Raw genomic sequence first — 53,057 nt, 5'->3', positions numbered from 1 at the left:
ACCAAGGCAGCTATTATGTGTTTTAGTCTGCTCAGACTGCTACAATAGAATACTATGAAGTGGGTAGCTTATAGACAACAGGAATGATTTCTCACAGTTCTGGAGGCTGCAGAGTTCAAGTTCAAAGTGCTGGCAGACTTGGTGCCTGGTGAGAGTCTGCATTCTATTTGATAGAGGTAAGAGGCAAGTTAGCTCTCTGGGGTCTTGCTCTCTCTCTCCCAGTTCTTTTTTTTTTTTTTTTTTGGTAGTACTGGAGTTAGAACTTAGGGCTTCATGCTTGCTAGGTAGGTGCTCTACCATTTGAGCAACTCCACCAGTACTTTTTGCTCTGGTTATTTTTGACATAGGGTCTTGCTTTTTCCTCCTGTTGGTCTGGACTGTGACGCACTTATTTATACTTTCCACAGTAGCTGGGATGACAGGCATGTGCCACCATGCCCAGTTTGCGAGATGGAGTCTTACAAACTTTTTGTCCAGGCTGGCCTCGAACTGTGATCCTTATGATCTCTGCCTTCCAAATGGCTAGGATTACAGGTGTGAGCCACTGGTACCTGGTTCTCTCTCTCTTGAAGTGGGGGGGGGGTCTTCCTATGTTGTCTAGGCTGGTCTTGAACTCATAATCCTTTTGCCTCAGCCTCCTAAATAGCTGGGATTTCAGAAGTATACCTGGGGTCTCTTTTATAAGAGAGTGCTGTTTGCATTCCCTCTCAATTGCCTTATGTCTTAATACCTCTTCACTTCCCCATGGCCTCACCTTCCAATACCATTATCTTGGGGGTTAGATTTCAACACATGAAGTTTTGGGGGATGTGAACATTCAGACCATAGCAGTGAAGTTTCATTATCTTTTTATAAAGCAATTCTCATTTTGTTTAACATATATTCTATAGCCTTAGCAAATTCTCATTTTATTAATATGTTTTGGTGTTTTCTCTAATACTCACTTGGTACATGTCAGGAAAACATAAGGTAATTGATAGCATTGTCCTGTAGCCTATTCCCTACTTCAGTATTGTCTGTCTACACATCCAAGCAGGGAGAGAGCTCCATGACCACCAGGTCTTGAGTGGGCCTCCCATTCATTGTACAAGAAGCCATCATTTGGAGGGAAAGTTGGAAACAAAAGCCTGCCCTCCAGAGTCAGGCTGTGACACAGGTGCCTCGCAGTGTGTTCTCAGTCAATCTCCTTTTCTACTAGGGAGGCCCACTGGTTGGATAATGAGGACTGCAGATTCTCACTTTCCATCTTAATATGGAAAGGGAGATGGGGAGCCCATGTTGACACTCAAAGTGTGAAAGAAGCAGGCTTAGAACTCAGTGCACCATGCTTCCTTGCTATGTGCCTTTGACTAGCTGGCAGAGAACACAGTGTCTACCACCAGCAGCTTGGCCCAGCCACTCCTTGGGGTGACATCAGCAAACATTTGTGTTAATTCTCAGGTCCCCAGGGACACAAGAATATTGTTAAAGGTACCCTACCCTACCTTTAACAAAATCCAGACAAGAAAACAAAACTGAATAATTTAGAAAAGCAAAAAGAAAAGAAAAGGTTTACAAAAAAAAGTTTCTCCAGAACCTATTAGCTCCTGAAAACAATTGCTATGTGTGTTCCTATTAAATACTCTGTGAGATTTTGGGGGAAGGATTCCCACAGAGGAAAGAGTTAAGAAAAACAACCAAAACACAGGTCCAGGAGGTTTGTAGCAGTTTCTAGGTTTTAAAGAGGTCTATATATTTCATGGGTGCTCTCCGAACCTGAGGAATAGTTATGACTTTAACAAACACAAAACTATCAAATGATTGAACTTCTCAAGTTTCAGGACTAATCTATCCCCTGGACATTGGCAATTTTCACTGGATTTGATGTTTTCTGTACACCTCATCTCAGTGGCCAGGTCTTGTTCCATGGAACTCCAATATCCGGCAGGCAAAGTTCACTGTCAGCTTTGGGCAGGACCTGTTTGTATGTATGTGTGTCTGTGTATTGGTGAGATGAAGGCACAGAGAAAGTCCAAATGAGAAAAGTGTGCATGTCTGAGCTATCCCAGCTCGCTCTTCTTTCAGGCACAAGAGGTTGAACCTTCCCCTTCATCCCACTTTAGGTTCATTGGTAAACAAACGTGTGTTTTCATTTCTGATTTTCAATAACTGGAGTTTAATGGAAACAGCCTGCATTGACTTTATACAAGTAGCTCAGTTAAAGTAACAGCTGTATATCACAAAAGGCATTCTAACTTCAGTTCCTGGGAAAAATGGAAAAAAAACTGGTCTCTGTGGACAGAAGGGACAATAATGTCATACACCTATTGACACTAAAGTCCAAATCAACTGACTGATGATAATTCTAATACTTCTTTATAGTCTCTGCAAAGTACTAAGACATTAGGGTACGATCTTGGTCCAGTTTGTATTCCTATAGCAGAATGCCTGCAGTGGGTAATATATAAGGAAAGAGGTTTGTTTAGCTCACAGTTTTGGAGGCTGGAAGTCCAAGATAGGTTGGCCTCATCCAATCAGCCTCTAGTGAGGGCCTTCTGTTTATATCATAACATGGCAGATGGCATTATATGGTGGGAGAGAGATGAAGCATGAGAGAACAGGGAGGGGCCAGGCTCACTCTTCTATAACAACCTGCTTTCATGGGAATGAATCTACTTCTGTAAGACCTAGCCCACTCTTTGAGACCAGCATTAAATCCTCCACAAGGATAGTTGCCGCCCTGATGCCTCCTTTCTAAGTCCCACCTCTTAAAGGTCCCACCACTTTTTAATACCATTGTGTTGAGGCCCACGCCTCCAGCACGTGAATCTTTGAGGACAAATCATATCCAAATCATAGCAGGTATTAAACTTATAAAATACCACAAAAGATTACAAATATTTTGTAGGATTTCACCAATCATCCACATTTCTAGCTATGAGGTATTTAGTTTGGTTAGGCTGTTTCTTTTGTTCTGAGGCTTTTGGCCCTCAAAAACTAGGTAAGTGAAAGTGTTGTTTATAGAACTTGGGGAAGTATTTTAGAGTTGGAACCCCTCAAGATCATGTATCTAACCTAGAGAGGCTTTTCTTTCCTGGTTGGAAAATCAAGAGTAACCGGACACATAAAAACCTTGCTTGAGGACTGAGAGATGTGTCAGCCATGGGATGGTACACTTTTTAGGCAGCCTATGGACTAAGTTCCCAGTGGACTCTGGGAAAGGATGTGGGAACCCACTGGTGTCCTTCTAATATTGGGGAGTTCTAGGAGGGACTGTGGCTTGATTCTACCCTGAGGAATGGGAAGGTCACTGCCACCCGGAGAGCCAGCACTAAGCTTCTAAACCGGACTTTGTAAGAATGCTTACATGAAAAGCAAGTCCAGCCTTATATCAAATAAGCAGCCAAATATCCCAATGCTTTGTTTTCTGAAATGTGTTTTCTTCCACCAAATGTGGAGAGGGTGTGGGGGCAACAGATGGGCCTAGGTCCTAGTGGTCAAAGTATGAGCATGGGCTGGAAATGTGCTCTTTTGGCTGGGCACAGTGTGGGCTGGAGTAAAAACAGGGATTTCTGTTAGAAAAGGAGCACAGAATGTATGCAGAGGGCACAGTTCTACTGAAAATTACCTGTTTACCTGAAATCCAAATTTAATTGGGAGTTCTGTATTTACATTTGTCAGATATGGCAATTTATAGTAACCATAAAGGAGATGCCATAAGGAGATGGATTTGAGAGTGAAGTAAGACTGGAATGACCTGGATATGTGTGTGGGAAAGGTATGGGAAAAGGGAGATAGAAAAGTGGCCACAGAGGGATGGTGGTGCAGTTTACAGGGCCACATCTAGCCTGTGGGGCTACAGAAGGCTGCCTTCTCAGTAGACACAGCCATGTGAATGCACAGCTTCGTGAGCTGTGTGCAAGCTGGGTTTCAGCCTTTCTCTTCTCACTGTGCAGTGAACTTCCTACACACAATCATGCATGGCATTCTTGTGTTATTCTCTGAAATAAGGAATGCTGAGGAAGTACATGTTTTCTGGAAGAAGGTCAATGTTGGATAAGTTGACTTTCAAGTGATTTTTTTTTGTGGTGGTACTGAGGTTTGAACTCAGGGCTTCACACTTGCTAGGCAGTCGCTCCATCACTTAGTCACTCTGCCAGTCCAACAAGTTGACTTTGAGAAGCCTGTGGCATGCACAGGTGAAACGCTCTAAGATGTATTTGAGCATATAAGTCTAGGGTCCGAATACATGCATGTGAAAAAGAAAATCTCTTATGAGAATGTAGCATGTGAGTGTGGTGTCTATATATAAATTATCCTATTGGAATATTGGTCCTTAGCTGAGCAGTGAGCTCAAAACGACCCTTGAACCTCAAGGGCCTGAAGAAAAGCAAATTCTCTTTGGGAACACTTCCACCTCAGGGTATAGGCGACTCCCTAAAAATGAGACCCATAAAGATGAGCTCCTGAGAAAATGTTATAAATTGCTGTTGGATACGCCTTAAGGCAGTGTGGGTAGATGAAACTGAAGCTAAATTAGGTGAGTAACCATGTTCAGTAATATATGAATACCAGGATTAGAGTATATGGGATTCCCTTTTGTAGTAAGCTGACACCAGAGCATTGGCTTTTCCCAAAGCTGGCTAGTGGAATTTCTAAATGCGGGAGGGGCTTAGGGATGGCAATCTGGGACTTGGGGTGGAGCTCTAGGACTTGTCTTGAAATTGGATTTACAAAGCAAGACAGTATCTTAAATTGTGTATACTTATTTGGGAGAGATGATGAAGGTAGTGGGGGGTGACTAACCCTGATCCCCAACCATGCTTTGGTGGTGGTGCCACCGCCTTTTGCCCCTAATTTTAGCCCTATCTTACATAGTTTCTTAGTGGTAAAAAAGAGGAGAAAACTAGAATTTTTAATGTTTACCTCAGGTAAGTAAATGTCAATCCAGCCAGAACCAGCTCCTCAGAACGGGAGCAGGGGGTGACAAAACGGGGGTGATGCACCTAAAAATCCCTTTGTACTTTGGATGGACCTCCAAACTCTTTTCTTGATCCAGAGAGCCCCACATCGTGGGGATCCACGGTGATAGTGATGAATGAAAAACTTTCGGTGTGACATTTCCGCAGATTTCTGGGACGACCACGGATTCCTTTGGAGGTGAAGTCAAGTTTGCGTTGCCCTTCTAGCAATAATAACGGCCACTATTTTATATATCAGATGATCGTGCTGGGTTTATTATCTCATTTGATCCTCAGGCATTCCTATGTGCTCGGTACTATTATTTTCTCTCTTTTACGGGTTAGAGAACTGAACCTTAAAAGCTTTTCTCGAGTAAACAGTGAAAAATTCCTGTTACTGAAACACTAACAAAGCTCTTCTCTAACCAGCTTGCTCTGAACTCCACTCGCAGGACGTTCGCACCGCCGGCCGCTGCGTGACGTCATGACCAATCCCACCACTACCTTCCCAAGCCAAGTGCCACCACTGAAATCTCGCGAGAATATTGTTTTTCTCCAACCTGTCTCGGACATGCGCGCGGCATCCGACGCTTTGGCCAGAGCAGCGTGATGATTTCTTCCAGTCTTCCCACACACTGAATCTGTAATAAGGCTCTTCTTTTTCCTCAGCCAGCGAGATCTCGCGAGACTTGCTATTCTTGCGCCCCCCCTCCCCCTGCGCCTGCGCAGATCGCGTCAAAGCAGAAGGTCGCGCTTGGAGGAAGTGGCGGCTTCGCGTCCCGTGACCGAAGCGCCGTTATTACTTTACTGAAGCGCCCCTCGGCCGCTTGCCGGGACACTCCACTGCCAAGATGCCTCGAATTATGATCAAAGGAGGCGTGTGGAGGAATACCGAGGTGAGCCTTCCTTTTCCCGCCGTCGGCTGCCCTCCGCCCGGTCCGGTAGCTTGTGCGCACGCGCGCGCACGGGGGTTGGGGGTCCGTGGATGCCCCGAGGGGTCTCCGTGGGGACAGCGTGAGGGCGGACCTGCGGTCCCTTTCCGAGTGGGCTGCCGCGCGTTGTTTGAGCGCTTCAAGGACAGGGGTCACGATCTGGCCACTTGGCCTCTCGGCTCCGCGCTCGCTGCCAGGCTTCTGTTAGGCCCTTGGTGGACGTTTGTTGGGTTGAGGACGCGCCCCCGTCCTCTCTCGGAGGAACTCTGTGGCGGGGGACTTGGGGGCACCACCTTCTCTCTGCTCGAGCACCGCGCCCCTCTCTGATGAAAACGGAGAAGGCGCTGTGGGCACAACTTTGCTTTTCATTGACTTTTTTGCCGAGGGGAAGCAGTTTGCTTTCCGGGTTATGCCTTCATTCCTCTGCTTTTCTGTTACCAGGACACAACCTGTCTCTTCTCCCGACAGATCCCAAGGGCTTTTTCTCACCTTCCTGTCACTCTCCACCTTTGCCTTTTGGAGGTAGTGTCTGCTTCCAGAAATGTGGACAATGCCTTGGGTGCGCCAAAAGGCAGTAGGCAAGGGAGTAAAATAGAAGTAGATTTTAGTGCATTTTGTACGCAGAGTGCATTGAACTTATCAGTTTCTGGAATACATTTTTAGTTGCTCTTTTTTACATCTTATTGCTTCTTGGAATAGCTTCCTATTGCTTGGCATCCTTCCGACCATCCTGCAAATCTCCTTTACTTGTTGGAATCTCTGCCCATTCACCCCGTAAGAGTCAGTTGCATCTCACGGTACCACTTTCATCCACTCGTTATAGCCTGCACTGTCCTTTGGCAAGTACCATATCCTGTGTGATGTTGGCGAGGTTTTGTAACCTCTCAGAGCCTCAGTTTCCTCTTCTTTCTAAAAGAGACAAAACTACCTACCTCTTTTAAGGATGATTTTCAACACTTAGATCACAGTCGGGCACATAATAGGTCAGTGCTCCGTGCTTTTTCCCTCACCAGACAGACCTGCAAGAAGAGCAGGTGTTGGTATCCCTAGAACATAAGATAGTAACCGACATGAAGTAGTTTGCCTGGCGGATGTTTGGGCATGAGTCTTAGTAGGGTAGTTATGTACTACATAGACGTCGTTCAAGATAGAGTGTAGCAGAACTTCACTAAAGTTCTGCTGTGAATGAAGGCACTGAAAATACCCCCAGCATGCAGTGAAGGAACTAGGCTGTTTATAAAGTGGAGAAGAGATGACTTTTTTTGTGGGACTGGGGTTTGAATTCAGGGCTTCATGCTTGCCAAGCAGGTACTCTACCCATCAAGCCATGCCTCCAGTCTATTTTGCTGTGGTTATTTTGGAGATGGGGTCTCATGAACTGTTTGCTTGGACTGGCCTCAAACCGCCATCCTCCAGATCTCAGCCTCCCAAGTAGCTAGGATTACAGGTGTGGGTCACTGGCAACTGTTTGAGAAGAGATGACTTCTGAGGGACAGACAGATGTACAAAATTGAGTAACAACAGGATTCGTATGCAGTGGGCATGGCGTATTTATTTAATCTCTGATAATGGGAGCAGAGATGGAGTGGACAGTCTTAAGTATAAGGCATGTAGCTCAAGTCCAATGTGGAAAAACCCTACAGTGCATTCATCTGTGGCTCCATCCCTGGTGCTTGTGGCTTAGCTTGTCAGGCTGCCCTGCGATTGATGTATTCCATATTGTGTTTGGTGCCCTGGTGAAATAGTAGTTAGAGTCTGAGATAGACTGGGTGAGCTGATGGGATGGGGAGAAACAATTTTTAGGTTAAACCTGAGTTGTGAATTCTTGGGTCATTGCGAGGGTTAAGGGGCTGGAGAGGAAATGCCATGCATAACCATGGTCCTTAAGTTGCATCTTGAGTCCTGGATGTGTTCTGTTTGATTGTTCCCCCAAGTACACAGACCTGGTTCAAGGTAGGTATTCAGGAAGTGCTTTTTTTGGATGAATGTATAAATGAATGAGCTGTACCTTTTTGAAGAGAATAGCAGCTACACATTTGAGAATATATTTTGTTAGTCTCTATCATAAAGTTTCTACTTCCTGTTTGGTGAGGGGTATAGGTAAGATACCCTTTTAAGGAATTTTTTTGGGTGGTACTGGGGTTTGGGTTTTTGTTTGTTTGCTGTTTTCTTTGGGTGGTACTGGGGTTTGAACTCAGGACCTCACCCCTACTAGGCAGGCCCTTTGCCACTTGAGCCATTCTGTGAGCCTGGTGCTGGGGTCTGAACTCGGCTTCATGCTTGCTGGGCAGGCACTCTACTGCTTGAGCCACTCTACCAGCCCTGTTTTGTGTTGGTAGGGTCTCACACTATTTGCTCAGGCTGGCTTTGAACTGCAGTCCTCCTGATTGCTGACTCCTGAGTAGCTAGAATTTCAGGTGTGAGCCTTCGGTGCCCGGCTACTTTGCATTCTTGCTTGATGTTTATCATTAATGGTCAATGAAGATTTTATACTTTTTTAAAAAAAATGTGTATGTGTGTTTGTATGTACGTATGTCTCTCACAACAACCTTATCAGTTAATTGTTTTTTCTCACTTGAAGTTTTGTGATTGAATGGACTCTTTCTTTGGCATTTCTTTTAGGATGAAATTCTGAAAGCAGCGGTAATGAAATATGGGAAAAACCAGTGGTCTAGGATTGCCTCGCTGCTGCATAGGAAATCAGCAAAACAGTGCAAAGCCAGATGGTATGTACCAGTTAATAAGTGGTAAACAGGAAGCCACCTTGATTATGAGTGAGATCTGAGTTCTTTGAATCTTCTCAAAAACAAAAACAAAAACATGTCATGATACAGGAAGTATGGAGTAGGAGGTGGGATTTTAGACTTAGCTGTGCTTGCTTTCTGTGTAGTTTTAGGCTATTTTTCTCTCCTCTCTATCCTGCCCCTGTTTTCTAATACTTGTCATTAACTGATGGCGATGTGAGGCTCCATCTCAATGAGTTACTGTGATCAGAGTTCTTTGTGAAGTATGTAGTCTTTTAGGGACATATGGGCCCCACCTTATGAATAGGTTGTATTCCAGAATTTGTAATTGGTTATTTTGGAACTTACTTTTCCAAAGAAATAAATGACAAACAATGGTTAATTTTTTTAGGCAAGCTCATAATAGTTGTCATAATAGAATTAAAATATTGTATATTTGCTACATGAAAACACACTAGAAGGCAACACTATACCTACAGTGTCATCCTTTAAATCACAGTTCCCTGTGGGTACTTAATGTGGACACATTAAGCTATTTTCATGTGTTCTTGGCATGAGTGATCTGGCTCCAGCCCACCTGCTGCTGGGAGCATGCTTTGTGTGACAGAATTTCTTAGGCATCTGGATAGGGGAAAGGACCAGAATGTAGAGATTAGATTCTGAAGCGGAAAATGGTTTCACACGGAAGAACTGGTTCTGTTTTTCTTAGTGGCATTTTACTTCTGCTCCAGTGATTGTGAGGACTTACTTCCTTTTTGCCAACCTTTCATCCAGCTAAGTACTGGATGGAACAGGTGTGTTGGGTGGACATTAGGAAAGGCAGAGGATGCAGTAGTACTTTTACTTAAATTTAAAAGCATGCCAAGAAAAGCCTACAATGTTGAGAAGCATTTAAATGGGAATAAGTGAAATGTTCAAGAAGTAACCCAAGGTGTTTTTAAGAATCAAAGCAACAGAAAGTACTTAGGAAAACTAAAAGCATTGTTAAAAAAAAAAAAAAAAGGTGGTATTGTCTTTTTTCCATATAATTTCAAATCCTATAAAATAAATAAAAATAAACGATAGTTGGAAAAGAAGACATATGATCACTTTTTAGTCAAATTACTTTTTTAAAGCATTACTAATCTTGCATTGTAGAATATAGTTAGATGGGCAGTACTGAATGAGTTAAGTTTAACTTCACAGTGAATATTCTGTTGTCAAAAAGAACAGCTTTAACACTTAAAGGATGAAAGCACTTTTTTCATACAGTAGAAGTCAGTGTATTTAATGTATAAACTGGATATTTATAGTGGGTGAGCAATTAAAGCATAAAAATGATATCTTTTTAATAGGTATGAATGGTTGGATCCAAGCATTAAAAAAACAGAGTGGTCCAGAGAAGAGGAGGAAAAACTCTTGCACTTGGCTAAGTTGATGCCAACTCAGTGGAGGACCATTGCACCAATCATTGGAAGAACAGCAGCCCAGTGCTTGGAACACTATGAATTTCTCCTGTAAGTAAATCACTAGTTAAAAATAAAAGCAGTTAAAAATACTTGTTTATGTTAATGAGGTTTAACAAACTTCTAGCATTTCCTGTCTTGAAACTTAACTGTAAATGTGACTAAAGCCAGAGGAGCTAAAGCTACTGAATTCTATATTCTAAATGTTATTTGGTTGATCAAAATTATGTCTTCTGTTATTTACTTTTTAAAAGAACAATTTAAAAAGTCCAAGCCACACATGTTCATCATAGAAGATTTGGGGAAAAAGTAGAGAACAAAATGAAGGTCACCCATAATTACACTGCTGAGGATTTATTAGAACCTTTTGATTCTTTTTCTTATTTTTTTCCTTTCTTTTGGTAGTATGGGGGTTGGAACTCAGGGCCTCACACTCTACCTTTTGAGCCATGCCCCCAGCCCTTTTCACTTTAGTTATTTTTCAGGTTGGGCCTTGCATTTTTGCCTGGGCCTGCCTTGGACCCTAGTCCTCCTTCTTCCTCCTGTGTGGCTGAGATTACTTAGAGAATTTTAATAATAAAAATACTTTATATTGTTAATGCCCATCCATTCAGTTTTTTGGGAAAAAAAAGTGCTAGAGCTAGGAAACCTAGAAATTCTAATACTAAGTGGTATGATACTGCAACCAATTGATCTGGGCTTTTTTCTAGAGACAAAACTGCCCAAAGGGACAATGAAGAGGAAACAACAGATGATCCACGAAAACTTAAACCTGGAGAAATAGATCCAAATCCAGAAACAAAACCAGCCCGGCCTGATCCAATTGATATGGATGAGGGTAAGTGTATCTTGTGAGGAATTTGTTTCTTTGGTAACTGTAGCTTTTTTATTCCTTCCTGAATGAACTCTTCTGACTTTTTGAATACCAGTCTGTCAACAGTTGTTTCTCTAAGTATCTTTCCAAATGTGTCCAGTCTTTTCTGTTGCTTTTTTTTCTTGTTCCTCTTTTTTTGAGACAGAGACTCACTATGTTGCCCTGGCTGGCCTTGAACTAAAGATCCTCCTGCCTCAGTCTCCTGAGTGCTGGGATTTCAGAGTTTATTATCACACTCTGCTAGGATAGTTGCTTTTTTTGGGAAAATACCTCTTTATCTTCCATTTCTTCCAGTCATTTGATAAATGGAGCAGTGGAATACTGCTGGCCAGTTTTCTCAGAAGCGAGAGGGGAGCCGCAAGGATCCTGTTTCTCATTCTTGTTCCACAGAGAGAGGCAAAAGGCAGGAGATTGGACCTCAGTCCTTTGGCCTCAGGCAGATGATTTAATCTCTGGGGGAAGACGATACTGCAGTATAGTGATGGAGACTTACAGTTCTGTGAGGCATTGAACCACAAATTGGGAACAGATGTTAGTCCATGTCTGCCACTTCTTAGCTATTTGACCTTAGGCAAGTCACATAGTCTCTCTCAGCTTTGGTTTTTTTCTTGCTGGATGCACAATAAGATCTGCTTTACCTCACAGGGTTGTTGCAAGCACTTAATATTTGCCGTGTTTTAAAAATGTTTGTGGTTCCTAAAGCAGGCTGTGGTTAGGCTGGCTGCATCCTTCGTGTCACCTGAGAAACTTTTAAAAGATACAGGTGGTAGGGCCTCCCCTGGAAATTGAGTCACTGATAATTTTTTTTGAACCCAGGGCCTTGTGTTTGCTAGGCAAGTGCTCTACCACTAAGCTGCATCCCCAATCCTTGGTTTTTTGAGACAGGGTCTCACTGCGTAGCTCAGGCTGGCCTCAAACTTGTGATCTTTCCTGACTCTACTTCCTGAGTACTGGGATTACAGGTGTGTACCACTGTGTGCCTGGCCAGGGGCCTGGTTTTTAACCTAGGTTTCTCTGACTTCAAAGCTCAAGCTGTTTTCCTTTATGCTATACCATATAATGAGTGTCTATATTCTTTTCTCATTTTAAGCACTAGGATATGTCTGACACAGCTTGCTTATGTTAGAGAGGAGCTTGGTTTCTCTTCTTATTTTTGCAGATGAACTTGAGATGCTTTCTGAAGCTAGAGCCCGCCTGGCTAATACTCAGGGAAAGAAGGCCAAGAGAAAAGCAAGAGAGAAACAGCTGGAAGAAGCAAGGTAAAAGGTTTTCTTCTTCCATGTTCAAGAATTAGTCTTTGCATCTTTAGGACAATTAAAATTGCACGATTTGCCAGGCACTGGTGGCTCATGCCTATAATTCTAGCTACTCAGGAGGCAGAGATCAGGAGGATTGGGGTTCAGAACCAGCCTGGGCAAATAATTTGTGAGATTTTATCACAAAAATACCCATCACTAAAAAGGATTGGTGGAGTGACTCAAGGTGTAGGCCCTGAGTTCAAACCCCAATATTGCAAAAAAAAAAAAAAAATAAAATTGCACTGTTTATTGACCGTCTGGTGAATAATAATCTGAGTTGTCCAATTTCCATTTTGCTGATATTCTTTGCTTCTTTATTAATCTGAAAAAAATCTATTTCCCCTTAACCATTTCAAAGTAGTTACAGGGAAAAAATACATCTTTTAAAAGATTTTGTAAGACATGGCAGAAGTAATGTGCATTTTACCCAGTGTAGTGTGTTTGATCAGTTGCAGCATCTTGGAATCAGGTGGCTGGAGGACTTTGTGTGACTGCCAGTTAGTTATTCTTCTTTATTGGTATTGCACAGGCACTGGCTGTGAAACAAGAATCTTGGCTGAACGTAGAGGGAGTTAATGAGTCTCGAACCAAATTTTAGGCTCTCATAGAAATGATCATTTATAAACAGTGGATGAAATATATTAGGCATTGTGTTTTACCCAGGAGTTTCTCTACATTTTCCTTATTTCCTTTTGGTTAAATCCACAATTGATATTTCTAATGGTCAAGAAACAAAGATGAAGTCAATAAACAGATCATCTGAACTGTGTAACAGCTTATTAGCTTCTGGGATTCAGGCATTGGGATACCCTCTACCTGCCCTCCAGCCCACACAGTGCCTTTTGGTGGTCCCCAGGTTAGCCAGGAAGGGTCTCTTGACCTGATGAGGAGCACTGTGTTCATGGTTTCCCCAGTAATGACTTTGAAGTGCCAGATCCTGCAACGGAGGATTTCATGTCTGAGGATGCTTGTTGGACTAGCTGACCAATTACTAGTCTCAAATAGTTGCTTTTGATGGAGGCATGACTGGCCTTGGGATAGTAAACAGAAACCAAGAGGAGGTACTAAGTTTTCTACCCAGCCTCAGCTACCTTTCTATTCTGTACACTACTTAGGGTTAAATATTGTAAGATTGAAAATTCACTTTTCCATTTTTGTGTAGAGCCTTTTGACCATATGTGGATGGGTCAGGATTATAGTAAATGCATATGAAAAGTCTCCCAAGTTTGGCTAGCATTGACTGCTTTAAATACAATTTTGCAGATTTCTTGTAGAATTTGTACACATTGATAAGTTACGTTGCACATACATCCCATCACAGATTGGATTGGCTTGTATGCAGAGTGTAGCGCAGGGTTATTTACTTTAAATGTTAAAAAACTCCAGATCTATCCTCTAACTTTAACGCATTTGAAGTTGATTATAAAAATAATACATTTTTCCTTCCAGTACTGTTAATATTTTTACTTTGGGACATGGTTGATACAGAGTTATGTGGCTTGATTATTTATTCCCTTGGCATGACTTTGTAAAGGTTTTTCTAATGTGATTTAAAGTCTTTGCTAACATATAAATAATAAAATTACTCTTAACGTTTTGGAGGTTTAACATTTTGGAGGCACGTACTCTGCCCCTTGAGCCTTAACCCCTAGCTCAGCATTTTGGAATATAAGCTTCAATTCTTTTTCTCTGTCAATATACGTGTATGTTTATGCGTATACAGACCAACTAATGCTTATGCAGAATTGGATCATACCATATATGAAGTCAGCTGTTAATCTTACTGAATTTCCTTGTAACTGTTTTTCTTTGTAAGTCTCAAATATTTTTCTTGGAAATCGAACATTTTAGATGATATTTTGTAGTAATTCTGGGTATGTGCCCCTCCCCCCCAGTTTATTGTTAGTTGCCTGTTTGCTTATTTGATGAAATCTGTTTTAGTACTTCTTTTTATTTTAGTGAAGTCTGTTCTCAATTTTTCCGCTCCCAGGTATATGCAGACTCTGATGGTTCTTCTTATGTAGGGGCAGTCTTGAGTTTCCCATAGTTACTCTAGAATGGGATGGTTTAGGCAGGGCCCTCTTTGACACCCTTTCCCTGACTACACCCAGAAGTTTTCAGCAGTGTCCTAGGGTATAAATTGCTCTGTAAACTGATCCAGTCCAATTTGAATTCCTTTGGAGGGATAGTTCTTGAGCTTATTGTTTGAGATTTGTTTGTTTGAGATAGCTGGGGTTCCTCCCAGCTATTTTTCAGTCTGTCTGGCAAATAGTGGGCCTAGAGTCTCTCCAGTGAATGAATCTGTCAGTTTCTTCTCAATTGCCTTTTACCACTGCTTGCATTGGTTTTGGGAGTGCCCTTAGGTTGGAATTTCTGTGCACTGTTACAAACAGTGCTTGGTTGAAGAGTTTTATAGTTTAAGTCCTTGCTCATGTTCGGATTTATTTCTTTAGGCTACAGGCAGAGAAATAAAATTGTTGGCTTAAAAAAGTATGAAAATCTTTAGGCTTTTAACGCATGTTTCTAAATTCTCTCTGAAGAAAGCTATCCCAGCTGACTCTCTTAGTATCTTTGCTGACAGATTGCCCATGTTTTGTACCTTTGCCATGAAAATAAAACAAAAAACAGAATGGTATTAAGTTAGATATGCACAAATGGTATCTTTTAATTTAATTTGTGATTTGTAAATTACCAGTTAAGTAAAACTTTTTTTTGGCATTACTGGGATTTGAACTTGGCCTTGCATTGGCTAGGCTTGTACTTTATTGCTTGAGCCACATCGCTAGCCCTTTGTGCTTTAATCATTTTTCAGGTAGGGTCTAGAGTTTTTTTGTGCTATCCAGCCTGGACTGTGGGCGTCCTCCTTAAACCTCTCACAACAGCTGGAGTGATAGGCATGTGTAGCTTTTTTTGTTGTTGAAATGGGGTCTCACGAACCTCAGTTCTCCTGATCTTCACCTCCTGAGTAGCTGGGATTACAGGTTTGAGCCACTGTGCCCTGCCTTTATGCTTTTTTTTATATAGTATTGTGGAGTTATAAAATTTAAATCTCAAAACTGTTGATCTTTTCCTTTTCCTGTAACATTTACTTAATTTAGTAAGTACATCTTTATCCGGGGATAGATACGTATTTATAGCTCCTTCTGGCTTTCCTTGTTTGCTTTATTGTGTGCCTTTAAATTAAAATTGGAATTTGGTGAATTGTATGAAGTGAAGGTTTAAATAAATAATCCTTCTCACAGATAACTGGATTGTTCTTAACTCTGCTGAGTAATCTGTTTTTGCCCCATGGTGTATGGTTTTCAAGGTGATTTTTCATTCTCTTTCTTCAGGCGTCTTGCTGCCCTTCAGAAAAGAAGAGAACTTCGAGCAGCTGGCATAGAAATTCAGAAGAAAAGAAAAAAGAAGAGAGGAGTTGATTATAATGCTGAAATTCCCTTTGAAAAAAAACCTGCTCTTGGTTTTTATGATACATCTGAGGAAAACTACCAGGCCCTTGATGCAGATTTCAGAAAATTAAGACAGCAGGATCTTGATGGGGAGCTAAGATCGTGAGTTGTCTTTCTGATTTTGGAAATAGAAAGGTATATAGTAGGAATTCTGTGGGCAAGAATTGCCTTTGTAAGAGGCAGAGTTTTATTATTTAGCACAGTGTGGCCTGTTTACATTTTTATTTGTTGCCTTGGTTCACCTTTGTGATCTTGGCTGCCATGTTTTTAGTGTCTCTTGAATGATAGCGCTTGTCTCTCGTGTGCTGTTCTTACTGATCACGTCTTAATACTCTTGTACATTTGTGAACAAGTTAGGTGTTTTACAATGGCCTGAAGATGTCTGTCCAAACCTAGTTTGGTTTTTTTAGTGATTTTTTTTTTTTTTTTTTTTTTTGGTGGTACTGGGGATTGAACTCAGGGCCTGGCTAGGCAACCACATACTACCTCTTAGCCCCCAGTCCTAAGATCAGTGCTCTAACCCCTGAGCTATGGAGCCACCACACATAGTCCTTTTCCCTTGTTTTTATTGAAATGAAATTAAAAGAAAAAAATTCTGATACATTCTTAAATCTTTTCACTTGATGGGGATAGATAGATGTATTTGTAATGTTTATGTCTTAGAGTACAGAGGATTTTGCCTATTTTTAAAGAGTTTTAAGAGTTTAAGTCTTCTCTCTGTGCATTGTAGCGAGAACAATTTACGATTATCAAGGTTTCTTTTAGTTTGCTACTTTCTGTTGACCTTCCATTTCTGTTGACATGAATATTTACTAAGCACCTGTCAGCCACGGTGAAACAGGATTTTCTTGAGTGTATTGTATTTATTTCTCAAAGTAGCACCTTGCTTTAGGTAGGCTCTATAAATAAAGAGATTAAAGGAGAAAAGAAAACTCATTATTTGGAAGGAGTGGACTAGTTTGGGGGCAGGGAGAAGATAAGGGGAGATACTTCAGAACTTTGAAAGGCTTCCTTGAGCCTGATTTTAGGCTTCTCCCAATGTTTGGGTGTTATTTATCTCTACTAAAATACCCTTAAAGATTTTTTTTGTGTGAATTTTAAAAATAGTAATAATCATAATTTTAAGGAGAAATTAAAAATTTTATATGTGTTTTAATTCTAGCTGCTTCATGTACTTTTTTTTTTTTTAACATAAGCTTCATTGTTTTCCTGTGTACAAACATTTCTGAGTGAACATGGTATAGGAATTGCTTTCTGCTTTTTTTGGTATTACATATAATATTTTGCTTATAATCTTTATAGTTTCATGTTTTAAATTTTAGTATTTAAATTAGTGTACCTGATTTTTTTAATTCTGTTTCTAGTCAAAGTTTACTTTCTTCTTAAATATCTAAGTAATGGTGTAGAGAACAACTTAATATGTATTGTTTTTGTCTTTTTTTTTCCTTCCTTAGGAATGGGATCGTTTGTTCAAAGGATATGAATATATGGCTTTTAATGATATTGCTTAAGTGTAACTTAAAAATCTCTTCTCTTCCTTGATTCCTGACAGTGAAAAAGAAGGAAGAGATAGAAAAAAAGATAAACAGCATTTGAAAAGGAAGAAAGAATCTGACTTACCATCAGCTATTCTTCAAACTAGTGGTGTTTCTGAATTTACTAAAAAGAGAAGCAAACTAGTACTTCCTGCTCCTCAGGTAATCTGATAAAAGCAGTTTTTTTATTGTGTGAATTTATGTGCTTATGTCATTTATTTGGCAATTGAGAGCTTGTGTCTCAGGCTTGTGCTGAATGCTTATAAAAAATTCACTGTGTAATGCATGAGCCACACCTAGAACTAAGTCATTGAGATACTGCATGATAAATAAGCAACAGCTTCTCTCTATAAATTATTACAGCAAATGGTTAGTACGGAATTCTTGGCAATTTGTGAGCAAGTTAGAGCTCCAGGCTTTTTATGGTCGCTGACCCGGGTAGCTGTGATTTGGCTTGGTCGATCTTACGCTGCCTTTTTTGAGGGAATGTCCTGTGTCATGCTTCTGTTTTTGAGATAACAACTGTGAAAATCAGTGTGGGAGTTGTAGAGAGGAGAGATACATAAATCTAATTCATCTTAATACATGCTGTGGGCTTTGACTTAGTTACAGTTGGTGAGAAGTGGGAACTTTGAGTAGCTTTGCTTGCTTTGAGTGCTGGAGTGCTAGAGAATTGGACAGGTGTCAGAGAAGAGGAAAAGCCTCCAGACTAGGAGGGCTGCTTTCCCCAAGTAAGTGCGTACCAACATATGATTGTGAGCATGAGCGCAAATGAATCTGGTCACGTGCTGTTTCTAGCTGTAGTGGTGTTTTTCTTTTTTCCCTTGTCTTTTTGAGACAGTAGCTCACTGCATTTCAAGCTGGCCTGGAACTTGCTGTGTAACCCAAGCTGGCCTCGAACTCTTGATGCATCTACCTCTGCCTCCCAGGTGCTGTAGTTACAGTGTGTACTACAGTGTCTGACTGAGTGATGTTTCTAGACAGTGCTCTATCACTGAGCCACTCCACCAGCCCTGAGTGGTGTTTCTTAACTGAATTTTGCCTGTAATTTTTTTTTAATACCCCTTATGATATTTATTTTGATAAAATTACTTAGGTAATTTTCTTACTGAGATAGATTTTCATAGGGTTCTTGGGGCTCAGTGGACTGTGGTGTTTTATTTATTTTTCAGTCTTTTTTCTTCTCGTATTGATAATTTGTACTAATACTTATTTTATGTACATCAATCTATCAATTGGTACATCAATCTATCAATTCATATATTGGTTTGAAAGAATTTAAGTATGTAAAAACAACCATTCTAGCTCATTTTATTTATATCATACATGAATTTTTTTTCCCACAATATGTAGGGGAGGGTTTTAAAAATTTTACTACAGAACTTTTAAACCCGCAAAAAGTTAAGAATAGTACAGCACACCCTGTGTTTATCACACAGCTCAGTGTCGTCTTTCTGAAATACGAAAATTTTAAGCTCCATCATGCACAGTTAAAATGTTGTGTTCTTTTAGATTTCAGATGCGGAACTCCAGGAAGTTGTAAAAGTAGGCCAAGCAAGTGAAATTGCACGTCAAACCGCTGAGGAATCCGGCATAACAAACTCTGCTTCCAGCACTCTCTTGTCTGAGTACAACGTCACCAACAACAGCATTGCTCTCAGAACACCACGAACACCAGCTTCCCAGGACAGAATTCTGCAGGTATGGCGTCACCTGGTAGAGTGAGTTTTTCACTTTATTATCTTAAAGGTGTCATGAAAGAGAACCCTAAGTGGTTTGGTTGTGTTTCTTTTAGGATCAGCAGTTTGAGTCCTGAATGCGTAGATCCCAGAGTATTTCTGTAGTATAGAAGCTAAGTCAGCGATTCAGTGATTAGGTGGTTTCATTTCTACATCTTAATTCCTAGCATTTCAAAAGCCAGAACTTCCACCTTCATTGGTCTTTTGTACCTGACAGCAAAGCACAGCATCTTAAAATTTCATGTTGCTGAATAATCTTAGAAAGAAATCAGGTATGTATGGTCAGCAATTTTAAAAACTTCTTGCATTTGGCTTGATAAAGTATGCCTGCCTCTCTAGCACATAGAGTATACACAGCTCTATGTGTTCCTAGGGTATCTACAAAAAACTGTTAAGAATTTTAGTACCCTTACATTTCATTGTTTCTCTAATAGAAATATTATTTCAAAGCCTTGATTCATGAGTCAAACAGCTATGTAAGTCTTAGTAAGAAAAACAGTTGTTCCTCTCATCACTTGCTCTATACAGGCTCTGATTGCAAGTTTTTTATGTGCTAGAAGTTGAAGCCAGGTCCTTGTGTGTACTAGGTAAGCGCTCAGCAGCTGAGCTACTCCCAGTTCTGTAGCTCTTTGCTTTTACTCTGTTCTAACATGCTTGCTATTTAGTTGTTTTTGGTTTTAGGTATTGTCTTTCCATATAGAATTTGAACAGTTGGCTTGCTCACTTCTGTGTCTCCTATAATGCATGTATTCTTTTTCAGAATTCCTGCTTTTCATAATGGTTATATTGTAACTTTCTGTAGTTTCATGTTCAAAGTTTACCTTATAAACACTATTCACTGCTGAGCCATGAAGTGCCTTATAATTTATATACAGGGTACAAATACATAGTATTTGTTACAGTGTACAGTACAATACTATACCTTGCTGCATAGTGTTTTGTTTTATTCAGTTACTAATTGTTTTGATACTTAGCACTACTTCAACTCTAGTTTCTCTACATTGCCTGTCTCTTGTAATCTGCTCAGACCTTGGCTCGTGTCATCTTTCTGAAGAAGTGTTTCCCAGAACTTCTAGATGCTCTAATCAGGAGGCTGATTCCTCTTAGATCTTGTTTGCAGTTTGTTATTTTGACTTCTTTTCACTGTCACCAAGAAAGTTCTGTGGATTCCCTCTTTCTTGGCTTCTGTGTCTTTGGCTTTCTTTGTTTACTTCCTTGTTAATGAAATACCTCCTTCAGTAGCTTTCTGAGAAAGAGCTCATGGAGGTAGAATTTTCTTTTTTTTTTCATTTTTCTTTTATTATTCATATGTGCATACAAGGCTTGGTTTCTTTCTCCCCCCTGCCCCCACCCCCTCCCTTACCACCCACTCCGCCCCCTCCCCCTCCCCCCCAATTGACAAATAAAAATTGCATGTATTTTTTGAGTACAACACAGCGTATAGATTGTGGAATAACCATCGAGCTATTTAACATATATTACCTCACGTACCTTTCTTTTGTGTGTGTGTGTGTGTGTGTGTGTGTGTGTGTGTGTAGAGAGCCTTTAAAATCTACTCTCTTAGCAGTTTTCAAATTGTTCATTATAGTCACCATGATACAAAGATTTCTTGAATTAGAGATTAGAGTCAGGCGAGTTCGCTCACACTTGTAATCCTACTCAGGAGGCAGAGAGATCTGGAGAATCACTGGTTTGAGGTTGGCCCAGGCAAAAACTAAGCTGGGAATGGTGGTAAGTGCTGGTAGTCCCAGCTATTGTGGGAAGCATAGGTAGGAGCACTGCCTGCCAGGCCGGCCCAGGCAAAATAATGCAAGACCCTATTCAAAAGATACAGTGAAAAGGACTGGGGGCTGTAGTTCAGGGAGAGCGCCTGCCAAGCGAGCACGAAGTCCTGAGTTCAAAACCCCAGTTCTCCCCCCGCAAAACAAAAAAAAAGAAAAGAAAGGATTATTTATTTCTTCCTGTCTAATTGAAATTTTGTGTCCTTTGACTGACATCTCCCCATTTCTCGTGCCTCTGGTAACCTTGGTTTTACTGTTCTACGAATTTGACTTTTTCAGATGCCACACTCAAGTAATATGTGGGATTTGCCTTTCTGTGCTTAGCTTATTTCACTTAATATAATATCCTCCATGCTGTCCACATAGCAGGGTTTCTTTTTAAGCCTGAATGGCACTTCATTTTGTCTATATATCATTTAAAAAAATTCATTTTTCCATTGGTGGACACTTAGGTTGATTCTAAGACATAGCATATCTATAAGTTACTGATCTACACACTTGGCTGATAGTGTAATTGGCTATAGAATTCCAGATTGAAAATGTTTTTGATCATAGTTTTGATCATAGTGCCCCAAAGTCTTCTGGCTTTCCCTGTTGCCCTTGAAATTTCCTCTGCTATTCAGAATGTCAGTAGGAAACATTTTTCACATGCATGATACCTGGTTTCAAGCAGGTACTTGGTGGATGTTTTTATTCTGCAGACTCATGGCCTTCAATTTGGAAAGATTAGTTTAAATTAAAGAAAATTTCCTCCTTTTCATTGATCTCTTTATGAACTTCCAGTTTTCTTCATTCCTTTCTAGTTGTCTTACTGACTTTATTTGTAGAAGATTTTCCAGTTTTATCTTTATTCATTTAAAAAATTTCTATTTATTTAATTCTAAGAATCTTTGTAAAATGTTTTCAGTATCTTTTAAAACGTTTCTTAATTCATGACTAATCTCGTTTCTCTGGGGCTATTAATTACTGTGGTTTTTTTGTAAGTTTTTTTTCCCCCATGGTAGTATCTAAGTTTTTTGTTTGACCTCTGTCTTTCATACTGCATCTCTCTCAAATGTCTGGCAGTCTTTTGCTCTTTCCCTGTGTTTAGTAGGAATGGGTGGGGGGGCAATTATAAGCTGACTGGAAGCTCTGGATGTGGTGGTGAACATCTGTAATCCCAGCACTCAGGAGGATCATGAGTTCAAGGCCAACCTGAGCTACAAAGTGAGACTGTCTCACCCAAAGACAACCCACAAAATAGGATAAAATATGTGCAAACTATCTATAAGATAAGGGACTAATATCTAGAAAAACACAAGGAATTCTTACAACTCAGTGTAAAATGATAACTCAATTTAAAAATGAGCAAAGATTATGAATAGTCATTTCTTGAAAAAAGAAAAATGGCCAATAAACACATAAAATGATGATCCATCATCATTAGCTATTTAGGAAATGCAAATCAGAAACACAATATGATACCACTTCATACCTAGGGTGTGCGATTGTAGGATGGCTATAATAAGAAAGTTTTACTTCTGTTACATTCTGTTGGTTATATGCCCATCTGTATTTAAGAGGAGGGGGAAAAAGATCTCCCCCCCCCTTTTCTTTCCCTTCTTTCTCCTCCTTCCTCTTCCTCCCCTTTTCTTCCTCTTCTTCTTATCCCACATTTTTATCAACTTTTTCTCCTCCTGTCCTCCCCCCCACCCCCCGCCATCCTCTTCTTTTGTGGTGCTGGGGTTTGAACTCAGGGCTTTACTAATACTAGGTAAGCACTTAACCAATGAATTAGATCCTCAGCCCTAGAGACCCCACCTTTCAATGGGAGGAGTATTGAGCCTGGGTTAAACACGCAGTGTGAGAGATACGGTTGTGGCCGTTTTTGAAAATAAAGTCTGCCACAGACTCTGAGTTGGGAATTAAGAGATATGTAGGTGTAAAGATAGTAATGAGGACAGGGTTCTATTGGAGGAGGGACTACGGGGAGCATAGTCATTTTTTTTGGCCTCATGCTTACTAAGCAGATAACCTTTAAGCCATACCCTCAGCTTTTTTTGCTTTAGTTATTTTTCAAATAGGGTCTTGTATTTATGCCTGGCCTTCCTAGACCATGATCCTCCTTTTTATGCTCCCTGCATAGTTAGGATGACAGGTGTGTGCCACCATGCCCAGCTTTATTGGTTGAGATGGGGGGCTGGCCTTGAACTTTGATCCTTTGATCTTCACATCCCAAGTAGCTAGGATTACAGAAATGAGCCACTGTGCCTAGCAATTCTACCTAAAGAGGTCAGGCTAGACTTCTGAAAGGAACCTAATCCCATGAGTTTTGTGAAGTGGATAGGCCACTGTGGGAGTATCTTAACCTTCCAGTAGAAGAAACTGAGACTCAGAGATGCTAATGAAGACTAGAAAAAGAGCTAGTGATGAAGCCATATAGAACCTAGGTGTTCCAACATTTGGCTTCAGCTCACAGTGGGAAGTTTGAATCCCTAGTACTTTATGATTATAAAGCGAGACGGCACATCTAGTAGGAGAAGCTTTTGAGTTACGACATTTTCATATGTGTGGTCACAACAGCATACCTTGACATGCAAACTTTATTCTAGGATTTCTGGTATGAGGTCTTGGGTCGACAAAAGGGATTTTAATACTGAAATCTGCCATGGCCCAGTATTCATTTTCTCTCTTGGTTTTAATTGAGAACATGTCTAAGAATTCTGCTTGCTTCATGATTTATATGGTAGGATAGGAAGAGGCCTCTACTAACTTGTCTAAACTGTTAAACCTTTTTTTTTTGCCTTTTTGTTAATCAGGAAGCCCAGAACCTCATGGCCTTGACCAACGTGGACACCCCATTAAAAGGTGGACTTAATACCCCATTGCATGAGAGTGACTTCTCTGGTGTGACTCCACAGCGGCAAGTTGTACAGACACCAAACACAGTTCTTTCTACCCCATTCAGGTATTGTGCATGGTATTGTGTATGTTTTATATTTTAGTAAAACTCAAATTCAGAGACTTGGACAGCCTGCCTATTTTAGTAATACTGACAGAGAATGGAAATAAGTGTTCAGCTTGCCTTTTTGATTTCTCCTTATTGTGGTAATAACATAATACTATCCAGGACATGGTTAAATGCTAGAGCTGATTTTTTCAAAGCTTTAGATGCTATCGGTTTGTTTCTGAACACTTTTTCTTTTTTGGTGGTGCTGGGTGGTGCTTAACCTTGTGGTGGTGGTCTACCACTTGAGCCGCACACCAGCCCCTGTTTTTGAATATTTTGTGTTTGCTTTTAAAGAGTAGATCAATTCATTGTTAATAATCACTTGGTGAATTTTATAAAACTTGTAACCCTCATGACGAGGGTATTACTATTGCTTTTTCCCCAACATTTTATTATGAAAAATTCAAACACTGAGAAGAGTTGAAAGAATGGAAATATAAACACCTATATTCCCACCACCTAGTTTCTTTGATTAACATTTAGTAAACTATATTTGCTTTATCCCATATCTGTTTATCAGTCTTATTTTTAAGGAATTTCAAAGTATTGGTAAATAATCAGTTCATTTTCATGCCTAAAGAATACATATAAGCCGGACCCCCCTTCCTTATTTTCTGTATTTCCTGTGAGATTATTTATGTGAAGAATATTTGAAAGCATACTCCAAATAAGAATGGCACTTTTATTTAATTGGAACTTCTGTTTTTCAAGGACTCCTTCCAACGGAGCTGAAGGGCTGACTCCCCGGAGTGGAACAACCCCCAAGCCAGTCACCAACTCCACCCCAGGTAGAACACCACTCAGAGACAAGTTAAACATTAATCCAGAGGATGGAATGGCAGACTACAGTGATCCGTCTTATGTGAAGCAGATGGTAAATGTCAATTCCCTTTTAATACTTAGAAAATTTTTTTTTGGTGGTGCCAGGATTAGACCCAAGGCCTTAACAGAGCGGATGTTCTACTACTGAGCTACTTCTCCAACTCTAAGAAGTTTTAACACCTCTCACGTGTCAAACTGCCCCCCATCTGTGTATCTCACAGATGCCTCAGGAGTCTTGAGCCTGTTGATGCCAGAAAAGGAAAATTATTTGTAAGGCTTGATGATGGGGAACTTTTTGAGCTCATAAACCTACTTTCTTAATCTTCATATGCTTGCGAATATTGATAAGGGCTGAAAGCTGCTCCATGTATCTCATGTGATTTTAATTTTTTCACTTACTAATATGCCCATTTCTTGAAGGATGCATTCAATTTTTTCTATTTCTATAAATTAAATTTTGAGTTTCAGATGCCTCCTAAATTAGATTTTGAGCCCACACTTTTCTGTTACCTTTGTATTTTTAGGACAGCTTAGATCTCAAAGTGAAGCTTAATTTGACATTTATTGTTGATTTCAGTGACCTTTCTTCCTTTCTTCCTTCCTTCCTCCCTCCCTCCCTCCCTCCCTCCCTCTCTCTCTCCCTTTCTTCCCTTTCTCCTTCCCTTTCCTTTCCTTCCCTCCCTTCCTTTCTCTTTGTTTGTTTCTTTGTTTGTTTCTTTGTTTCTCTCTCTCTCTCTCTCTCTCTCTCTCTCTCTTTCTCTTTCTTTCTTTCTTTCTTTCTTTCTTTCTTTCTTTTCTTCTTATACTGGGGTAGAGCCTTCAAGAGTGCTACCACTTAAGTCATACCCTAACACTTTTTGCTTAAGTTAGTTTTTGAATCATGTTTGTATTTTTACCGGGGCTCTAGACCATAGTCCTTCCTCCTATGTATACCTTCTGTGTAGCTGGGATCACAGGTGTGTATCACCACATTAGCTTTATTTGTTGAGATGGGGTCTTGCTAACTTTTTGCCTAGGCTGGCCTTGAATCACCGTCATCCTAATTTGTGCCTCATGAATAACTGGGGTCACAGGTGTGAACCACCATGCCTGGCTTCCTTTGTACATTTTTCAAGGTGACACAGAAAGCTAATTATGAAAGTTAACTTTTTGCTGGATACAGTGGCTTATACCTGTGATCCCAGCTACTCTGGAGGTGGAGATAAGGGGGATTGTGGTTTGAGGCCATCCTGGGTTAAAAAGTCAGTGAGACCCCATCTCAACATACAAGCTGGGCATGTGCATCTGTCACTATAGCTACAGAAGAAGCATAAATGGAAGAAGCATAAATGGGAGAATTGAGATCCAAGCTGTCCCTAGGAAAATAGGAGACCCCATCCCCAAAATAACTACAGCATAAAAGGGCTGGTAGTATGGGTCAAGCGTGAGGCACTGCTTTTACTACTTTGCCATTGGGTTTTATTATCTGATGCCATAGAAAATCATTGTGATGTTTTAGAAAAGAAGTTTCAATGATACTGATCCATCTTCAATTTATAATTTTTATTTGTTTTTTTAGAGTTGCTTTTGTTTTTTTTTAATTGTTTTATTCATATGTGCATACAAGGCTTGGGTCATTTCTCCCCCCTGCCCCCACCCCCTTCAATTTATAATTTAATTTTTTTTTTTTTTTTTTTTGAGGTAGGACCTCACTATGTAGCCCAGGCTGGTCTTACATTCTTTTAATGATTTAATTGATATCAACTAATGCCATCTCTGAATAGCTATATAAGAATTAAACAAATTGACCTGGGCATGGTGGTGCCTGCCTGGGATCCCAGCACTGTGGGTTAGAGGCAGAAGGATGGGGCAACCCCATCTCAAAAAAAAAAAAGAAAGTAAATGAAAAGCTTAGCTCTGAACTCAGCGGTCATTTTTACAATTAATATTAGGCTAATCTTTTTCTTTTTAGAAACTTACAGAATATTGGTTGAATCCTTAAGATGTATGAATTTAGAAGGATCAATTCTTTTCTACAGGAAAGAGAATCCCGTGAACATCTCCGTATGGGGTTGTTGGGCCTTCCTGCCCCTAAGAATGATTTTGAAATTGTTCTACCAGAAAATGCTGAGAAGGAGCTGGAAGAACGTGAAGTAGATGATACTTACATTGAAGATGCCGCTGACGTGGATGCTCGCAAACAGGTGGGTCCCTGTAGTGGAAAGAGGGTGAGTCGAATATGTCAATAGGTGTAAGGAATGTGACGTGAGACTTCCCTGCACAAGTGACATCAGTAGAGGAGCAGAGGATGATGACTCTGTGTCTTGCTCTATTAGCTACTTTGAATTACAATTGCCTGAAATTTTAATGTGTTATCACTTTATTCATAATTTCAAAATCATGAAACATTGGTTGGCTTTTTGAATTAAAGATCAGTAAATTTGGGGTGAAAAGGAAGGAAAGGGTTGTGCTGTGGAAGTCTCTGTGTTGCTGATTGCCACTGAATAATAAGGAGAGTGGTGACTTGGCGGGTAGAGCCGGGTCTATTTGGAGAATGCTTTAGCAGATATCGGAAGTTTTCAGCTTGTATTTGTAATGAGAATTAGTAGATTAATTTTTGTGGGCTCAACATTACCTTTTTAAAAACCTACAGATTTCTACAGTTTTAGATTTTGAACTTACTTGATCTGAAGTGTCAAATACTGTATAGACTGTAATAATGGATATAAAATCCATTTTTAGGCCATACGAGAAGCTGAGCGTGTAAAAGAAATGAAACGAATGCACAAGGCTGTCCAGAAAGATTTGCCAAGGCCGTCAGAAGTAAGTGTTACAATTTCTGATTTAGAAGTTTAAGGTTTTTTGTTTTTTTTTGAAACATGGTTGATGTCTTATAAAGGCTACAAAAAATTTCATCTGCTTCTAGAATGCAGTAAAGTAGTTCCCATGTCCAATCTTTGCAATGACTATTAAGAATTTAGAAGAGGAAGATAACTTTTGGAAATGTATAACTATTAGTTTATTCTGTAAAAGCAGTAACATTAGTATGTTGCAGTGACATGTCTGGTAATTGTACTTGCTTTAAAATTTTAGGTAAATGAAACTATTCTAAGACCCTTAAATGTAGAACCACCTCTAACAGATCTACAGAAAAGTGAAGAACTGATCAAAAAAGAAATGATCACGATGCTTCATTATGACCTTCTACATCACCCTTATGAACCATCTGGAAATAAAAAAGGAAAAGCTGTAGGATTTGGAGCCAATAATTCAGAGCACATTACCTATCTGGAGCATAACCCTTATGAAAAGTTCTCCAAAGAAGAGCTAAAAAAGGTATGATGGAGCAGAAATAGTTCTGTCATGAGGCTGAAACCTTCATTAGATGCCATGTGTCATGGACAAAATGTGAACCTAACTTGACCATATTGATAATCATAAACAACTGAAGCATTTGGAAAAGTTAAAACCATCCTTCGTTGGGGACTGTCCAATTTAAAAATATTTATTGATTAAGCCACTTACGTATTGATAGAAAGGGAATAATTTTTTGTTTTGTTTTTATGACAGCACTGGGGTTTGAACTCTGGGCTTTGTGCTTGCTAGGCATGTGCTCTGCTGCTTGAGCTATGCCTCCAGCCCAAAAGGAAACACTTTCTATGGAATTTATTCCCCTCACATGATTTCCCTCTACTTTTTTTAACTTTTCTTTGTTAGCACTAGGGTTTGATCTCAGGGCCTCATGCTTGCTAGGCAGGTGCTTTTATCACTTGAGCCACTCCTGCAGCCCCTTCCTTCTACTCTTTTGCATGATAAAGTAAAGAAATGATTTCTAGCATAAAGTCTATGTCCTATATATGCATTATTTTTTTTTCCATTGATAGAGCAAACAGCTGTGATTATGAATAGAAGTCACTACAATTATATAAGAAAATATGATTCTTATATAATTCTAAGCTGTAATGGTTTGAATGTCCTTTCTGAAATTCATGTTGAAATTTAATTACCATTGTAACAATACTAAGATGTGGTCCTTTTAAAGAAGTGATTAGGTCTGGAGGCTCCACCACCCTCATGAGTTGGGTGAGTTCTTTTGGGAGTGATGCTCTCTGCCACATTCTCATGCAGCCAGAAGGCCCTCACTAATGCAGGCCCTTAGTCTTAGACTTTCCAGACTCCAGACTATGAAAATAAATCTGTAAATTAACCAGATTCTGCTATCCTGTTATCACAGCAGTAAACAGACCAAGACAGAAATAAGTAGTCTTTAGCTTCCGTCTTTTTTTCTTTAGCATTCAGTCCTGAGGAGCAGCGACAGATTTCCTGATTTGCAGTGGGCTGCTGCCTACTTGGGAGAAATGGCAAGGTTCTTTTTCCTGTCTTCTCCCCTGCACGTTCCCTCTCCCTACCTGTCTTTCAGTTTCTTACTTTCTGTTTTCCTTATTCCATGAGTAATACATATTTATGTAGGGTTTTTGCACAATAGAGAAAAGGAGGAGGGCGTAGCTTATATTTGAATAACTTGCCCCTGATTTCTAAGTAACTTTGAGCTGCTTTTTTTTTTTTTAGTAAGCAGGACAGGGAAATGTGACCTGTTGAGTGCCTGCTCCTTGGTAAACACATTTGATTATTGACCTGGGATTTAGAGTACTAAACTGAGTACTTGCTCAGTTTCTTTTCTTTTCTAAGAGTGAAAATAGGAGAAGGAGGAATTTAGGAAATGTCTAAAATTTATCATATGTTTGGAAACCTGAAGCACGGAGCACATTGTTGTCTTTAGAGGTCCTATGATGATAAATTCTAATACAAGTTTGAAGATAATAATCCTAACTATTGGGATTATTTGAAACAAATAATATTAAGTATCCTCTTATCTATCTGTTTAAATCCCTTTTTGTTCCAAACAGTTTTAAAAATTGTATTAGGGGTGCATTGTTACATTTACAAAAGTTCTTACAATGTATCAAAGTTGAATTCACCCTCAAAGAATTTGAAGCTACAATTTACTTAACAGATTCTTTTTTTTTTTCATCTTTTTTATCATATTTATATGTGCATACAAACATTTGGGTCATTTCTCCCCCCTTCCCCCCACCCCCTCCCTTACCCTCCAACCCCTCACTACCAGGCAGAAACTATTTTGCCCTTATCTCTAGTTTTGTTGAAGAGAGAGTATAAGCAATAATAGGAAGGAACAAGGGTTTTTGCTAGTTTGAGATAAGGATAGCTATACAGGGAGTTGACTCGCATTGCTTTCCTGTGCATGTGTGTTACCTTCTAAGTTAATTCTTCTCCAACTAACCTTTTCTCTAGTTCCGGGTCCCCTTCTCCTATTGGCCTCAGTTGCTTTAATGTATCTGCTTTAGTTTCTCTGCGTTGAGGGCAACAAATGCTGTCTAGTTTTTTGGGTGTTTTACCTATCCTCATACCTTCCTTGTGTGTTCTCGCTTTATCATGTGATCAAAGTCCAATCCCCTTGTTGTGTTTGCCCTTGATCTAATGTCTGCATATAAGGGAGAACATATGATTTTTGTCTTTTGGGCCAGACTAACCTCACTCAGAATGATGTTCTCCAATTCCATCCATTTACCTGCGAATGATAATATTTCATTCTTCTTCATGGCTGCATAAAATTCCATTGTGTATAAGTACCATATTTTCTTAATCCATTCGTCAGTAGTGGGGCATCTTGGCTGTTGTGAATAGTGCTGCAATAAACATGGGTGTGCAGGTGCCTCTGGAGTAACCTGTGTCACATTCTTTTAGGAATATCCCCAAGAGTAGGATTGCTGGATCATATGGTAGATCAATGTTTAGATTTTTAAGAAGCCTCCAAATTTTTTTCCAGAGTGGTTGTACTAGTTTACATTCCCACCAGCAGTGGGAATAAGAGGGTTCCTTTTTCCCCACATCCTCACCAACACCTGTTAGTGGTGTTGCTAATGATGGCTGTTCTAACGGGGGTGAGGTGGAATCTTAGTGTGGTTTTAATTTGCATTTCCTTTATTGCTAGGGATGGTGAGCCTTTTTTCATGTGTTTTTTGGCCATTTGAATTTCTTCTTTTGAGAAAGTTGTGTTTAGTTCACTTGCCCATTTCTTTATTGGTTCATTAATTTTGGGAGAATTTAGTTTTTTAAGTTCCCTATATATTCTGGTTATCAGTCCTTTGTCTGATGTGTAGCTGGCAAATAGTTTCTCCCAATCTGTGGGTGGTCTCTTCAGTTTAGAGACCATTTCTTTTGTTGAGCAGAAGCTTTTTAGTTCTATAAAGTCCCATTTATCTATGCTATCTCTTAGTTGCTGTGCTGCTGGGGTTCCACTGAGAAAGTTCTTGCCTATATCTATTAATTCCAGAGTATTTCCTACTCTTTCCTGTACCAACTTTAGAGTTTGGGGTCTGATATTAAGGTCCTTGATCCATTTTGAGTTAATATTGGTATAGGGTGATATACATGGATCTAGTTTCAGTTTTTTGCAGACTGCTAACCAGTTTTCCCAGCAGTTTTTGTTGAAGAGGCTGTCTTTTCTCCATTGTATATTTTTAGCACCTTTGTCAAAGACAAGTTGGTTATAATTGTGTGGCTTCATATTCAGGTCCTCTATTCTGTTCCACTGGTCTTCATGTCTGTTTTTGTGCCAGTACCATGCTGTTTTTATCATTACTGCTTTGTAATATAGTTTGAAGTCAGGTATTGTGATACCTCCAGCGTTGTTCTTTTTACTGAGTATTGCCTTGGCTATTCGTGGCCTCTTGTGTAGATTCTTGATTGTTATTATTTAAGATAACTTAGCTGTACTCTCTTTTTAAAATTTTTTCACACTCTTTTTTTTTTTTTTTTTTGGGCTGTACTGGGGTTTGAACTCAGGGCGTCACTCTTGCTAGGCAGGTGCTCTATCACTTGAGCACTTCCACCAGCCCTGTTTCATATTGGATATTTTCAAGATACGGTCTTGAGAACTATTTTCTGGGGCTGCCTGTAAACTGATACCCTCCTGATCTCTACTGCCCGAGTAGCTAGGATTGATTACAGGCATGAGCCACTGGTGTCCGACTTTCATATTCTTTCTTAACTTGTTAATTTTTACCACGTATAATTTCAGTGTAAAATATCATTTCTTTTTTCATAAAGTTCTAGATTTTTATTAAGTATGTTAAAATTGCTTTGTTTCCATTATTTCCCTTAAGTGTATTGCTTAAAAAGTATACATTCTTTATCTTCCCTAGACATGATTTTCTCTGTTTTTTTTTTTTTTGTGTATGGGACTGGGGTTTGACCTCAGGACTTTGTGCTTACAATGCAAGTGCTGGCAAAGCAGGTGCTCTACTGCTTGAGCCACACCTCTAGTCCATTTTGCTCTGATTGTTTTGGAGATGGGGTCTCGTGAACTATTTGCTTGGGCTGATCTCGAACCACAACCCTCCAGATCTCAGCCTCCCATGTAGATAGGATTATAGGTGTGAGACACCAGTGCCTGCTATGATTTTCTGTTTCGATTAAATTTTTGGTTGGTCATTTCTCTTGGTTTTATGTATTTTGGTGTGTATTTTCCAGTGTTATTAGAAAGATTGAAACCTCCTATAATACATAGAAGGTGGTTGCCCAATTTTCATAAGCTACGATGTGAAGGGCTACAAGAGGTTTCTGTGATTTGCTTGTGGAATCCCATGTGTCTTGTATCAGGCTAGACTCCTTATGTATATTGTTCAGTTGATGTGAATCAAACATGCCAGGTAGCGATTGATCCCTTTTATAGAGAGAAGTTAGACAGTGCACACAGTTACTTAAATGGTAAATCTGTGATTTGAACCTAGGCTGCCCTACTCCTTCCCTCTCATTCCATCACCTGAAACTGTTTCTTCAGTAGTGAACTAAAACTGATTTATGATCCATCAGTATCTAATTTGTGTCTCCAGTCTCATTGGTGACATAGGGGTATTTCTTCAGAGCGAGCAAAAGGCTTATATCAAAAAGATGCCTGGTTATCCTTCATCAGCCTGTGAGGTTGTGACTGTAAGGTGGGATGGTAGAGTGGATGGAGCATACCCAAGCAATAGTGCCAGTTTGCTTGGATCCTGCATCGTCTCCTTGTGTGTGTACTAGTGATGGTCTTGCACAAGTTGTTTAATCTCTCTGAGCCTTAGTTTCATCAGTTTTAAAATGAGATTAATATTGGCCTGCCATGGTGGTTTAAGACTATAATCCTAGCTGTGTGGGAGGCCGAGATCTGGAGGATCTTGATTCGAGGCCAGCAGCCCAGGCAAAAGGTCTGTAAGACCCTATCTCAACCAATGGCTAGACATGGTGGCGTGTGCCTGTCATCCCATCTATGCAGGGAAGCACAAATAGGAGGATTGTGGTCCAGACATAAAACAAGAATAACTCAAAAATAATTAATGTGAAAAAGTGCTAGTGGAATGGCTCAAGTGGTAGAATGCCTTCTTAGCAGGTGTGAGGCCCTGAGTTCAATTCCAGTAACCCCCTACCTCCCAAAGGAAGTTAATATTGACTGCTTTGTAAGGTGTTGTAGTCATTGGAAATAACGTAGGTAAAACTTTAAAGTCCAGTTCCTGGGATATAGTAGATAGCCAAGAAATGGTAGCTTGATGTCTTAAAATCAGTCTGCATTTACTTACAGGCCTAGGTATTGCCAGTGCCTTCTGAAAAACAGCCAATACATACTCCTTGTTTTTTGGCCTAAGGGAGGAGGAAAAAGGCTAGGCTTTTTAAACTCTGATGGTGACAAGTATTTGCAGTACTTAAACTTACCAAATTTATTATTGTAAACAGGCCCAGGATGTTCTGGTGCAAGAGATGGAAGTGGTCAAACAAGGAATGAGCCATGGAGAACTCTCTAGTGAAGCTTATAACCAGGTGTGGGAAGAATGCTACAGTCAAGTTTTATATCTACCTGGACAGAGCCGCTACACACGGGCTAATCTAGCTAGCAAAAAGGACAGAATTGAATCACTTGAAAAAAGGCTTGAGGTTTGTATCCTTTTAAAGTTCTAATTCAAACATGCCTTGATTGAGCAAAATACACCGATTGGTCATAACAGCTTTTGTAAAATAAGCCTGAGCTGTTTATTACCTTTGCAGTTTTTGAAGAAAATTACACTGAAGTGTTTAATCTTCCTTGGCCTTATTCATTGGTGTTTCAGAATTGCTGGTTTTCTAGAGAGTGCTTTGCAAGTTGACCACAGGTCAACCAGAACCTTTTCTTTGGGGAGCAAGGAGTCACTGAGTTTACACTGGTACTCAACAATGCTGATTAGTAGTACCAAGAAGTTTCCTTTGATAGCACATTTACACGATTTTGCTACTTTCCTGTCCATCTTCTGATTCCTGTGAATTTGAGTTAGAGAATGGAGCCAGATTAGCTAGACAGTGGCTTCTATGATTTTCTGTAACTATGAAAATGTTGAAGCATGTGGTTTCTTAATATAGTGTACATGTTTTGAATTCCAGAATCTGTGTAGGCATTTTGCCAATCACATGTAAATGTGGTACACAGACCACCAGACTGCTTTGTGGATTCTTAATGGTGGTCTTTAGGGATGTTTCTAAGGCCAAGGTGGGATGGGAATTTGAAGGGCTACTTTGGGTAATTGTATGCAGAAAATGGCCTCAATTTCCTCTTTTATGAATTTACGAGTTTTTTACAGGAAACAGATTTGAATATATTTTTACTTAGAGCTAAATCGAGATATTAGAACACTTAGATTGGTTGGGGCTGTGCAAAGCCAGAGAAATGAACAGGAAAGAACAGTATCTTTTCATTTGAAGGGTATCCTGAGTCTTCATTTAACCTGTGAGATTGCATGTATAGATACCTGGTGTTTAATGCCTGTGAACTTCTATTTTCAGTTAGTGGGAAGAGAGTGTTTCTGAAGCAATGCTCAATCAGATTCAGGGCTGCTGAATACTCTAGTGGCATTGCCACCTTCCAGCAGGGCGTGCTGTTGCTCTGTGTTTGAATTCAGAGTTAAAGTCAGGGGTGAATAGACTATCAGTGGTTAAGTTGTCAGTTATATTTTCTGTTCTGTAGGCTTCATTTCTTATAAATGGTAGTTAGCGGTGTAATCCTGATCTAAGGTCAGCATCATAATTGATTGGAAAGCTATTTGGAAAGCTTCCTTGTAACATTTATATATAAATACTTAGGCCTCTCACTTAGTTTGAAAATCTTCTCATTTGAGGTGGGTAAGTTCTTTCTGCCACAAATGGCAAGGACATTTTGTCCTGTTTAAAATAAGAAAAGTTTTTCCTTAAATCTCATTTATTTTGTTGAGGCACTAACTTTCATGACAGCAAATAAATGTGTCACAGAGTGAGCAGTGCCATAAAGTACAGTAATTTTTATTTCTGTGTTGAATTGGTGTTGTGAATTTTGAAAGGAAAAGTACAGAAAGAACCACTGCTGTTCTTTGGGAGATTTATTTGGGTCGTTTATGAGCAACCATTAAAAACATGTGGTTCTCTTTGTTCAGTTCAGTACCAGGAACTGAAATCTTCCGCTGAACTATTTTCATTGAAGGATTGGTGATTTTGGAAGAATATTCATAAAACAGTCTGAAGCAATTTTTCTCTTATTGACTCCTGGATAACTTGATTTATTGTTTACTCAGCTAGTTACTTTTAAGGAATACTTAATCAGATCCTTTAATTTAGTAAACTATGCTTATTTCAAATGAAAGTTTATTAAATTTTTAGGAAGAAGAAAAGCAACTCAAAGACCCAAATAAACAAATCCCCCATTTTGTCTCCATCCCTAATTCAGAAGTAGGTTTCTCTTAGCTTTTGAAGACAGTTTTACTGGTTTGAAATACATAAATATTTTATTTCAATTGTGGTAATTCTTTCATCATTTCAGTTGATTGCTAAATTATAAACATTATTCAAAGTTTGTTGTGGGGAAGGAACTCCAGTTATATTGTATAAACTAAATGCTATACTTAAATTATCATTTCCACTCTCAGGTTCAGGGAGATAGGCTTTTCTGGGCAAGCACAGCACACCATGGCTGCCAGCGTGTTTGATTTTTGCTGCATGAACTTGGGAACTGTGAATCTAAATTGTGCCTCTATCACAGCCCATCAGCAAGAAGAAATCCAGCTTTGTTATGGCTGGTGTCTCCTAAATGGATTTATAAAAAGTATGCTCTGGGATTTACATTGGAGCTAGTCTTTTAACCATTGTTCATGATTAATATTTGAAACTTAGTACTTGAATGAAAATCCTTAAGATACTCACTTAAACTAATAGAACCACCTCAGAGTTTATGTGGAATGTGGTAGGGGCGCTTTTGTGCTCAGGGAGTCTGTTAAATGCATAGACTCTGTAGCTACAGTCAGAAGTAAGTGGAAAAGACTTTTGAATTGTAACCAAGTCCATGTATTTTATTCTGCTTTGGAGGCAGAATTAACTTTAGAACCTTGCCAAGCATGTGTATAAAAGGGGGCAGCAGCAGCAAGCAGAAATGATAGCCAATGTCAGAAAAGGAACAGTTGTGAAGCGTAGCACACGGCAGGCATTTTGACTCAGTAGCAAAAAGTCCAGTGAGTTTTAAAAGCTTATGAGGGCGTTACAGGTGTGCGGTAGGAGAATAAAGTGATTGCTGTTTCTAAAGTGATTTCCCAAAGGAATTAAGAAGCGCTTTTAGAAGAGGAAGGATGGCTGTAATTCATTGTAGGAAGATTTTCATCAAATGGTTAAGAACAAGAGCTTTACCTTTATTTACTCAGCATGTAGTACGCATTACTGAGTACCTCTATGCACCAGTTACTGTTCTAGGCCCTGGGGGCATGGCAGGGAACAAGACAGATGAACGAACCCTCCACTCTTGTGGGCTGCTGTTACCTGAAAGTGCCTAATGTGGAGAACCTCATTCTCTGATGATGCCACATAAATGAGTCATTTCTGTATTTGGGAAGTGCAAATAGAGTTTGAAGTGTTTTAATTTGTTTCCACTTCAAGTGGAAATAGGAAATTATCTGAAGACATAATTATTTTGAGAGAAATAATTTCCAGTAGGTGCAAAAGTGAAATGAAAAGTCTCAATTTAGGCCTGCCATTAAATTTAATAGTATTTGAAATAGTATCTAAACTGCTATGTTGAGGAAGTTTGGCTGAAAAGTGGATTTTTTCATGTTAGCTATAAAAATGGGAAGGCTTTCCTCAGAGGTAGAAACTATGTCCAGAAGTAATACCCCTGCCTGTATTTTGCTGGCACAGTCAATGTAGTCAAGAACTCTTAGTAACATTGACTTCTTGGAAATAAAGTAATTTAGAGAGTACAGATAACACATTTAAAATCCATCTCGGTGTATTTGTAAAACTGTTTGGAGGACCCCTGACTTTCTTGAGGGCTGTATTTCAGCAAAATTGGCTGCACAGTGGATCCCATTTTCTCAGTGATTTTCATTATTGAAGGCAAATATTTTTACACAGGAAAAAATGTCCTTAATACTTTGGAGTGAAAACTTAGGGTAAGGATTGAGTTAGCGGGCAGTGCTGGGTAAAGGGCTCTATGTTGGAGGTATGTCAGCAGGTTTATGCTTATGTGCCCTCGAGTGGGATGGGGGTGAGAGTAGCATGTGGTACGAGAGAGGAAGTCCCAGTCCTTTGAATACTCTTTCCAGGTCCAGCATCTGCCATGACCCATAAAGGCATCGACAAATCTCTCAGTTGTCTCTAGCAAGAACTCTGAGAGCTTGGTACAGTTGTGTTGTTTATAGGTTACTCCTCAGCGTTAGATTAAATTTGTTTTGGGTAGTTTGGGTTTAACTTCCTGACACAGGCAGATAAAACATGCTCCAAATTGCTTTGTTAGTGGATTACTGTCCCTGTGGGTTTTCAGTAGGCTTTGTCTTACTGGTTAGCATGCTTTATAGGCATGCAATCTGATGCTTGCTAACACTGACAGATAGAAGGACCTGCATCTCATTAGTAGAGAGAGTTCCCTGAAAAAAATGGTGCTATAGTGAGGAGTGTGGAGATGAAAAGAGAGTCACTCAGGACTCTGGTTCGCAAACGTTGTGATTGAACCACATTGCTACTATTACAGGATCATATTGCTGAATGGTGGACTAGGAAGTGGAGCTGCCATTGACTGTATGTTTATTTTGGGTATCCTCAAACCTTGTTACAGTGGTATAAGGTTATATTCTGGGCCCTAAGCAAGAGTTTCAGTGAGGGATGCTCTTAGTGTTTCTGAACCTTACTGTAACAGACTTTAACTGAAGACAGTACTGGAGACTCAAGGATAATGTGTTTATTTTGGAATTACTTAGGCTTAGTAACCTTAACAAACTCAGTGAGCTTGAAAGTAACAATTACACTTTTATAAGTCCCATACAGCTCCCTTTTGTAATGACCCGAGGAAACACTTACAGTTCCACTGATTCATCTCCTGGGGACCATCAGTTTTCCATTGGTCTCTGGCCAGTCTTTTTTAGACAGTTTCTCTTCTATGCATTTAAAAAAATAACATTTGTAGACATTTTTCTAAAACTAATACCTGTGCTTTGTAGAAAATTTAAAATAGAAAAAATGTGGAAGAGAAGCCTACTATGCAGAAGCCTGCTATCCAGACATAATCACCTCAAACATTTTTGTGTACATACATGTGTGCGCGCACAGGTCTAGTTTTTTTTTTTTTTTCAATGTTTAGATGAAGGAAGGAAGGTGTTTTGATTTAATAGTATATTGTAACTATGATTTTTTTTTAAAGATACATGATCACTTGCTCTCATTGCCTGTAGCAAAGATTAGCTTTTGCAAAATCTCCAAATAATTAAACACTAGTTACATTTTGCTCGGCTTCTTAAAAAGTTGTTAAATGTAACCTTTTGTTAGCTTGTTAAGAATAAAAGAATTGGGAATTTAAAAATATAAGCTGAGGAAAGCAAAAACTTTTCTTAGTATCAAAATTCTTGTTACTGGATATTTACAGGTTAATGTCTGTTATCAGGGAAAGAATGAGGGGAAGTTGCATTTCTTATGGTCTTGTTTACATGTGCCTAGAATAATTTGTTTTTCAGAGAGCTGTCTGGTGGTATTGTTTTTTCTTTTCTTTTGTCTGGTGATATTAAGCCATTCAGTCCCACAGCTTGAATTTCTTCAGGCACATTTGCATTTCTGAGGCTGGGGCAAGAAGGATATGTGGTTTATTAGCAATGGTGTCTGATGTGTAGGGCTTTAGAGTGGGACACAACTGCATACCATTAGAATGTAGTGGCTGTGTGGCCTGGGGCAAGTTATTTAACCTCTTCGGGTCTCACATTTCCTTATCTATAAAGTTTTATTGAATGGAAATGTGAGTTTGAGATAATACAAGATGAAATGAGACACTAGCAAATAACAAGTGTGAGCTGGTGGAAATTCTCTTGCATGTCTGCGCAGTCTGTGTACTCTTAGTTACCTAAATTGAATTAAACTTGGGCAGGTACTATGAAGTATCAAGAAGCAATTTCACCTTAACACATGGTGGCCAAGTTTTTGTTTTTGTTTTTGTGTTTTTCTTTTTGGTGGGATTGGGGTTTGAACTCAGGGCTTCATGTTTGTAGATCAGGCGCTTGACTGCTGGAGCCACACCTCCAGTCCATTTTGCTCTGGTTATTTTAAAGATGGAGTCTTGAGAACTGTTTGCCTTGGCTAGCCTTGAACCTTGATCCTCCTGATCTCAGTCTCCCAAATAGCTAGGATTATCAGTATGGGCCACTGGTGCCTACTGATGACTAACTTGTTCTATTCTGAAAGTTTTGATGAATATGTGAAATTTGAGATAAGGGCTGGTTTTAAGAGAGATACTATACTGAGTGAGGTCTACAGCTCAGATTTTGGTTATTGTAAATGGATTTCACATCATTTTGGATTTCACCTTAACATTTCATGTATACATTTTGGTGTGTTGAAATGGTTGACATACTTACAAATTTTCATGTCTCTATTATATTTTATTATATTGGTGTTTCATGGTTGGTGTATGGTCTTACATTAAAATAATTAGCCTTTAAAGTAGGTAGGAATTTGAATTTAAAGCAATTTTTGTTACAGGAATTTTCAAATAGACTAGTAAATGTTTCTTCATGTATCATCACTCAACAATCATCAAACCATAGCCATTCTTGTTCCACCTGACTCCCCTTCCTCTATTATTTTGAACCAAATTCCAGTTATCATAAAATAGAATTACAATGTATGAAATTTGTCAGCCTTGGTCTCATTAACATTGATACATTAGATAACGCTCATCCATCTGCTTCGGATTGGATTTTACCTTTCTATATTAGGTAAAGTCAGCTTTAATTGTATCAGGTGTTGGTCTTCTTTAATTTCCTAATAGTGACAGTGAACTTCATTTTAATTAAGATTGTTAGAAATTTGTGCTGATACATATAAAACATAGTAGTGACTTCTAAACTTCCATCATAACCATAACTAAAAGGCTTATCTGGTGAGCAGAACAAAATATTTAATCCTATTGTTAGGGGACCCAAATTGGCTGCTTGTCCCATAACAGGTAAGTAGAGAGGCAAGGAAGCCAACTTTATTTAAAAAGCCAGCTGACCAAAAGGATGGAGGACTCTTGTCCAAAGTACATCTTGCTAGAAGGCTGATTGAGGGTCATTTTATATAGGAGATGGGTGATCCAGACTTCTCACCTTCTCACAGGTGGAAATTTGTGACCATGTCACACATCTGATCCTAATCTCCTGCACAAGATGCTTTCCAGTTCTGCACATCTCAAGAACAAAGATCATTATTTCTCTGGGCTATTTGTGTCATTGCTTAGCTTGCCCACATGCAGTTCATGACATATTACACAATGGACAAGCTGCAGGGGGGCAGCTGTCCTGAGGCCCTCTTGCAGATCAGACTTACAGTAATGAAAGAAGGCATACTTCACCTGATTACCATGGAAGAGGTTAAAAAGGAAGTCGGCACAAGATCTGGTCTCAGTGCTTATCTTCACTAGCCTTCACTACTAACCTATAGTAAATCAGTGAAAACATTAGAAGATGGAAGGGCATCCCATGCTCCTGGATTGGTAGAATCAATATTGTGAAAATGGCTGTACTACTGGAAGCAGTCTGCATGTTTAATGCAATTCCCATCAAAATTCCAATGACATTTTTCATAGAAATAGAAAAATTAACCCTGAGGTTCATATGGAAGCTCAAAAGACCTTGAATATACAAAGCAATCCTGATCAAAAACAGCAATGTCGGAAGTATACAATACCTGACTTCAAACTGTACTACAAAGCCATAGTAATAAAAACAGCATGGTACTGGTACAAAAACTGACAGGAAGATCAGTGGAATAGAATAGAAGACCCAGATGTAAACCTGTGCAGCTACAGCCATTTGATTTTCAACAAAGGAGCCCAAAACATGCATTGGTTAGAAAACATAAATAGCATCTTTATCAGATAGTGCTGGGAAAAGTGGATATCCACTGTAGAAGATTAAAACTAGATCCCGTATCAGTTCAAAATGGACCAAAGAGCTTAATGTGATATTTGAAACTGTGAAACTGCTATGCAGAGAATAGGGAATACACTGAAACATACAGGAATAAGTAATAACTATTATTTTAATTGCTCAGTTCAGAGAAAGGATTGACAAGTGGGACCACATCAAACTAAAAAGCTTCTGCACAGCAAAGAAGATAGTCGCTAGACTGAAGACACCCCCTACAGAATGGTAGAAAATCTTTGCCAGCTATGCATCTGACAAGGGATTAATAACCAGAATATACAGGGAGCTCAAAAAACTAATCCTGCAAAGAATAACTGGACAAATGAACTGAATGGACAGTTCTCAAAAGAAGTATAAATAGCCAATGAATACATAAAGAAATGCTCAGCATCCTTGGCCATAAAGGAAACGGAATCAAAATGACACTGAGTTTTCACCTTACCTCAGTCAGAATGACTGTCATCAGTGACACAACAAATATTGGCAAGGATGCTGGGTGGGTAGGTGGGGGACTCTTATTCACTGTTGGTGGGAATGTAAATTAGTGCGACAACTATGGAAAGCAACATGGAGGTTCCTCAAAATAGATCTATCAGAGGATCCACTGATACCTCTCCTGGATATATACCCCAAGGAATGTAAATCTGTACAGTAAAGACACCTGCACGCCCATGTTTATTGCAGCATTATGCACAATAGCCAAGCTTTGGAAATAGCCCAGATGTCTCACAGCCGATGAATGGATTAAGAAAATGTGGTATGTATACACAATGGAGTATTTCTCAGCCGTAAAGAAGAATGAAATTGTCATTTGCAGGTAAATGGATGGAAATGGAGATCATTGTGTTAAGTGAAGTAAGCCAGGCTCAGAAGGACAAAGGTTGCATGTTTTCCCTCATGTGGAATCTTGACCTATAAAATAAATGTATACATAAATACATATATGATCTTATATACATATACATATATGGAGAGGGGGAGAACATGATTGTAATAGTGGGTCTCTGAGGGGACTATAGGGAGGCGAGAGAGGAAAAGAGGATGATAGTGAATAATACTGAAATGCATTGCATCTGTGTATGAAGATAGTATAATGGAATGCACTGTAAACAGGGCAGTAAAGAAAAAGTAATAGAGTTAATCTGATTAAAGTACAATATATACATATCTGAAGTACCAAGGCAAAACCCCTTTGGACAGTCTATATACACTTTAAAAAAATGAAGGAGCAGGAAGGTCTGGGGGTTGATTACCAGTGGGAAGGGGAAGGATAGATGGACAGGGGGAGAGGGTGGATATGGTGGATGTACCTTGTGCATATATAATGAAAATAGAACAGTGAAATCTGTTGAAAGTTTCTGAGATAGTGGAGGAAGAGGGATGAGGGAGAATGGTGGAGGGGTAAATATACTTACTATATATTGTAAGCACATAGGTAAATGTCACAACGGATCCCTCCTGTACAATTATTATATGCTAAGAAATAAAAAAAGCTCCCCCTCAAAAAAAAGATCAGCAACTCTACAGTGTACCTACAAGTTTATGCAGGTTAAGTATCCCTTTCCACAATGATTAAGACCAGAGATGTTTTGAATATCTGTTTGTGGAATATTTGCATATACATAGTGAGATCTATATCTTGGTTATGGAACCCATGTCTAAACACAGAATTCATGTATGTTTCATATACATCTTACACAGAGCCTGAAGATAATTTTGTACAACATTTTAAATAATGTGCATTTTGACAGTTACCCATCAAGTGAAGGTAAGTGTGGAATTTTCCACTTGTGGAATCCTGTTGTTGCTAAAACACATCGGATTTTGGAACATCTCAGATCTCAGATTTCAGATTTTCAGATTAGGGATGCTCATCCTGTGCAAAGATTTGAACAGATTAGGGATGCTCATCCTGTGCAAAGATTTGAACAGTATTTATTTTTATTCATATATGCATACATTGTTTGGACCATTGCTCCCCCCTGCCCTCCACCTCCTCCCTCTCTTCCCCACCCGCCTCACTTCCAGGCAGAACCTGTTCTGCTCTCTTCTCCAATTTTGTTGGAAGAGAAGACACAAGCAATAATAAGAAAGACCTAGCGTTTTTGTTAGTTTGATAGAAGGATAGCTATACAGAGAGATTCCTAGCATTGCTTCCATGCACATGTGTATTACAACCCACATTGGTTCATCTCTACCAGACCTCTTCACTACCTCCCAGTCACCTTCCCATAGTGGCCTCTGTCGTTTTAAGGTTACTATATTAACTTCTCTACAGTGTACACATAAAACACTTTCAAGTTTTGAGTTTCCTGCCTTTCCTCATGGCATGTGTTGAACAGTATTTTTTGAGAAATTTTTATAAGTAAGCTCAAAGATGTGATGTGAAAAGCATTTCTTAAAAAAACCCTTTGGTAAATCAACTGTAAGATGAAGTATATTTTGTTGAGAATAAGTTGTCCTTGAGGGCGGTTGCTAATGCTTAATTTCTAAAAGTAGGACTTAGAGATATGAATCTGTTTAAACAGAGTGGAGTCTATTTTTTGATTCTTCATGTTGTAAACCATAAGGTTCTGTGCTCTCTTGCACTTCACTGGTAAAGGGAATTGGGGCTGATTTAAGGTAGTTCTGTCTCATGTATGTTTGTATGCTTAAAATTTAGTGGCTTAAAAAAGACCAGAAGCTGCAGGCAGTTTTTTTCCTTTTAAAGATTATTTTAAAAGCTTGCTGATACCTTCCTTCAAGTTTTAATAATCAGATGGCAGGTGTAAGATAACTAAATAAAATTGAATTTTAAAAGCTACTTCCATTTCTTCTTTACATGTCTGATGACTTTTTAAATTATTTTTTCCTGTGCTTAAATTAATTTATGTCTCAACTTATTTCCATATTTGCTTGGAATTTTAATTTTTTTGTTTTTGGCGGCACTGGGGTTTGAACTCAGGGCCTCACTCTTGCTTGGAATTTGAGCACAGTATAGTTGAGCCAGAAGCCTTTTTATAAAGCTGGAGCTAAATAAAATGTAATTGTTGCAATAAATGGAAGCTAACAACTTCCAAAGTTTTGAAATCCCTGGTGGTGTGGGAATAGTAGATAATTCACCTGTATGAGTAAGGCAATTCCTAGATACTGGGGATTAATAATACTAAATACACCTTAATGACTAATTAACAGTTTCTGAACCTAGGTATTACCTGTTATACCAAATTGAAAGTTGACTATCCATGGAGTGCAGTCATTGTAAAGCTAATTTAATATCTTACCCAATGAAAATGTTAATTTGTTTGACTGATTTTTAAAAAGCCCTGCATTAATTTGGAATTCTATGCTCTTAAGTTTTTTTGGATGGGTATCACATGTAATTAGAGAATCTCACTTTCTTAGAACATGCTGAGTTACAGTACAAGAAACTTGATGTAATGAGTTGTTCGTTTCTTGTTGGAAAGGAGGGTTGGGTATAGTTGAGAAGACACTCGTCTTTAGCTCCTGTGATGCCTGACAGAATCAGTGCCCCATCCTGCTCTCCTGTTAGAATCATCTAGGTGCTGTGAAGACACAAAGGTCTGAGACCATTTAAATCAGAGTCTGGGGTTAGGGCATCAGCACTGGTAGATTTTTTTCGGTGGGTGTGGGAATGGTACTGGGGTTTGAACTCAGGGCCTTGTGGTTGCTAGACAGGAACTGTGTCACTTGGGCTACACCTCAGCCCTTTTGGCTTTAATTATTTTTCAGATAGGGTCTTGCGTTTTTTTTTCTCCTCCTGGTTTGCCTATATTGCTCCTGTTTGTGCCGTCCACATCGCCAGGATGACAGGTATGGGCCACCCTATCCAGCTTGTTGGTTGAGATAATAGGGGTCTTGCTAACTTTTTACACTGGTCTCCGAACTGCAACCTTCCTGATCTTTGCTTCCTGAGTGGCTAGGATTGCAGCTATGAGCCACCACACCTGGCTCATTGATGGTGGATTTTAAAATACGCTCCACAGGCACTTCTAAAAATACCACTCCAAGAATATTTGAAGTGGGAGAGAGTGAGTGCAAATTAACATTTTCTGTCTTTGATAGTGTTACAAAATTTATGAGGGTAGAAGTTTTGCCTTAAAATAAAATAAAATAAATCTAGCTCCTTTCGCCTACCACCATTGTAGGGCATAGATCCAGGCAAGGGAAGGTCTTGGATTTAATGTCCAGAATGGACTTTTCCCATGGAGGTGAAGCTTCTATTATTTGGATACCTTATTTTCATAATAGCCATATTGGGATATAAATTACATACCATACAGTTCAGCTATTTAGAGTATACAGTTTGAATGGATTTTATTATATTCATAACAGTTGTGTAACTATCTCTACAATCATTTTAGAACCCCTATACATGTTGGCAATCACTCCCTATTCCTGTCAGTCAGCCCAGCCCTAGGCAACCACAGTCTGTGCTCTGTACTATAGATGTGGACATTTCATGGAAGCATACAGTATGTTGACTTGTCACTGGCTTCTTTCACTTGACATATTATCTTCAGTGATCACGAGATCATGACATACTAGTACTTCATTTCTTTTTATGGCTGAGTAATATTCCATTGCCTAGATCATAAAAACCACAGCTTGTTTATCTGTTTTTCAGGTGGTGGGTTGTTTCCACCTTTGGCTATTGTGAATAGTGTTGTTATGAACATTGGTGTAGTGGTTTCTCTTCCCTTGGGAATATATACTGGGAGCAAAATTGCTGGGTATTGTACTGGACATTTTTTTCACCTCATTTGACCTTCAGGGGTAGCAAATCTTCCTATAGAGCTGAAGAACACCAGGGACCTGTGTTCTAATAATCTTACATCTCAGGACAGAGGCCCCAGGTGTGTTACTTAATCTGGTGGTTTTCAGAAGGCAAGCTGCCCACTTGAAAGAAGAAGAAACAGCTGTATTTCCTTGCTTTATTAGGAAGGGTCCACGTAGTCTTCATTAAAGTTGGAATTTAAAGAAAATTTTGTAGTTGTATCCTTAATCTCTTAAGTCATTAGAGAGAAGAGCAAAACAGCTGAACTCTGAGTATCTGTAAAATAATCACTATAATCAGAGCTGACATTTGTCAACTATTGATCTGTGCCAGGCTCTGGGTGACTAAGGGTTTTTCATGAACATTATCTGATTTAAGCTTCATAATAACCTTTCTCAGTAACTGACATTTCACTGCTGAAATGGAGAAATGGAGACACAGGTTAAATAACTTGATCAGCTCAAAACAGCTGGGGCAGTGGGGAGCGTGCTGGGTAGGAGGAGTGGCTTTGTCAGCCTCTGTGCCTTGTGTCTGCCTTCCCCTCTTAGAAGGCGTGCTGTGCCCTGGAGCTTACTTGATTTGTTACTAGAGGAAAGTGGTTCCTTTGTAAAGGGCATTACCAGTTTACATGGATTTATTCTTCAAGTAAATTGCAGAAGAATAAAAGCTTAACTTTTACAAAATGTGGAATGAATGGTTTTCAAGGAGCTTTATTTAATTTTAGATCAATCTCACATTCCTAAGGCACATACATACAGCAGCATCCCCTGTTCCCACAGCTCATTTCACTTTGACTTTTAGTAAACTAAACTAGAGATGGTTGTGAAGTACTGCCCTCCAGTTTAAGTACTGTACATTATTACATTTGGAGGGGCGTTTTATTTTATTTGCCATGCTGGGTTTTGGACTCAGGGCCTACACCTTGAGCCACTCTCCCAGCCCTTTTTTGTGATGGGTTTTTTTTGAGATAGGGTCTCTCGAACTATTTGCCTGGGCTGGCTTTGAACCATGATCTTCCTGATCTCTGCCTCCTGAGTAGGTAGGATTACAAGTGTGAGCCACTGGCACCCAGCTGAGGGACATTTTATTTTTGCATTCTTACATATTTTAACCATAAAGCATTGAGAATGAGTCTACATTTGTTTTGAAATCTGATGTTATGCATGAAGTGAATGTTTCAAAGTTGTCAGGGAAACTACATATTTGTTCTGGTGATTTAAATTGTTTCTAAACATATCCAAAACATCCTTGAGTTTCCACATCAGTCTTGTATTTCACAGCATTTCCCCATGGTGCCATTTCTGCTTATTTATCCCCACCCCTCATCTAGTATGCCAGAAAGAAGTATTTGCATTATCACATGATCTGCCTTGTTACAGAGTACTTAGATTCGTTGTTTTGTATTACTGTACATTAAAAGTATCATTGGGGTATCAGTACCCTGCAAGTACTCTGCAAGAACAAATTTTGGTTTCTTAGGGATGTCACTTGATGGAATCAGTTTGAGAGACAGATGAAGAGGTGGAGCAGGGGAGGGAGGTGCTGATAGACACAGAAAGGAGCACAGATTTAGTAATCATCCCAAAGGCTTCGGGAATGTGTTGAGAACATGCTTGTTTTGCACATCACAGTAAAATGTGAAGTGATTATAATGTGGGCACGTGGAATATATTCTTAGAGAATATGTTAGGATAATAGCTTCTGTATCACACACCTGCCTGTTCCACCTTCTCACCGCCTCTTCCCCAAGGCACTCTGTGCTGGGCTTTCCTGCCCTGCTGCATCAGTTTAAGTGTGCCAGAATTTTGCTGGAAAGTTTTTTCTGTTAATTGTCCCTCTTCTGTTCTTTTTGAGTTTACACACTTGTAATTCTTTTCCTGTAATTTTAGAGGGATCTGAGAAGGCAGCCCACCTGTGCTCAGTATACATATTTATTAGAAAAAGTAATTTCTCTTAATTTTATGGTATCTTTTCTCTTCTCAAAATTAAAAAAAAAAATTACCAAATGTGGTATTTTCTCTTCCCGTATGGGTTTTGTGCCAGACTTAAGCCTAGTCATTTTTGTCATTGGAGGGAGTTATGTTGGGCCTCAACTGGTATATTAATTGGATGGAATAGTCTTCAGTTATATTAATAGTGGACCCGATGTATAATTCAGAAGTGCATTTTTGAGATATAAATGATGGAGATGGGTTGTTGCCAGTTGCAAATCAATGCAGATAATTGATAGCAGATGTCATTTTCAGAAAGTAGACAGTAGTTTTCCCAGGCTCTAAAACGCCAGCCTGCTTTCAGATTGAATCATGGGTGAAGTTATTAAGGGACAGATTTTATATGATTTGGGATTAACTTGTAGAACCCTTCAGGTGGGAGATAAATCCTCCTTGAGGCTAATTTTGTGGTACAGTTGTTGAGGCACACTGTATTCTTGCTTTGAGGCACTTTTTAGCCTTGTTATTTAATAGTCTGCTTTCTTTTCTCATATGTTGATCTGATCCCACCCTGCTTCCCACAGATAAACAGGGGTCACATGACGACAGAAGCCAAGAGAGCTGCAAAGATGGAAAAGAAGATGAAAATCTTGCTTGGAGGTTACCAGTCTCGTGCTATGGGGCTAATGAAGCAGTTGAATGATTTATGGGACCAAATTGAGCAGGCTCACTTGGAGTTACGCACTTTTGAAGAACTCAAGAAACATGAAGATTCTGCTATTCCCCGGAGGCTAGAGGTAATGTTACGTGCTGCTTCAAAGCATTGCTCAGGAGAATTGCAAAGAACTATCATGAGTTTTCCTTTTCTCATTCTCCTTCAGGGCCCTCCAGTTGGTCCTGGAGGACCTTTTGCGCTGAGTGTCTTCGGTTTTTTGTAATGTAGAGCTGTCAGTCTGTAGATGGGTAGTTAGACCAGGCACATGATGGAGGCGGAGGCATTCCCTTTTCTCCTTTCCTGTTTTATGTGTAGACACACACTATGGCCTGGGTAATTAACGCTGTGATTCCCCCCGCCCCCTCCGAGCTTCATCACACCCCACTCATGTGAGGAGAAATGGAGTCGTGTCCTTTTGCTTTGTTTTGTAACTTAGGATCTTGGGAACCTAGCTAGTGGTTCCAGAACATCAAATTCCCTTGACCAAGTGTGGTTTATCGTGCTAGCCCCTACCCGGATAAAGGGGGTCAGGGCTTACGTTAGTGCATGTGTGGCCATTGATGGGACAAGAGTGGCTTGTTTACTGACATCGCCACAGAGATTTTACAAGATGGTAATTGTGAACAAAGAGAAGACTGACTGCAGTACTGGCTTTCTAACCGTAGCATTTGCTCCGATTGTGTCTCTCATGGGATCACACCTGTGAGAATTAGAAATTAACTCAGCTGTCTCTAAGATGCTCAGTACTGTGATTTTCAGTGTCAGTGTACTTGCTTATGAAGTAATGATCTGGCTTCTCCTCTCTTCAAGTGTCTGAAAGAAGATGTGCAGCGACAGCAGGAAAGAGAGAAGGAGCTTCAGCAGAGATACGCTGATTTGCTGTTGGAGAAAGAGACCTTACAGTCAAAACTCTGAAGCACGGTTTACATTCTGTCACATATGCTGGTTTCCGTACTCTGCCAGGCTGGAGCTGATGTTTATCTTCATTGACAGATGTCTCCACTGTCTGTGGTTTTTGGTTGTTTATTTTAAATGATATTGATCTTATACATTCTGTGTTAAAGACTAACTCTACAGGACGGATAAGGGTTTAAATTATTAAGATGATCATTCTTTTACCAGTGTCATCTTTGCAGATTTTTTTTAGTTTTGGCCTTTAATTTAAAAAGCCTGACTCTGAAGTACTGCCTGTGAGTAAACCCTTGAATAAAAACAAAATGTAAAAATTGAGAATGTAGCCTTTTGTTTGAAGAAAATAGATACTCAGAGTGCCCACAAGCCGGCGGTTGTATACTCTAGTTGTGTGTGAGTAGCTCTCAGAGCCAGTGATCCTGAATCTGAAGTCCTTAGGAAGGCAGCCCTTTGTGGCTTCAGCAGAGTGGCCATTCCTTTGCACTCACAAGATAGATTAGCTTGTTAATACCTCAGTATCACTTGAGGGAAGGTCTCTTCTGTGCCAGCTCCTTACACAATTCAAGAGGTATAACTTAAAAGATTTAATTTTTCTTGACTTGTTATTTTCTTAAAAGTATTTTAAAAGTTTTTGTTGGGACTGGGGTTTGAATTCAGAGCTTCATGCTTGCAAAGCAGGTGCTCTACAACTTGAGCCACACCTCCAGTCTATTTTGCTCTGGTTATTTTGAAGGGGTAGCGAGAACTATTTGCCCAGACTGGACTTGAACCTTGATCCTCTTGATCTCAGCCTCCCAAATAGCTTAGGACTACAGATGTGAGCCACCGGTGCCAGCTCTTGTATTTTTTGACAGAGACAAAAAGGTTAATTTCAGCAAGGCCATCAAAATCTTTTTAAAGCTCTGCATTTAGTAATTATGTAAGTATGGAATTTGAAGAATAGGTAGAAGGGGGAGACATAATTTTGTAACAATTTACGTGAAATTATTTTATTAACCAGGCATGGTGCACCCGCCAATAATCCAGCGTTCAGGAGGCAGAGTCAGGAGAATATGAAATTTAAGGCTAGTTTGGGCTAGAGAGTGAAGCCTTGTCTCAAAACAATGACGTGTCATTGCTTGCAAGCTCAGAGTGGGCCAGCAGTGTGTTGGCCAGTCTCAAGATTTGGAGCTAAGGTGAGGAGGGAGGACCTACTCATTAACTGGATGTTTATTGAATACTTGACTGTGCGGGCGGCCGGGCATGGCGTCTGCATTACTGTGTGGAGTTTACATTCTGTTGAGAATGACAGACAATTAAAGTCTAAATGTTTATTGAGTGTTGGAGACGAGCACTTATTATAGCGAAACTATTGCCCTTGTAGAGGTGACATTAATTGGGATACTAAGCATATACAGGGAAAAGTATCAGATCATGAGTTTCAGATTCTATGGGGGAAATTAAAAATAAGGCAATTCAGACAGTGAACAAAGAGATCTCTTGAAGAGGTAATATTTAAGATGACACTTGATTACCATTTGAGAAAGAGCCATCCTTGTGAAGTTTAAGGAACGACCACCCAGGCAGAGTGAGTAGCTAGCACAAAGCCTCTCTGGTGTGTTTTAAGGAACAAAAGAAGGACAATGTGGCTGGAGTGTTAAGAATGGCATTAATACAAGGCCTGGGTGTGTAGTCCACAGTGTAAGGACATGGTAATAAAGAATTGGGTCTTATTTTATTTTATTTTATTTTTTTTTCATTTTTCTTTTATTATTCATATGTGCACACAAGGCTTGGTTCATTTCTCCCCCCTGCCCCCACCCCCTCCCTTACCACCCACTCCACCCCCTCCCGCTCCCCCCCTCTCAATACCCAGCAGAAACTATTTTGCCCTTATCTCTAAGGGTCTTATTTTAAATATGATGGGAAGCTATGAAAATAGTCTAAGCAAAGGAATGACATCAGATTTGGTTTTAGAAACATCTCTTGTGACCCTGTTGTCTCACTTGGATGGAGGTAGAAAGCCAGTTAATTCAGAAACTTTGATGTATAATCCAGACTGACAACAGGAACTCCAGCAGTGACTTGGGGGAGCAGGGGTGAGACAGTGGGGAGATGTGAGAGAGAATACCTCTGTAGTCTTAGAGCACAAATTGGTATTTTTCTGGTATCTGGCCACTTAATTCCTGTACCTTTTCTAGTAATTTCTGCTGGGTTTTCTAGGAAATAATTTGATATCATCTGTGAATAATAATAATTTCATTAAGTTTTTATCGTGTTTTGTTGCCTGATACGTTTAGGGCAACGTTAAATGATGACGGTGATAGATACTCTTAAGTTTTCTGGGTTTAGTGGGAGTGTCCACTGTATTTTGCTTTTAAGTTGGCTGTGTTACATTAGGTATTCTTTATCTAGAAAGGTAGTATATCTTAGTTTTTAAGAATTTGAATTAGAAGTGGCTGTGAAAATTTGTCAGATATATTTTCTGGGCATCTTTTAAGATGGCCATATAGTTCTCACATTACTAGATTCTCCAACATTAAACCATCTCTGTACACATGGAACCAAGTAGATTAATTTGAAAACAATTTCAGAATTACAGTTTATTTGCATTTTATGTACACTTGAGTTATATAGGTTTAAAATAATTGATCTAATAACATTAATAAAGATTCACTTGTTCTCAAAATTTGAAGTAATGCACCTACTTAGAGCTTAAAACAGTCTATAAGAATTGTTTCAAAACTGGCAGTCTCAGTGCTTTGGGAGCTACTTCGGCTTTCGTCACACAGCAGTGCCACTTTGACTTAACAACAGGCTTGCCATCGTCCTGCGATTCTTCACCAGCCAGTCTGGCCTTGACCATGTTTTTTCATGGGCACTCGTTAAGTGATGGGTTAAACTAGAGTTGAAAAGCATGTTAAAGTCTCATATCTTTGGGACAGAAATTAAATCTGATCGAGTCAAAAGGAACCACTACCATAGTAATAGCCTTCTTCAAAAATTAGAAGTAATACTGGCATAACAACAACACTGAAGAAAAATGACACCACAAAGATTGCCAACCTATGTTGTCTAGCCATCCATCCTCCCTAGTTATGCATTTCTCTTAAGATGTGACTGCCCTGTTTGTGTTTTAGAATTTGACTTCCTGTCTGCTATCTAGGAAATTTACGTTTTTACACCAATGAGAGAAGTCTTTGGGGATGTCATACAGCAATTATAGCAAGGGAATGATTTATTTCACAAAAGATTGAAAGACTGTAAAACTGAGTTCCGAGACCTGTTTGGAAATAATTTATCTATTTTTGAATTCAGTAACTTTAAGTTTGAAATTTCTGTTTTAAAATGTACTCTCGTGTGTGTGTGTGTGTGTGTGTGTGTGTGTGTGAGACTGGGGTTTGAACTCAGGGCTTTGTGCTTTTGAGGCAGTTGCTCTACTGCTTGAGCCATGCCCAGCCCAAAATGTACTTCTGTTTATTTATTTTTTTTACTGAATTTATACTCTTGCAGAAAAATTTTTATTTTGTTGAAACAAACATTTGTTAGCAGAAAAATTTCTTTCAGTTCATTTTGTCACTTCTAAGAAATTTACTCTTTTAGTTCCGTATTTTTGTACTTTTTATGTGATTAGTCTTGTCAAAGATGAGCCTTTTTCCTTGAGAAAACTAGTATTTTGATTTATTGCTTTTACTTTCAAATATATTTCTTATGTAATGTTATTTCCTTTGT

General features: G+C 39.4%; 1 protein-coding gene across 2 annotated transcripts; it reads left to right on the top strand.

The window, feature by feature from the left end:
• Nucleotides 1-5,551: 5,551 nt before the first annotated feature.
• Nucleotides 5,552-49,667, top strand: Cdc5l (cell division cycle 5 like). 2 transcript variants are annotated; one of them, XM_020157158.2, is made up of 16 exons: nt 5,556-5,836; nt 8,495-8,598; nt 9,951-10,112; nt 10,772-10,899; nt 12,095-12,194; nt 15,566-15,784; nt 17,235-17,379; nt 18,730-18,918; nt 23,536-23,684; nt 24,438-24,600; nt 26,567-26,731; nt 27,270-27,350; nt 27,621-27,863; nt 33,318-33,515; nt 48,304-48,516; nt 49,245-49,667. In XM_020157158.2, exons 1-16 carry the CDS (start codon nt 5,792-5,794, stop codon nt 49,347-49,349), a joined length of 2,409 nt encoding a protein of 802 aa, XP_020012747.1. In that variant the 5' UTR covers nt 5,556-5,791; the 3' UTR covers nt 49,350-49,667. The 2 variants fall into 2 exon arrangements, with proteins under 2 accessions (XP_073938134.1, XP_020012747.1); XM_074082033.1 differs by lacking the exon at nt 33,318-33,515 and having other exon boundaries at nt 5,552-5,836.
• Nucleotides 49,668-53,057: the final 3,390 nt, after the last annotated feature.

This window comes from Castor canadensis, chromosome 8, assembly GCF_047511655.1.
Source record: "Castor canadensis chromosome 8, mCasCan1.hap1v2, whole genome shotgun sequence".
Classification (NCBI taxonomy): Eukaryota; Metazoa; Chordata; class Mammalia; order Rodentia; family Castoridae; genus Castor; species Castor canadensis.
This window is presented reverse-complemented; position numbering and strand designations above follow the sequence as displayed.

Excerpts from the sequence above, each read along its gene's own strand:
- Cdc5l (XM_020157158.2), top strand. The coding sequence starts at position 5,792 with ATGCCTCGAATTATGATCAAAGGAGGCGTGTGGAGGAATACCGAG. Across the intron at positions 12,195-15,565 it reads AAACAGCTGGAAGAAGCAAG|GCGTCTTGCTGCCCTTCAGA; the intron begins GTAAAAGGTTTT and ends CTCTTTCTTCAG. Across the intron at positions 48,517-49,244 it reads CTATTCCCCGGAGGCTAGAG|TGTCTGAAAGAAGATGTGCA; the intron begins GTAATGTTACGT and ends CCTCTCTTCAAG.